At 42.9% G+C, this 72,089-nt stretch overlaps 1 non-coding gene and 1 pseudogene across 1 annotated transcript; both read right to left on the bottom strand.

The window, feature by feature from the left end:
• Window positions 1-38,641: 38,641 nt before the first annotated feature.
• LOC132223704 (archaemetzincin-2-like) lies at window positions 38,642-43,517 on the bottom strand (annotated as a pseudogene).
• A 27,388-nt stretch (window positions 43,518-70,905) lies between these two features.
• LOC132225402 (small nucleolar RNA SNORA21) lies at window positions 70,906-71,033 on the bottom strand. Its single transcript, XR_009450914.1, has one exon. It is a non-coding gene; the product is annotated as a small nucleolar RNA SNORA21 (small nucleolar RNA).
• Between the last annotated feature and the right edge of the window lie 1,056 nt (window positions 71,034-72,089).

The following is a 72,089-nucleotide window of genomic DNA, read 5'->3' as shown; positions in this document are numbered from 1 at the left end:
CCAGGCATTGGGACTGGTGGCACAGCCTGAGTTCTCCAGGCCAGGCACTGGAACTCGGGTCGCAGCCTGAGGTCTCCCAGCCAGGCACTGGGACTGGGGGCACAGCCTGAGGTCACCCAGCCAGGCACTGGGACTGGGGGCACAGCCTGAGGTCTCCCAGCCAGGCACTGGGACTGCGGGAACAGCCTGAGGTCTCCCGGCCTTGAGCTGGGGCAGGGGGTTCTGGCTAAGTTCTCCCTGTCTGGAGCTGGGGCAGGGGGCACAGCCTGAGGTCTCCTGGCCAGGCACTGGGACTGGGGGCACAGCCTGAGGTCTCCCGGCCATCCACTTGGACTGGGGGCACAGCTTGAGGTCTCCCGGCCTGGCACTGGGACTGGGGGCACAGCCTAATGTCTCCTGGCCTGGAGCTTGACCTGGGGGCACAGCCTGAGGTCTCCTGGCCTGGAGCTGGGGGAAGGGGCACAGTCTGCGGTCTCCCGGCCTGGAGCTGGGGCAGGGGGCACAGCCTGAGGTCTCCTGGCCTGGCACTGGGACTGGGGGCACAGCCTGAGGTCTCCCGGCCTGGAGCTGTGGCAGGGGGCACAGTCTGAGGTCTCTCGGTCTGGAGCTGGGGCAGGGGGCACAGCCTGATGTCTCCCGGCCTGGAGCTGTGGCAGGGGGCACAGTCTGAGGTCTCATTGTCTGGAGCTGGGGCAGGGGGCACAGTCTGAGGTCTCCCGGCCTGGAGCTGGGGCAGTGAGCACAACCTGAGGTCTCCTGGCCAGGCACTGGGAATGGGGGCACACCCTGAGTTCTCCCGCCCTGGCACTGGGACTGGGGGCACAGTCTGAGGTCTCTTGGCCTGGAGCTGGGCCAGGGAGCTCAGTTTGAGGTCTCCCAGCCTGGAGCTGGTGCAGGGGGCACAGTCTGAGGTCTCCTGGTCTGGAGCTGGGGCAGGGGGCACAGTCTGAGGTCTTCCGGCCTGGAGCTGGGGTAGGGGGCTCAGTCTGAGTTCGCCCTGTCTGGAGTTGGGGCAGGGGGCTCAGGGTAAGTTCTCCCTGTCTGGAACTGGGGCAGGGGGCACAGCCTGAGGTCTCCTGGCCAGGCACTGGGACTGGGGGCACAGCGTGAGGTCTCCTGGTCAGGCACTGCGATTGGGGGCACAGCCTGAGGTCTCCCGACCTGGCACTGGGACTGGGGGCACAGCCTGAGGTCTCCCGGCCTGGAGCTGGGGCAAGGGGCACAGCCTGAGGTCTCCCAGCCAGGCACTGGGACAGGGGGCACAGCCTGAGGTCTCCCGGCCAGGCACTTGGACTGGGGGCACAACCTGAGGTCTCCCAGCCAGGCACTGGGACTGTGGGAACAGCCTGAGGTCTCCCGGCCTTGAGCTGGGACAGGGGGCACAGCCTGAGGTCTCCCGGCCAGGCATTGGGACTGGGGGCACAGCCTGAGGTCTCCCGGGCAGGCATTGGGAATGGGGGCACAGCCTGAGGTCTCATTGTCTGGATCTGGGGCAGGGGGCACAGTCTGAGGTCTCCCGGCCATCCACTTGGACTGGGGGCACAGCTTGAGGTCTCCCGGCCTGGAGCTGGGGCAGGGGGCACAGCCTGAGGTCTCCCGGCCATCCACTTGGACTGGGGGCACAGCTTGAGGTCTCCCGGCCTGGAGCTGGGGCAGGGGGCACAGTCTGAGGTCTCATTGTCTGGAGCTGGGGCAGGGGGTACAGTCTGAGGTCTCCCGGCCTGGAGCTGGGGCAGTGAGCACAACCTGAGGTCTCCTGGTCAGGCACTGGGAATGGGGGCACACCCTGAGTTCTCCTGGCCTGGCACTGGGACTGGGGGCACAACCTGAGGTCTCCTGGCCTGGAGCTGCGCGAGGGGGCTCAGTTTGAGGTCTCCCAGCCTGGAGCTGGTGCAGGGGGCACAGTCTGAGGTCTCCTTGTCTGGAGCTGTGCAGGGGGCACAGTCTGAGGTCTCCTGGTCTGGAGCTGGGGCAGGGGGCACAGTCTGAGGTCTTCCGGCCTGGAGCTGGAGTAGTGGGCTCAGTCTGAGTTCTCCCTGTCTGGAGCTGGGGCAGGGGGCTCAGGCTAAGTTCTCCCTGTCTGGAACTGGGGCAGGGGGCACAGCCTGAGGTCTCCTGGCCAGGCACTGGGACTGGGGGCACAGCCTGAGGTCTCCTGGTCAGGCACTGCGACTGGGGGCACAGCCTGAGGTGTCCTGGTCTGGCACTGGGACTGGGGGCACAGCCTGAGGTCTCCCGGCCTGGACCTGGGGCAGGGGGCACAGCCTGAGGTATCCCAGCCAGGCACTGGGACTGGGGGCACAGCCTGAGGTCTCCCGGCCAGGCACTGGGACTGGGGGCACAGCCTGATGTCTCCTGACCTGGCACTGGGACTGCGGGCACAGCCTGAGGTCTCCCGACCTGGAGCTGGGGCAAGGGGCACAGCCTGAGGTCTCCCAGCCAGGCACTGGGATAGGGGGCACAGCCTGAGGTCTCCCAGCCAGGCACTGGGACTGGGGGCACAGCCTGAGGTCTCCCGGCCTGGCACTGTGATTGGGGGCACAGCCTGAGGTCTCCCGGCCTGGAGCTGGGGCAGGGGGCACAGCCTGAGGTCTCCGAGCCAGGCACTGGGACTGGGGGCCCAGACTGAGGTCTCCCAGTCAGGCACTGTGACTGGGGGCACAGCCTGAGGTCTCGCAGCCAGGCACTGGGACTTCGGGAACAGCCTGAGGTCTCCCGGCTTGGAGCTGGGACAGGGGGCACAGCCTGAGGTCTCCCGGCCAGGCATTGGGAATGGGGGCAGAGCCTGAGGTCTCCCGGCCAGGCATTGGGACTTGGGGCACAGCCTGAGTTCTCCAGGCCATGCATTGGGACTGGGGGCACAGCCTGAGGTCTCCCGGCCAGGCATTGGGACTGGTGGCACAGCCTGAGTTCTCCAGGCCAGGCACTGGAACTCGGGTCGCAGCCTGAGGTCTCCCAGCCAGGCACTGGGACTGGGGGCACAGCCTGAGGTCACCCAGCCAGGCACTGGGACTGGGGGCACAGCCTGAGGTCTCCCAGCCAGGCACTGGGACTGCGGGAACAGCCTGAGGTCTCCCGGCCTTGAGCTGGGGCAGGGGGTTCTGGCTAAGTTCTCCCTGTCTGGAGCTGGGGCAGGGGGCACAGCCTGAGGTCTCCTGGCCAGGCACTGGGACTGGGGGCACAGCCTGAGGTCTCCCGGCCATCCACTTGGACTGGGGGCACAGCTTGAGGTCTCCCGGCCTGGCACTGGGACTGGGGGCACAGCCTAATGTCTCCTGGCCTGGAGCTTGACCTGGGGGCACAGCCTGAGGTCTCCTGGCCTGGAGCTGGGGGAAGGGGCACAGTCTGCGGTCTCCCGGCCTGGAGCTGGGGCAGGGGGCACAGCCTGAGGTCTCCTGGCCTGGCACTGGGACTGGGGGCACAGCCTGAGGTCTCCCGGCCTGGAGCTGTGGCAGGGGGCACAGTCTGAGGTCTCTCGGTCTGGAGCTGGGGCAGGGGGCACAGCCTGATGTCTCCCGGCCTGGAGCTGTGGCAGGGGGCACAGTCTGAGGTCTCATTGTCTGGAGCTGGGGCAGGGGGCACAGTCTGAGGTCTCCCGGCCTGGAGCTGGGGCAGTGAGCACAACCTGAGGTCTCCTGGCCAGGCACTGGGAATGGGGGCACACCCTGAGTTCTCCCGCCCTGGCACTGGGACTGGGGGCACAGTCTGAGGTCTCTTGGCCTGGAGCTGGGCCAGGGAGCTCAGTTTGAGGTCTCCCAGCCTGGAGCTGGTGCAGGGGGCACAGTCTGAGGTCTCCTGGTCTGGAGCTGGGGCAGGGGGCACAGTCTGAGGTCTTCCGGCCTGGAGCTGGGGTAGGGGGCTCAGTCTGAGTTCGCCCTGTCTGGAGTTGGGGCAGGGGGCTCAGGGTAAGTTCTCCCTGTCTGGAACTGGGGCAGGGGGCACAGCCTGAGGTCTCCTGGCCAGGCACTGGGACTGGGGGCACAGCGTGAGGTCTCCTGGTCAGGCACTGCGATTGGGGGCACAGCCTGAGGTCTCCCGACCTGGCACTGGGACTGGGGGCACAGCCTGAGGTCTCCCGGCCTGGAGCTGGGGCAAGGGGCACAGCCTGAGGTCTCCCAGCCAGGCACTGGGACAGGGGGCACAGCCTGAGGTCTCCCGGCCAGGCACTGGGACTGGGGGCACAACCTGAGGTCTCCCGGCCTGGCACTGTGATTGGGGGCACAGCCTGAGGTCTCCCGGCCTGGAGATGGGGTAGGGGGCACAGCCTGAGGTCTCCCAGCCAGGCACTGGGACTGGGGGCACAGACTGAGGTCTCCCACTCAGGCACTGTGACTGGGGGCACAGCCTGAGGTCTCCCAGCCAGGCACTGGGACTGCGGGAACAGCCTGACTTCTCCCGGCTTGGAGCTGGGACAGGGGGCACAGCCTGAGGTCTCCCGTCCAGGCATTGGGACTGGGGGCAGAGCCTGAGGTGTCCCGGCCAGGCATTGGGACTTGGGGCACAGCCTGAGTTCTCCAGGCCATGCATTGGGACTGGGGGCACAGCCTGAGGTCTCCCGGCCAGGCATTGGGACTGGTGGCACAGCCTGAGTTCTCCAGGCCAGGCACTGGAACTCAGGGCAGAGCCTGAGGTCTCCCGGCCAGGCACTGGGACTGGGGGCACAGCCTGAGGTCTCCCAGCCAGGCACTGGCACTGGGGGCACAGCCTGAGGTCTCCCAGCCAGGCACTGGGACTGCGGGAACAGCCTGAGGTCTCCCGGCCTGGCACTGGGACTGGGGGCAAAGCCTGTGGTCTCCTGGCCTGGAACTGGGGCTGGGGGCACAGCCTGAGGTCTCCTGGCCTGGAGATGGCGGAGGGGGCAGAGTCTGAGGTCTCCCGGCCTGGAGCTGGGGCAGGGGGCACAGCCTGAGGTCTCTTGGCCTGGCACTGGGACTGGGGACACAGCCCGAGGTCTCCCGGCCTGGCAATGCCACTGGGGGCACAGCCTGAGGTCTCCCGGCCTGGAGCTGGAGCAGGGGGCACAGCCTGAGATCTCCCGGCCTGGAACTGGGGCAAGGGGTACAGCCTGAGGTGTTCCGGCCTGAAGCTGGGGGAGGGAGCACAGTCTGAGGTCTCCCAGCCAGGCACTGAGACTGGGGGCACAGCCTGAGGTCTCCCGGCCAGGCACTGGGAATGGGGGCACACCCTCAGTTCTCCCGGCCTGACACTGGGACTGGGGGCACAGCCTGAGGTCTCCTGGCCTGGAGCTGGGGCTGGGGGCACAGCCTGAGGTCTCCCGGCCAGGCAGTGGGACTGGGGGCACAGCCTGAGGTCTCCCGGCCAGGCACTGGGACTCGGGGCACAGCCTGAGGTCTCCCGGCCTGGCACTGGGACTGGGGGCACAGCCTGAGGTCTCCCGGCCTGGAGCTGGGGCAGGGGGCACAGCCTGAGGTCTCCCAGCCAGGCACTGGGACTGGGGGCACAGCCTGAGGTCTCCCAGCCAGGCACTTGGACTGGGGGCACAACCTGAGGTCTCCCAGCCAGGCACTGGGACTGTGGGAACAGCCTGAGGTCTCCCGGCCTTGAGCTGGGACAGGGGGCACAGCCTGAGGTCTCCCGGCCAGGCATTGGGACTGGGGGCAGAGCCTGAGGTCTCCAGGCCAGGCATTGGGACTGGGGGCACAGCCTGAGGTCTCATTGTCTGGAGCTGGGGCAGGGGGCACAGTCTGAGATCTCCCGGCCATCCACTTGGACTGGGGGCACAGCTTGAGGTCTCCCGGCCTGGAGCTGGGGCAGGGGGCACAGCCTGAGGTCTCCCGGCCATCCACTTGGACTGGGGGCACAGCTTGAGGTCTCCCGGCCTGGAGCTGGGGCAGGGGGCACAGCCTGAGGTCTCCCAGCCAGGCACTGGGACTGGGGGCACAGCCTGAGGTCTCCCGGCCTGGAGCTGTGGCAGGGGGCACAGTCTGAGGTCTCTCGGTTCTGGAGCTGGGGCAGGGGGCACAGCCTGATGTCCCCCGGCCTGGAGCTGTGGCAGGGGGCACAGTCTGAGGTCTCATTGTCTGGAGCTGGGGCACGGGGCACAGTCTGAGGTCTCCCGGCCTGGAGCTGGGGCAGTGAGCACAACCTGAGGTCTCCTGGCCAGGCACTGGGAATGGGGGCACACCCTGAGTTCTCCCGGCCTGGCACTGGGACTGGGGGCACAGCCTGAGGTCTCCTGGCCTGGAGCTGCGCGAGGGGGCTCAGTTTGAGGTCTCCCAGCCTGGAGCTGGTGCAGGGGGCACAGTCTGAGGTCTCCTTGTCTGGAGCTGTGCAGGGGGCACAGTCTGAGGTCTCCTGTTCTGGAGCTGGGGCAGGGGGCACAGTCTGAGGTCTTCCGGGCTGGAGCTGGGGTAGGGGGCTCAGTCTGAGTTCTCCCTGTCTGGAGCTGGGGCAGGGGGCTCAGGCTAAGTTCTCCCTGTCTGGAACTGGGGCAGGGGGCACAGCCTGAGGTCTCCTGGCCAGGCACTGGGACTGGGGGCACAGCCTGAGGTCTCCTGGTCAGGCACTGCGACTGGGGGCACAGCCTGAGGTGTCCCGGTCTGGCACTGGGACTGGGGGCACAGCCTGAGGTCTCCCGGCCTGGACCTGGGGCAGGGGGCACAGCCTGAGGTCTCCCAGCCAGTAACTGGGACTGGGGGCACAGCATGAGGTCTCCCGGCAGGCACTGGGACTGGGGGCACAGCCTGAGGTCTCCCGACCTGGCACTGGGACTGCGGGGACAGCCTGAGGTCTCCCGGCCTGGAGCTGGGGCAGGGGGCACAGCCTGAGGTCTCCCGGCCTGGCACTGTGATTGGGGGCACAGCCTGAGGTCTCCCGGCCTGGAGCTGGGGCAGGGGGCACAGCCTGAGGTCTCCCAGCCAGGCACTGGGACTGGGGGCACAGCCTGAGGTCTCCCAGCCAGGCACTTGGACTGGGGGCACAACCTGAGGTCTCCCAGCCAGGCACTGGGACTGTGGGAACAGCCTGAGGTCTCCCGGCCTTGAGCTGGGACAGGGGGCACAGCCTGAGGTCTCCCGGCCAGGCATTGGGACTGGGGGCACAGCCTGAGGTCTCCAGGCCAGGCATTGGGAATGGGGGCACAGCCTGAGGTCTCATTGTCTGGAGCTGGGGCAGGGGGCACAGTCTGAGGTCTCCCGGCCATCCACTTGGACTGGGGGCACAGCTTGAGGTCTCCCGGCCTGGAGCTGGGGCAGGGGGCACAGCCTGAGGTCTCCCGGCCATCCACTTGGACTGGGGGCACAGCTTGAGGTCTCCCGGCCTGGAGCTGGGGCAGGGGGCACAGCCTGAGGTCTGCCAGCCAGGCACTGGGACTGGGGGCACAGCCTGAGGTCTCCCGGCCTGGAGCTGTGGCAGGGGGCAAAGTCTGAGGTCTCTCGGTTCTGGAGCTGGGGCAGGGGGCACAGCCTGATGTCCCCCGGCCTGGAGCTGTGGCAGGGGGCACAACTGAGGTCTCATTGTCTGGAGCTGGGGCAGGGGGCACAGTCTGAGGTCTCCCGGCCTGGAGCTGGGGCAGTGAGCACAACCTGAGGTCTCCTGGCCAGGCACTGGGAATGGGGGCACACCCTGAGTTCTCCCGGCCTGGCACTGGGACTGGGGGCACAGCCTGAGGTCTCCCGGCCTGGATCTGGGGCAGGGGGCACAGCCTGAGGTCTCCCAGCCAGGCACTGGGACTGGGGGCACAGCCTGAGGTCTCCCAGCCAGGCACTTGGACTGGGGGCACAACCTGAGGTCTCCCAGCCAGGCACTGGGACTGTGGGAACAGCCTGAGGTCTCCCGGCCTTGAGCTGGGACAGGGGGCACAGCCTGAGGTCTCCCGGCCAGGCATTGGGACTGGGGGCACAGCCTGAGGTCTCCAGGCCAGGCATTGGGAATGGGGGCACAGCCTGAGGTCTCATTGTCTGGAGCTGGGGCAGGGGGCACAGTCTGAGGTCTCCCGGCCATCCACTTGGACTGGGGGCACAGCTTGAGGTCTCCCGGCCTGGAGCTGGGGTAGGGGGCACAGCCTGAGGTCTCCCAGCCAGGCACTGGGACTGGGGGCACAGCCTGAGGTCTCCCGGCCTGGAGCTGTGGCAGGGGGCACAGTCTGAGGTCTCTCGGTTCTGGAGCTGGGGCAGGGGGCACAGCCTGATGTCCCCCGGCCTGGAGCTGTGGCAGGGGGCACAGTCTGAGGTCTCATTGTCTGGAGCTGGGGCAGGGGGCACAGTCTGAGGTCTCCCGGCCTGGAGCTGGGGCAGTGAGCACAACCTGAGGTCTCCTGGCCAGGCACTGGGAATGGGGGCACACCCTGAGTTCTCCCGGCCTGGCACTGGGACTGGGGGCACAGCCTGAGGTCTCCTGGCCTGGAGCTGCGCGAGGGGGCTCAGTTTGAGGTCTCCCAGCCTGGAGCTGGTGCAGGGGGCACAGTCTGAGGTCTCCTGGTCTGGAGCTGTGCAGGGGGCACAGTCTGAGGTCTCCTGTTCTGGAGCTGGGGCAGGGGGCACAGTCTGAGGTCTTCCGGCCTGGAGCTGGGGTAGGGGGCTCAGTCTGAGTTCTCCTTGTCTGGAGCTGGGGCAGGGGGCTCAGGCTAAGTTCTCCCTGTCTGGAACTGGGGCAGGGGGCACAGCCTGAGGTCTCCTGGCCAGGCACTGGGACTGGGGGCACAGCCTGAGGTCTCCTGGTCAGGCACTGCGACTGGGGGCACAGCCTGAGGTGTCCCGGTCTGGCACTAGGACTGGGGGCACAGCCTGAGGTCTCCCGGCCTGGACCTGGGGCAGGGGGCACAGCCTGAGGTCTCCCAGCCAGTAACTGGGACTGGGGGCACAGCCTGAGGTCTCCCGGCAGGCACTGGGACTGGGGGCACAGCCTGAGGTCTCCCGACCTGCCACTGGGACTGCGGGGACATCCTGAGGTCTCCCGGCCTGGAGCTGGGGCAGGGGGCACAGCCTGAGGTCTCCCAGCCAGGCACTGGGACAGGGGCACAGCCTGAGGTCTCCCGGCCAGGCACTGGGACTGGGGGCACAGCCTGAGGTCTCCCGGCCTGGCACTGTGATTGGGGGCACAGCCTGAGGTCTCCCGGCCTGGAGCTGGGGCAGGGGGCACAGCCTGAGGTCTCTTGGCCTGGCATTGGGACTGGGGACACAGCCCGAGGTCTCCCGGCCTGGCACTGCCACTGGGGGCACAGCCTGAGGTCTCCCGGCCTGGAGCTGGAGCAGGGGGCACAGTCTGAGGTCTTCCGGCCTGGAGCTGGGGCAGGGGGCACAGTCTGAGGTCTTCCGGCCTGGAGCTGGGGCAGGGGGCTCAGGCTGAGTTCTCCCTGTCTGGAGCTGGGGCAGGGGGCACAGCCTGAGGTCTCCTGGCCATGCACTAGGACTGGGGACACAGCCTGAGGTCTCCCGGTCAGGCACTGGGACTGGGGACACAGCCTGAAGTCTCCCGGCCAGGCACTGGGACTGGGGGCACAGCCTGAGGTCTCCCGACCAGGCACTGGGACTCGGGGCACAGCCTGAGGTCTTCCGGCCTGGCACTGGGACTGGGGGCACAGCCTGAGGTCTCCCGGGCGGGAGCTGGGGCAGGGGGCACAGCCTGAGGTCTCCCAGCCAGGCACTGGGACTGGGGGCACAGCCTAAGGTCTCCCAGCCAGGCACTTGGACTGGGGGCACAACCTGAGGTCTCCCAGCCTGGCACTGGGACTGTGGGAACAGCCTGAGGTCTCCCGGCCTTGAGCTGGGACAGGGGGCACAGCCTGAGGTCTCCCGGCCAGGCATTGGGACTGGGGGCACAGCCTGCGGTCTCCAGGCCAGGCATTGGGAATGCGGGCACAGCCTGAGTTCTCCCGGCCATCCACTTGGACTGGGGGCACAGCCTGAGGTCTCCCGGCCTGGCACTGGGACTGGGGGCACAGCCTAATGTCTCCTGGCCTGGAGCTGGGCATGGGGGCACAACCTGAGATCTCCTTGTCTGGAGCTGGGGCTGGGGGCACAGCCTGAGGTCTCCTGGTCTGGAGCTGGGGGAGGGGGCACAGTCTGAGGTCTCCCGGCCTGGAGCTGGGGCAGGGGGCACAGCCTGAGGTCTCCTGGCCTGGCCCTGGGACTGGGGGCACAGCCTGAGGTCTCCTGGCCTGGAGCTGTGGCAGGGGGCACAGTCTGAGGTCTCTCGGTCTGGAGCTGTGGCAGGGGGCACAGCCTGATGTCTCCCGGCCTGGAGCTGTGGCAGGGGGCACAGTCTGAGGTCTCATTGTCTGGAGCTGGGGCAGGAGGCACAGTCTGAGGTCTCCCGGCCTGGAGCTGGGGCAGTGAGCACAACCTGAGGTCTACTGGCCTGGCACTGGGACTGGGGGCACAGCCTGAGGTCTCCTGGCCTGGCACTGGAACTGGGGACACAGCCTGAGGTCTCCCGGCCTGGCACTGGGACTGGGGGCACAGCCTGAGGTCTCCCGGCCTGGAGCTGGAGCAGGGGGCACAGCCTGAGGTCTCCTGGCCTGGAGCTGGGGCAAGAGGTACAGCCTGAGGTCTTCTGGCCTGAAGCTGGGGGAGGGAGCACAGTCTGAGGTCTCCTGGCCAGGCACTGAGACTGGGGGCACAGCCTGAGGTCTCCAGGCCAGGCACTTGGAATGGGGGCACACCCTGAGTTCTCCCGGCCTGGCACTGGGACTGGGGGCACAGCCTGAGGTCTCCTGGCCTGGAGCTGGGGCTGGGGGCACAGCCTGAGGTCTCCTGGCCTGGAGCTGGGGCTGGGGGCACAGCCTGAGGTCTCCTGGCCTGGAGCTGGGGGAGGGGCACAGTCTGAGGTCTCCTGGCATGGAGCTGGGGGAGGGGGCTCAGTTTGAGGTCTTCCGCCCTGGCACTGGGACTGGTGGCACAGCCTGAGGTCTCCCCGCCTGGAGCTGGGGCAGGGGGCAGATTCTGAGGTCTTCCAGCCTGGCACTGGGACTGGGGGCACAGTCTGGGGTCTCCCGGCCTGGAGCTGGGGCAGGGAGCACAGTCTGAAGTCTTCTGGCCTGGAGCTGGGGGAGGTGGCAGAATCTGAGGTCTTCCAGCCTGGCACTGGGTCTCGGGGCACAGTCTGAGGTCTCCCGGCATGGAGCTGGGGTTGGGGGCACAGTCTGAGGTCTCCCAGCCTGGAGCTGGAGCAGGGGGCATAGTCTGAGGTCTCCCTGCCTGTAGCTGGGGCATGGTGCACAGTCTGAGGTCTCCAGGCCAGCACTGGGACTGGGGGCACAGTCTGAGGTCTCCAGGTCTGGAGCTGGGGGATGGGGCGCAGTCTGAAGTCTCCTGGCCCGGAGCCGGGGTGGGAGACATTGCGCTGGTCTCCTGACCTGGAGCTGGGGCAGGGGACATGGCCTTAGGTCCCCCATCAAGCCCAGCCCTCCCTCTCCCCCCAGCAGCCTCATACCAGTGCTGAAGGGGGATTCATACAGGAGCAAGCAGGAACATGCAGGAGCATGCAGGCAGCAGGATTTTAGCACTAGGGGCGGAAGTCCCTGCCCACAGACTGGTCATGACTGGGACAACATAATGTACAAATTAGCTTATTACCTCTTTATTATATAGATTATAAATACAGAATATACTTAATGTAAAACTTTCAAAAAATGCAAATATACTAGGTGTACCTGTTAATGCGGATTTCTTTCAATAGATGGAGTTACACATATGTTGATATATATGTGATTTGATACGTGTGCTATTTTGTTGTATTGACAACAAGCTTCAAAACTTCACATGTCACATTTTCTGAAGGTGTTAACATCATAGATATTTGTACGCTTAAAAATGTCGAATTTTGTGCCAAAATAAAGAGCATTTGAGGGAAGTTTTAATTCATTATTTTATCTTGAAGAAAAGTGCTGCTGAAAGTTATCATATACTTCAGAATGCTTCTGGTGAACATGCTCCATCGCAAGATACTTGTGAATGCTGGTTGAAATGTTTAAAAGTGATGGTTTTGATGTGAAAGACAAAGAAGGTCCAGGTCAACTGAAAAAGTTGGAAGACCAACAATTACCAGCATTATTGGATGAAGATGCATGTCAAACTCAAAAACAACTTGCAGAAAGATTAAATGTTGCTCAGCAAACAATTTCTGATCATTTACAAGCAATGGGGAAGATTTTAAAGGAAAATGGGTACCACATCAACTGAATGAAAGACAAATGGAAAACCGAAAAGTCATCAGTAAAATGTTGCTTCAAGGGCACAAAAGTCTTTTTTGCTTTATTAATGCAGATTACCTGTTAACGAGTTAACTAGTTGGATTACCTATTAACTGGTCAACCAGGTGGATTACCAGTTAAACAGATGGATTACCTGTTAACCAGGTAACCAGGCTGATTTTGTAATCCAAAGAAAACAATAATTTCAAGAGAAACATCAAAGGTGCTTTATTCAAAGTAATGCCCATCGCTAGCTACACATTTCCCCCATCTTTCAGGTAATTTGTGGATACCGTCCCAATAGAACTTTTCTTGTTTTGAGGCAAACCATTCAGAGACCCAATTTTCCACTTCTTGATATGTTTTGAAATGCTGCTCAGAAAGTGCATGTGCCATCAATTGGAACAAGTGGTAATCTGAAGGAGCAAGATCTGGTGAATAGAGCCGGTGCGTTAATACTTCCCATGCAAGATCTTTTAACTGTTTTTGAAGTGTGTGATGGTGTATCATCATGAAGCAAAATTACTTTGCCGTGTCTTCTGGCACATTATGGTCATTTCACCATCAAAGCATGTTTCAAATTGATTATTTGTTGTCGGTAGTGATCAGTATTAACGGTTTCACCTGGTTTTAGAAGCTCATAATACACCACACCTTCCTGATCCCACCAAATGCAGAGTATTGTCTCCTTTCCGAAGCAATTTGGCCTTGCAGTCGATGTTGATGGCTGACCTGGATCAACCCATGATTTTGTGCGTTCGGGATTCTCAAAATAAATCCACTTTTTTTTTTCTTTCGTGCCATTGAAGCAACATTTTACTGATGACTTTTTGGTTTTCCATTTGTCTTTCATTCAGTTGATGTGGCACCCATTTTCCTTTAACACATCTTTCCCATTGCTTGTAAATGATCGGAAATTGTTTGCTGAGCAACATTTAATCTTTCTGCAAGTTGTTTTTGAGTTTGACACACATCTTCATCCAATAATGCTGGTAATTGTTGGTCTTCCAACTTTTTCAGTTGACCTGGACCTTCTTTGTCTTTCACATCAAAACCATCACTTTTAAAGCGTTTAAACCAGCATTCACAAGTATCTTGTGATGGAGCATGTTCACCATAAGCTTCCTGAAGTATATGATAACTTTCAGCAGCACTTTTCTTCAAAATAAAATAATGAATTAAAACTTCCCGCAAATGCTCTCTTTTTTTTGGCACGACATTTGACATTTTTAAGCGTAAAAATATCTATGATGTTAACACCTTCAGAAAATGTGACATGTGAAGTTTTGAAGTTTGTCAATACAACAAAATAACATACCTATCCAATTGCATATATATCAACATATGTGTAACTCCATCTATTGAAAGAAATCCGCATTAACTGGGACACCTAGTATACCCCTTTGCAGAAAGAAACCATGAGTAGCCATTAAATGTGTATATTAGCAAATGCATATATGTATACATTTACATACATAATATATAAATTTGTGCACCTATCTGAAAGTCTACAATTTGCTTTCTTTTAAAAGAAAGTACATTTTTAAAATATATTTTTATTGACTTCAGTGAGGAAGAGAGAGAGAGAAATATCAATGATTAGTGAGAGTCTTTGATAGGCTGCCTCCTGCAGGCCCCACACTGGGAATTGAGCCTGCAACTGGCAACTGGGAATTGTGCCGTGACTGGGGATCCAACCATGACCTCCTGGTTCATAGGTCGACACTCAACCACTAAGCTAATTTTTTATTAGAAATGTGCCTTGGAGATGTTTTTGTAAGTATATATAGATTAACCAGATGGATTGTAGCAGTTGTATAGTAATGGCAGTGTGGATACGCTATAATTTACTTCACAATTATTTTGCCTTTTATGTATCCATACTTTTAAATCTGTTCCTAATTTAATCAAGGATACACAAGGTGCTGCATTTGCTTTTTGCAGTTGAGTAAAGGAAATGGCATAACAAGAAACAACTTAAGTCCCTCGTGGCCCCATCTGGACCTAGGAGGTGTAATTGAGGAGGTGGTCCAGCTGACTAATCATTTTATTTGGGTCAGTTCACCTCCACCCCCTGGGTATCAGAGTATCCCCACTGCCACTGCCCTTCTAAAGATAATTCCTAAAGGTGCACAGGACGATGCCCAATCATGTTAGCCATACTGAACAGGGCTTCCAGGGGACTCAATTATAAGTCCTTCCTTGAATGCCAAGGTCCCAAGCTGGGTCAGCCTTTTTTTCTCCACCTTTCATAGTCTTCGGCTATTTGTCTCATTTGTCTTATCCAAGTTTTAGGTATAAGAAGCAAAAGGATTACACTGAAAGATCTTATTCTCCCAGATCTGTATTCTTAAAAGATGGCTCCTGTCTGAGGATGTGTAGTATCATGGTTAAGAATAGTTAAGAGTTCAGAAGCCAAGTATCATGAATTATGAATTCAAATCCTGGCTCTACTATTCAAGGAATGTGAAACTCTGGGCAGGAAATATAGCCTCCTGCACTCAGTTTTTTCAGGTGTAAATTTATGCTAGTGTTAACATATAGTTCATAGTTGCACGTAATATAGTCCCCATTTAACTCATAAGGGTTAAACAAGTTACTACATATAAATAATATGGGTCAGTGTTTGTTACATAGCAAATGCTTACTATGTATTAGGTATCATTAGTATAAATTTTATGTAATTATCTGGAGAACCACTGACAAGTAACTGTACAAACACCATGCCAATTATTAAATAATTATTAACACTGCACACCCACAACACCCTCCCAAAGTGCAAGCAAGAATCATCAAAAAGCAGATTAGTCAAAACTGCAAGAGATGTACTTGAATTTGAACTAATTTAATACACTATTTGAAAGGGTTGAAAAAGTGGAGCCTCTGATATCTTAAGGTATTTCAAATCACAAAGAATATTGATGCCAGAACTACAAGGACCCTATTACAGTGTTTTTCTTTTAAGTAATTATTTTCTCCCCTCAGGGACAGAAGCAGAGAAAGGACTAGTGTTTCATTAAGGCTTTACCTACTCGCATTCTCTCTAGAACAACATTTGCCTTCTGTGCAAGGACACCCATTAATCTCTCTTCATGGAAGGACTTTCACCCCTTGTCAACCTAGAGAGGAGAGGTTCATTCCATCCTTCAGAATTCATCACATGTCATCTAAGTTTAAGCTAACCACCAGAACAAAGAAACCTGTACTCACACAATTCGCATGGCGGAAGAAAGAAAACAAAGAAAGCCTTGCATATAAAGCATACCATCAAGTAAAACAAAATAAGTAAGACCATATTGGAAGTAAAAGGCTGATAAAATAACATTCTTAGATGTATGCTGCATCTTAATAAGTGTATCTAAAATGATTTAAAAGAAAAAGTATGAACACAGTGTACCATAATATTAATCCCAATGTAGAATTTTTAAAGAAAAAAAGGGCATGCCATAATGATAAAGAGCACTGTTCACATAAATAATAAAACTTTGTGATTAATATTTATATATTGAATAACAAAATGTTGAAATTATGAAACTGACTACATGAACAAAATTAAGGAAAATGATAAATGTGAGAAACAGATTTTAACCCACCATAAATAACTAATGAATGAGTCATATAATATTTTTGAGTAGTTTATCATATAGCCTATCAGGAAAAAAATGTGATTGGAATTGTCTTATTTTGAATTCCCCCAGAAGCAAGACAAGAATTCCAGTGAAATGTGTTTATCAGAGAAGACAAAGAACACAGGTAAGGAAGAGAGAAGATATATAGTGAAGGGAAAGCATCCAATAAAGGGTACACAATGAAACTACTTATCACAGATTAACTGCATGGAAAAACTCTGAGAAATATATAAAATATGACCACATTTTCCTCCAAGGGCGGGGAGCAGCTCGATCATTTATATATCATACACTAGCAGTCACTGCTTGGGAGTTGCGGGACATGTGTTAATTTACCAGAATGTCTGGCCTGCTGCATGGGAACAGAACAGCCTTCTAGAATTTCAGAAAAAGCTTTGTGGCAGAGAGGTACAGACACTGGCAGTCGAACATTCAAAGGCACACATTGAAAATGGTAGGATATGAGGGATGTGAACAGGGTACTATTGGCATCTACTATAGTCATATATTATTATACTAGAGGCCTGGTGCATGAAAATTCATGCACTGGAGGGGGGGTCCCTCAGCCCTGCCTGCCCCCTCTCACAGTCTGGGAGACCTCAGGGGCAGGAGGCGACCCGGTGAACAGGGGAAGGTGATGCCCCATCACACCTCTGCTGCTGCCACTGCTGGCAGCATGAGCCTCGGTCAGCCCTGGTTACCTGAGCCTCAGGCGGCCCTGGGCATCTGGGGGGCTGAGGCAACTGGGGGACTCTGGAGGCAGGCACGCAGAGCGGCCGTGCCCTCCTGGGGGTGGGCTTGGCCTTGCCACACGCCTGCTACCCCAGTGGGGCTGAGGGGGCCTGGCGCTGCCATCTTGTGGCTGTGGGCACAGTCATCTTTGAGGTCATGGCAGTCAATTAGCATATTCCCTCCTTATTGGCTGTGGATGCCACCATCTTTGCAACAGCATGAGGGTCAACTAGCATATTCCCTCTTTATTAGATAGGATTACTAGTGACCCAGGGCACAGATTCATGCACATTGAAAGCAAATTAATTAGAAGGTGGCTGGTGGGGTGGAACTGAGCAAGATGGGCTGGATACACCCTGGAGCCAACCTCCTGCGGTCCCTCCCCAGTGTCTGTGGAGTGAGTGGGGTCCCTCCGGCAGGTAGAGTCCCTCGGCCTAGCCTGTGGGGATTGGGCTGAAACCAGCTCTCTGACATCCCCCAAGGGGTCCCGTAGTGCAAGAAGGCACTCTGCAAAGTTGCTGTCATACAGATGTGGAATGTAAGTGTAAGTGTGCAATAAACCAGATTTGGGGCCAACAGTGCCCCAGCAACAACATAACCCATAGCCGAAGGTGGAATCGCACAGGCCCCATGAGGAATCAGGCTCCCTCCTCTCTGGTTTCGGCATGCATCACCCAAGAGCTGCCGCTGCCAAGTCATTGCAGTTTGGCAGCTCCTGTATTGAGTGTCTGCCTCCTGGTGGTCAGTGTGTGTCATAGCTACCAGTTGGTTGGTCGGACACTTAGCATATTAGCTTATTATATATCCTATATAATAAAAGAGTAACATGCAGATAGACCATACAACAGAACAACCTAACAACCATTCAAAGCATAATATGCTAATGATATGCTAAGGCTGCTCAACAGCTTGCTATGATGTGCACTGACCACCAGGGGGCAGATTCTCCGACCAGTAGGTTAGCTTGCTGCTGGGGTCCAGCAGATTGGAACTGAGCGAGATGGGCAGGACATGCCCTGGAGCCCTCGTGTGGACCCTCCCCATCCTGATCGTGCACCGGTGGGGTCCCTCAACCTGGCCTGTGCCCTCTCGCAATCCAGGACCCCTCAGGGGATGTCGCAGAGCCAGTTTCAGCCTGATCCCACAGGCCACTTCCCTTGGGAGAGTACCAGACGCAGGGCTCATGGCTGGCAAGCACTGCTGTGGCAGTGTGAGCCTCTTCCGATTGGGACTGATTGGGCACAAGCCCACGGCAGGCACAGTGGGGCCGGGATGAGCGGGAGTGGCAGGTAGGAGCTGCAGGCAGTGTTGGACTGCAGGTTTCGGCCCAATCCCTGCAAGCCACCCAGAGGGACCCCACCCATGCACAAATTGATGTACCAGGCCTCTAGTATAGATATAATAAAGTCACAAAATTATACCTGATGATAAGACAACTACTAAAATTAAGCATGTGTTAGATAGAACACAGAGAAAATCACAATACATAAGAATGCAAAAAAGCCATTTTTCTGACCACAATGGTGAAAATATTTAAGATTAAGGAAGAAAGAAAACAAACTGTGGTACATTTACACAATGGAATACTATGCAGCAATAAAAAAGAAAGATCCCTTACTACTTGCAACAGCATGGATGGATCTGGAGAGCATTATGCTAAGCAAAATAAGCCAGTCAGAGCTATACAACTCAGATTAAAGGTGAAATAAAAATCAATACTGCATAATACAGAGTCAATAATGATTAAGGATGCACATATTTTTAAAATGGATAATGCTTGACAGTCTGTTCGATGTTGCTCTGCCTCTATCTATTTTTGTTTATCAACCGAAGGACTTGTATGCATGCATATAAGCATAACCAATGGACACAAGACACTGGGGGGGGGTATGGGAGGCTAGGGGAAGGTCAAGGGGAGAAAAAAGAGGATCCTATCTAATAATAGACAAAGATTGAAATTGACCATACCTTCGCTACGCCTCCCATTGGCTAATCACCGAGATATGCAAATTAACTGCCAAAAAAGATGGTGGTTAATTTGCACATGTAGGCGCCAAGCAGCAGAGTGAAGGCTGAAGGCAGCTCCGGCCAGAGCAGCGAGGGCTGTGAAGGCAGTTCCCGCGAGAGCAGCACTGGTTTTCCTCCGGCACCCGGGACCCAGGCCTATTGCATGAATCTTTTCATGCAACAGGCCTCTAGTACATATATAATACTCTTTGTAATACTTTAAGCAATAAAATAAAATAATAAAATAAAATGGGTAATGCTAAAGCTATTCGTGAAAAAAATCCACCATACTTTTAAAAAATATTTTTTATTGATTTCAGAGAGGAAGGGAGAGGGAAAGGGAGAGAGAAACATCAATGAGGAGAGAGAATCATTGATTTGCTGCTTCCTGCATTCCCCCTACTGGGGATGGAGCCCACAACCCCGGCATGTGCCTGGACTGGGAATCGAACCGTGATCTCCTGGTTCATAGGTCGACACTCAACCACTGAACCATGCCAGCTGAGCTCCACCATATTTTTTAACACATATATTCCTAAATAAAAAATAATATTTATAAAGTTGTTAAATTTTCATATTAAAAGTTTTGGAAAAAGAAAAAAATATAACCGTGAGAATAACAAAGAAAAGTTCAAAGGTTTAAATTAATAATATTAAAAATCTAAAACTAGTTAGTTTATATATTTTTTAAATGATGTTATACTAATTAATATATGAAAAATGAAATGCTATGTTAGTAAAATTGTAAATGAGGAAAGAAAAAACAAAGAAAATTAAAAGACATAAAAATTCTTTAGTATAATTTGTATAAAATTCTTTGAAAACAAGGATTAAATGTATTGTATTGTAGAAATAACAGAAGTTACTAAAATTAGCCCCAGAAGAGATGGAAAATCTAAACAAGCCAGTAACTAAATGAAATTAAAACCTCACCAAAAATTAAAAGGCCCAAATGGCATCATAGTAAGCAATCTCAAACCAAGAATTTAATTCCAATGAAATTTCAATTTTCCAGAGCCATAATTAAGCCAATGTTTAAAAATATTTTTGTCAGTATAATACTGATAATAAAATTCATTTCAGTATAACTTATCAATTGACCAGATAAGAAATCAACTATAAGAAGAGAAGATACTGATGTGTGAAAACAACTATATAAATTTGGGGCAAGAATTTTCCATGTTTTATTTATTTCTGAGTCTCTAGCATATTGGAAAATATCTGCCACATTTTAGGCACACAATAAATATTGATGATATGAATAAATAATGACAAGAATACAAGGGTGATTCAAAATTGTCCATTTAGTAAATATATATGTAATATGTATATGATATATATGAATATGAATGTGTATATTATATATATAAATTACATGTATAATTTAAGTAGATCAGAGGGAAGTTATTTTTAACAATTTGGATTATAGACACACATAGCATAGTATTCAGTCCTAATTTTTTTATTGAGATACTAGAGGCCTGGTGCATGAAAATTCGTGCAGTTAGGGAGTCCCTGAGCCCGGCCTGTGCCCTCTGCCGCTGCTGCCACCAGCCTCCCTCTGCAGGAGGCAATTGGGAGGGCAGGTCAGGGGCCAGCACAGGCCAGCGAGCAGCCAGCCCCAATCCCTGATTGCCCCTCTGCCACTGCCGCCCTCCCCCCCCCCCCGATTGCCGTTCCCTCCCTCTGCCCACTGGCATGTGCCTTGGCTGGCCTGGCACTGCCTGCTCACCAGCCCCACCCCCGCTGACCAGTCTTTCTGCTATTTGGTCTATTTGCATATTATGCCTTTATTATATAGGATCATTGACATACAACATTTGTAAGTTTAAGGTGTATAACATGTTGATTAGCTAACAACTCTATCATGTCACATAATTACTATTTCTTTTTGGTGGTGAGAACAATTAGGATCTAGTCTCTTACCAACTACTGTACTGTGGACTATAACTACTATGCTGCACTTCAGATCTTTGGGACTTATTGATGTTGTTTAAGAATGCAAACTTGGAACTAGTACATAAACATGTTCTGCAGTCCTGATTTTTAGAAACAATAGTTTATATCTATACTGAAAATTAAGGAAAGTATAATGCTTAATGAGAAGACACTAGAATCATTCCATAAAAATTTAGAAAAACTAAAGAGCCCAGAATTATAACACTATTATTATTTAAAGTTGTTTAAAAATTCCAAGTACTTTCAAATGTAAGCAACATGTTTGTGTGTGTGTGTGTGTGTGTGTGTGTGTGTGCAAAATAACATATCAAATTTATGATCTGGCAGTAAAATAGATATAAATGACTAAAAATATAAAAGAGCATTTAACTTAAAAATGCAAACAACACACCTATTTTCAACTATTGGTAAACTTATAAAATTACATGAAATGATGATTTGGAACAGATGTGGAAAAACAGTCACCTTTAAAGCTACTCGGGAGCATCTTTGTAAGTTTTACAGAGACCAACTTTTCAGTGTCCAAGGAAATTTTAAAACCAGAAATTCTTTTTAAAAAAACATATTTTTATTGATTTCAGAGAGAAAGGAAGAGGGAGAGGGAGATAGAAACATCAGTGATGAGAGAGAATCATTGACCGGCTGCCTCCTGCACGTTTGGGGATCGAGCTAGCAACCCAGGCATGTGCCCTGACTGGGAATCGAACCTTGACCTCCTGGTTCATAGGTTGATGCTCAACCACTGAGCCACGCTGGCTGGACCAGAAATTCTTGGACCTAGGAATTTTTGCTGGGGAATTATGGCATAGACCCATTTAAATACTATGACAAGAGCTCATTATAATGTTATTTAATTTTGATTTAACAGCAAAGAATCAAACCACATGTCCAATAACTTAGAAATGATTAAAAGATTGTGTGCATCTATTTAATGGACTAGAATAAAACCTTTAAAAAAAGATTCAGGGAGTTCCACATGCTGCTATGGTATGTTCCCCATTACAAGTATATATAGAAAATGTAATAATATATTTTAGAAAAGAGTTAGGGGTCCTTGTAATGAGGCAGAATGGAGAAACTTCAAGTTTTTCATTTACAATTTCATAATTTTTTTATCCTGTACATGTAACATATATGTTTATGCTTATATGTGAGTGTATATCCATCTATAAAATATATAGTTTTTAGAAATTGGATAAGTTCGCTATGACAGATTACTAGAAAAGATTAACTGCACATTCCATTTTAAATGTTTATATTACGTGGTATTGAGAATAAAACAAATATAACACATCATCCTCAGAAGCATGTATACATGTATGCAATCATGTTGTCACAACACACACAATCTCAAATTAGTTAGGTCTGGAAAATCGCAATTAAATTTGCTTGGTAACTTTTCTAAGGGAGTGGAAACTGAAACTATGTTTTTGTATCGTGATAATGACGGAAAATTAGTTATCTATAACAAGAGCCACTTATTTGAAAAATTCACATTCTGAAGTTTTGGAGTTTTTGATATGTGTAACAAGGCCTTCCTAATGTATATAGGCCAATGGCTTTTTCAGACATTTTGGCAAATTAGACAAATACACAGTTACTATTTCTTAGGAAACGCATCAAATGTCATAGCTTTTTCTGTAAGATTACCTATACTGAATTGAGAAATAATATTCCTCAGTGATGGATATAACTGGGATCCTAATTGTACATTTGCAGAAGTAACAGCATAGGGGCAGTCTGGACTTTGCTGTTTCAGAATTCATTTTTCTATTCTCTATTCATAATATTAGAAATCCAAATATTAGAAAGTGTGCACAATATAATCATCACATCTCATTTATTTTACAAAATGTATTTAATTTCATTTCTATTACTTAATATCATTAATATTATGGTCATTGTCTGACTTTAAAATATTGCTGAATAGCTCTAACTGTAGCTGAAAACAATAACTGGGAACTCTGTTTTCAGATCAAATGCCCAAAATAGTTTTTGCCACTCATGAAGAAAGCTGACAAGATGTAGAATTGAATGATACCTTAAAGAGGGATTTAGAGCTACATCCAGTAGGTATGAAATGTGAATCGTAGCTCTGGCTAAACCAGGGCATACAGTTCTAAGTAAACAACTGATAGATAAATGTAAAACAAAATCAATATAATTAAAGCAAAATGTATACTACAGATAGGCCAGGAGAAAAACATACATTTCTAAACACCCTAAAAAATAAAATACTAGTTAGATAGTATTTCTCCCCAGTAAATGTCAAGAGGTTGATTTGAAGATGATTCTGCTCTCCCAAGTTCAATGCTAATAGCTTTGGTTAGTTGAAATGAGAATACTAACAGATGAGCATATTTTGATGAGTCTTCCAATTAGAGAATAATTTTTGCTATAGATAAAACCATTTTATGATTTTGTTAATCTTTTCTGCTATCAGTCAATTAAAATACTATCAATAATCCTAAAAATATCAAAACTTTAGAAAGTAACTGCAAAATATATGAATCTCAATTTTATATTATGTGATAAACATGAGCCCATATTTTTAATATTCACAAGAATGAATAATAATACAAGTTAAACAGGTTTTCATTCAAATTTCTTGCCCAAATGAAGCCATTTGAGGCACTACATGCCTTTTGGGAGCAACTGTTCTATTAAAACTATGTTTGTCCAAATGTATAAATACATTTAAAGTGCTATCATAAAATGTTTGTTGCTGTGTCTATCAAAGACAGAAAAAAAATCCTGATAACCTGATCAGTATATTAAGCTCCATGAAAACATAAACCAGATAAATATTTTACAGTGCATTTCAAAAAGCATGGTATGTAATGGCTTATTCAATGCCTACTTGCCAAACAAAGGATTGAGTTATATATATCTGGCAATTAAATTCATACCCAAATGGCCTTAATCATGTGAAATAAAAAAAGAAGAATCTGCTATGCTTTTAAGAAAATAAGACAAAAAAATACAAATGAATTCCCTATTACCCTCAAACCAATATTTGAATTATAGCACAGCGAGGGACTTTACTAGTATAATTCTTTGTGCACCTACACATAGCACAATACTTGAAAAGAGAAGATATTTGTTGAATGAAAGAATGTAGCCTGAATCAGGAATTGGAAAAAAATAGCCAAAGATAATTCTACCACAATTGTTAGAATAAGTCAATATAATTTAATAAATTTAATAGCAGTAAGACAAACATGCTAGGGGAACACCTGTGAGAAGTATTTACTAGTAAGTGAGAATGAGGTTCAGGAAACCCTTCCCTCAGAGGGATATTAGCATAATTTTGGTGGATGAATTTAAAGAAGAAATTCTGAGAAAACAAAACAGTGCATTTGAGAAACTACATTTGTTAGCCATGGCTAGAGCAGATAACTTAATACTCATCATACATAAGTTAATTTTTTAAAAAAACTGAAAAAGATCCATAAAACATGGCAATATGGAGAGCAGGGGTAAGCAGTGTCTGTGGGTGTTTGTTTGTTGAATAACTACAGACTCAATTGTGCTAAACGTATAGATCAATTTGGGGAGAATTTACATCTTTACTATAGGCAGTCTTTCAACCCATGAACGTGACATGTCTCTCCATTTACTCAGATCTTCTTTGATTTATTTCATCAGGGTTTTGTAGTTTCCCACATACAACTCCTGCACAGATTTGGTCAGTTGTACATAATATCCCCTTATCCATCTGTAATGTTGTCTACTATTTCATCCTGATATTAGTAAATTTTGAACTCTTAATTTTGTGGTCATTATAAATTTTATTGATCTTTTATTCAATGAACCAGCAATTGGTTTCATTGCTTTTCTTTATTGTTTCATGTTTTTCAATTTAATTGATTTCTGTTCTTATATTTGTTATCACTTTCTTTCTGCTTGTTTTTTATTTAATGTGTTCTTTTCTGGTTTCTTGAAATGGCTGCATGAATCATTGATTTAAGACTTTTCCTCCTTTGTAATGCAAACATTTAGTGCTATAAATTTCACTCTCAGTGCTGCTTTAGCTGTGTCCCACAAGTTTTGACATCTTGAATTTTCATTTTCCTTCAGTTGATGTATCTTGAGACTTCCTTTTGGACTCATAAGTAATTTGAAGTGTGTTATTTAATTTGTGGTTGAAGATCTTTTTTCTTTCTATTGATTTCTAGTTTGATTCCATTATGGTCAAAGAACATACTTTGTATGATTTTAACTCGCTTACATTTTGGGGGGTTAGTTTTGTGGCCCAGGATATGGCCTGTCTTGGGAAAAAAAAATGTGTATTCTGCTATCTATAGCTATAAAAGCCTAAGCAACTGAATGACCGAACAACTGAACGACTGAACAACCATTTGACCAGTCGCTATGACATGCACTGACCACCAGGGGGCAGAATATCAATGCGGAAGCTGCCCCCAGTATGCTCCCACAGTGGGAGTGCCACTCAGCTGACTGATGGACGCCAGGTGCAGGGCTCACGGCTGACTGGCTGATCGCCACAGTCAGGAGACCACAGAGAAGCTGCAGTGAGCCTAAGGAGCAGCAGCAATGGCAGGTGCAGCAGGGCCAGGATGAGCAGGACTGGCAGGCAGCATTGGACTGCCGGTTTTGGCCTAATCCCTGCAGGCTATGCCGAGGGACCCCCACCGGTGCATGGGCCTCTAATTGGCTATAATGTTCTAAAAATGTGAATTATATTCTGTTGTTTAATGGTATTGTTCAATGAAATAATAGATCTGAAACGTGCAATTCAGTAGGAGTCCTGACAATGCAGGTTGATTGTGTTAAGAAAGTTTATTCTGATACCTTGTTTTGTTTTACCACTTGAAGTCTGATATATACTTTATGACAGCAAGGCAATTTACCATGATTGTCATATTCAGGCTCTAGTTTGAAATATCTAAAACCAATATATACTTTATTTTGCTATTTCTATATCCAATTCCTACTTCTGCATTTAATACAGCTTTTGGCAAGATAAAGCAAGAGGCAGGAGTCAGGGTTGCACAGAGCAACAAATCATTTTTCCATGAAATTTTTCTACTATTCCAGTGGATATTGTCAGAGGAGACTAGGAAAATCATAAGGGAATTCATCTTTGTCTCCATTTAATGGCCAGTATTATCCCCTCACCCAAATGTGTTTACTCAAGATTAACTGTATTCATAGCCAAGAATGGTTAATCTAGCATATCAAAGTAAACTATATTATACCCAGGTTGCTTGTTATAATCAATACACAGAAAAAAATTAATTAAGCTAATAATAATTGGATGTGAGGATAAGAAATACTGACAACTTGTGTGTTCAATAAGTTGGATAAAAAAATTAAACTTGATATTACACAGTTAGAAAAATAGTAAACAAAAGGTATAATTTATAATTTAGTCATAAATATATTTAGCAGCGTTCTTTGGCCTGTGTAGTTTTCAATACAGTCAGCAAAAATTGAAAGATTCGAGGAATTGCATTCTATTATCATGCCTCTTCCCATTTTAAACGTGAGCTTAATTATAAAGCTCCTCATGAAGTACTATAAAATACACTGAAGGTTTTATTTGGGCTAAGGCAGGCCTATAAAATAGATACATCTGTAATAACTGTTTGTACATTAGTAGTACTGTTTATTAATATATGTAGTTGCAATCAGCCATCATTGTAGAAGCATTATTAAAATAAATCTTCAGTAATATACAAACAAAGGGATAGTACATAAGCCTTCTTAATCAATTAGAGTTTATGTGGTCAATAAAACACACAGGACCACAACAGCACATTTCATTTTTTTCCCTGGGAAATCAATATCCACAATAGAAAATAAATGTCAGATTGAAGCCTTAAATTCTGTGGTCCTGAGGTATATTGGAAATAGCTCTGGGCTGGTACTCACGGCACCAGAGTTCTAATCCAATTTAGTCACCATCATTGACTTTGAAAAAGTAACACCTTTTTAAAGACTTAGTTTCTCTTCCTAATTTAATTCTTGGTCTTGTTACTAAAGTGTCATTGAATGCACATTGCCAAGAGAGGACCACAACATTTAACCTGCAGGAACAGATTCACCATAATTATTGACTATAATCTTTCAAACTCCTGGATCTGTCTACCAAGTTATGGGATTTTGTTATTGTTGCTGAACTCAATAATAGAAATACGCTTGAAAGCATGGTCAGCATATAAGAACCTTATTCTCCTGCTACTATTAGAGGGTAAGAGTAAAGAATTTCTGCAAACCTGAAGCCAAATATATATTTCAATAATATATTTTAAAAATATGGAATTAGGTATGGAAAATGGAGTATATACTGCCTATATACTCCATTTTCTTATACATAAGCTTCTGTGATTTTATATTTTGCACTTCTTTGTTACTTGGATTCTTTACCCCTATCTATATGATAACCTTCTATCTTTAATACACAAGTCAAAAATTCTAGGTTGATATTAAGATATTTAAGTGACTAAAAACTTTTTACAAATCTTATTCTTAACTGCCCAACAAAGTAAGTGTTTGAAACCAAAAATAAGAAGAAAACATATTCTAAAACCAGAAATCTTTTATATGACCTCCTATAACAACAGAGATAAGATAAATATATGTTAACAGCTCATTTGATAACAGTCACCCAAAGTAAATCTGCATAATTCGGACAACAATATTAACCAACAATAGCTTTTAAATATCAGCGTATGTCCCACCTTAATAAATAAATTCTTATTGGCCTCAGTGATTGAGAAATAAAAAATACAAATTAAATCAATGTATCTTGTCTGTCTTCAAATACTGGGTATACAGATTTTTGTTTCATTTTTTTCCTTTTATTTATTGTCTAAAATTTTACATATGTCTCCTTTTTCCCCCGCTTGACCCCCAACACCCCCCCCAGCCATTCCCACCCAGGGCAAGCCCCCACCGCACCAGATTTTTGCTGTTGATTATGTTCAAGGATAAGTCAACAAACAATAAACACAGCATGGGTTCTATGAGACTCTCCTATAGCTAAAGTGAAGAGAAACAGTTGAGAAATAGTCATAAATCATAAGTATGTATGTATATAAAGTAATATGTAAGAACAGCTTAGTATTCCATAGGAATTGATATATACTCAAGTTGCCATTCAAGTGTGGAAATATTATAAAATTTATTCGTAGATTTCTGGGATTTCAGTAAATAGAACAACCACGTACTCATTCTAAGGAAGTTGATTGAAAATATTTTCAAAGGTCACCAGAAAAGAAAAACAAAATAACAACACGAAAATTGGAAAGTGCAGTTGAAAAGTACTGGCAGTTATTAATAAAATCACCTTGAGTCTTTGACAGACTTATATATCCAACTGTCAACTTGACACATCTACTTGGATGTTTAATTGACATCTCACACACAACACAGCCCAAACAAAATTCCTGAAATCCCCTTCAAAAAACTTCACGTAGTCTTTGCCATCTCAGTTAACAACTCCATCCTTCTAGTTGCTCATGCCAAAAACCTTATATTCATCCTTGATGCCTCAATTTACCTCATGCTTCTCATGTCATTAGTGAGAAAAATCCTTTTGCTTCTATGTAATGAAAGCTATAATATACCACCTGGATCCCCCTCAGGACAGAAGGATTTTTTTTTTCCCCAAGCTTCTATGAGTGGTGCTGATAGACAATCCTAATCTACCATCTCTCTTCAAGATTTGTCTCCATTGGTGGAATTATCTTATCCAAAGTCACTCTCACTGGTCAATACAAGGATAAAAAAACCTGCCACCTTTGCCCCAACTCTAGACAACTTTACAGGGACATAACTCTCAGTTCCTGAGCTCTCCATTCAGCTGTATGAAACCTCCATGGATAGTGTCCCAGACACTGATCAAATTGAATACATTTGAACAAATACTGAACGAAGTCCTGAAACATGCTACAGCATGGATGAATATTTAAAACATTATGCTAAGTGATAGAAGATAATCACTTAGGACCATATCTTGTATTTTTCAATTTGCATAAAATTATTAGAAAAAAACACTATTGCTACAGAAAGCAGATGAGTAGGTTTCTAAGGCTGGGAGAGGGAATGGAAATTGACTATAAATGGCACGCTGATACCAGGTGCTGCTAGTTTGAAAGATTTTAGGAAAGTCTGAAGCCTGATCCAGGATAGGCTATTCATATAGAAATGCTGATGCAAACAGCTTGGGCGAGGTTGCAAATTGGATGGGGTGGGTTCTCAGGGAATCACCAGGGTGAGAACAGTGTGGGCCAGGCTGATGGAAACTCAAATGTGGCTACCAGTCAGCTCTGCAAAGGGGGAGGTCCCGGCACAGGAACAATGACCCTTGAGAGGACCCCTGTCTTGGAGAAAGACGCCCCCAAGTTCCTGCTTCAATGCCAGACAATCCAGTTCCTCTCTGTATGTCCCTGGATCCCTGAAAGCCACAGCCCAGCATTGGAGCCAGAGGGAGCAAGTCTGTGTAAATTTGTGCACAGGCCCTTTAAAAGCAAGAGTCTGGGACTCCAGCACCTTCCATGTTACTCAGTCACAGTCCCTGCTGGTTTTTATAGTCCAAAGTTACATGGACTTATCTTTACAGCTCTGAAACACTGGGCTGGGGGTCTGGTGTGGGGCTGGGACCCCTTGTTTCTCTTGGGAGGCCTCTGTAGTGGAGATATCCCTCCCCCAAAAAACTACCACATATGAGTGTCGGACCAGCCCATTCCACACTTCTGCCCCTCCTCCCAGTCTCAATGTGCTTTGTCTTTACTTCTTTAGTTGTGGAACTTCCATTCAGCCAGCTTTCAGGTGGTTCTGAATGATGATTCTGTATTTTAGTTGTAATTTTGATGTGGTTGTGGGAGGCAGCAAGTACCAGTGTTTACCTATGCTGCCATCATGATTCTCCATTTGCTCAACCCACCTCTTTTTTTCCTCAACTGGTGAGTCATTCACATGGGAATCCTATATAATAAAACCCTAATATGCAAATCGACCAAATGGTGGAATGACCGGTCGCTATGATGCGCACTGACAACCAGGATAGAGACACTCAATGCAGGATCTGCCCCCAGTGGTCAGTGCACTCCCACAGGGGGAGTGCTGCTCAGCCAGAAGCCAGGCTCATGGCTGGCGAGCGCAATGGTGGTAGCAGGAGCCTCTCCCACCTCCTCTGCAGGTGGGTGGTAAGGATTGAGGGGTCCTGGTCTGCGAGAGGGTGCAGGCCAGGCTGAGGGATCCCCCTCTCCAGTGTACAAAATTTTATGCACTGGGCCTCTAGTTATTTTTATAAGTTCTCTTCTTACAACAATAAACAAGGAAAATCTATATTCATGAGAATAAATGTATGACCACAATGTTTGTTTTTTGAAATACATTTTTTATTGATTTCAGAGAGGAAGAGAGATAGAAACTTCAATGATAGGATAGAATCTTTGATCGGCTGCCTCCTGCACGCCCCACACTGGAGATGAAGCCTGCAGTCCTTGCATGTGCCCTGACCAGAATTGAACCATGACCTCCCTGGTTCATAGGTCAGTTCTCAACCACAGATCCATGCCAGCTGGGCTTATGATTTTTTAAACAACAAGTAATGATAATTAAAATTTTAGCCAGAATACTTTCTTTTGGATCCTCTTTACAGTGGGAAAAATGACTTAAAGATTATTATGATGACATTTTATGCAAATTGCATTTTTACATTTTCTTAATGTGCATATAATGATAGCTACTAAGTACTCCAGCTTGAAACTATTATACCACCTGCCCCTCAACACTAACTGAAATAAAAGACTATCATTTCAAGTCAAAGATACACAGAAAGAACATTTTCTCTTTTCTTTCTTGACATAACCTGAAAATAACACATATTCCAATAGCATATCATTTTCTTTTTCACTGAAGCATATTGTTATCCACATTTTCCCAATACTTAGAATGTTCTTAAAAGAATATTTCCTTCGGTTTTAATCATACCAGCAGACTTGTGGTTGTTGTTTTTGCCCAGATAGTGTCCTAAAAAGTATAAACAGAATTACTCTACTAGGGCATGCACTCACCAGTTTATTGCAAGCCTCTCTATTCTATTCTCTATTGCATTTGTGGTAGCTAGACTCTCAGACATTCCCCCACGGACCTCTTCTCCTGGTATTCATACCCACATTGTATCATAGTAGCCTTGTGTGTCCAATAGGGTACAGCAGAAGTAATGGTATATCTCTTCTGAGATTAGATTATGAAACACTGGCATGATCTCTCTTGAATCATTTTCAATGGAGGAAGCTAGCTGCTTTGTTGTGAAGACACTCATTGAAGCCTATGGAGAGACACATGGCAAAAAAACTGAAGTCTGCCAGCAACCATATGAGTGAGTTTGGAAGTGGATCATCCAGCTTCTAATAATTGCAATCTCTCCCAACCTCAAATATGCAACATCATAAGAGATCCTGAGACAAAACTGCCTACTTAAGCCACTCCTAAATCCTTGACCCACAGTAACTGGGAAGTAATTGGTACTATTGTTTGAAGTTCCTAAGTTTCAGGGTAAATATACTATGCAGCAATCAATAATGAATACAGAATTATAACTAAAATATTCACCTGCATAGTACTTAAAGGATTTTGAGAATGTATGTTTGTATTATTTAGGATAATTAATGTTAGCTGCCACAATAAACCAATAGACCAAAGTTTATTTCTTGCTCATGCCACAGTCCATTTCTGCTTGGGAGCTTTTCCTTACAAGTGTATTGTGGATCTGGGATTCTTTTTAGAAATAAAACCCACTAAAATTTATTCACTTTCAGCTGTACACTAGGGAAAGATAGTGAACACGGAGAACCCATACTCATCCTTGAACCATAAATAAACACATCACTTCTCTCATATCCTTATTGGTGAAAACTCAAGTACATGACTCTAGCCAAATTGACAAGCAAGAAAGACTCAGTAATGCACAAAACTTATAATCTAGTGGAAAATGCAAACAATCAATAAATATTTGCCATACTGTGCACTACACTGTAATTATACACAGATGTCCATTATGCTTAAGAAAACAGGAGGGCAATCTAAGCCAGACATGAAGAACATTTTCAAGAAGAGATTAAAATCTCAGTTTGAATCTGGTCACGAGTAGTCAGCTCATGGGAAGGAACTTGGTTTCTTCCAGGCAGTAAATATTGGTAAAAAAAAAGTAGATTGTGTCTTTCATAAAGACATTGAAAATGTATAATCAACAGACTAGGTGATTTATTGAAAACCAGGAAAAAAGAAGAGAAAAGAGTTAGGAAAAATGTATAACTTTATTGTTCAGTTAATTGAATTCACTATTCAATAAGATAGAGATACTTTCTAAGGAACAATTCTGGTGGTAAAAATAACCCTATCATTTGGATACAAATGGTTTGAGGTTCCTATAAGAAATCCAAGTGGAAGTATCTATAAGGCTGTGGGCTTCTTGTACCAAAAGATCAAGGGAAAGCCCTAGGCTGCAGGTAAACATTTGGAAATGTTAGCTTATATGTTAGCCTTATTCAATAGTCATTGAAGTACTGGGAGTAGTGGAATTGCCCAGAAAGAAGGCTGTCCACCAAGATAAGGAGAGAGCCTAGGACTGAAACACAAAGAATTTCAACATTCAAGGGATGGGCAGAATAAAATTCACCCACAAGGGAAAAAAAAGCAAAACAAAAGGAACAACCAGAATTGCAGAAAGAAAACAGAATAATATGCTAAGATAAAAGCTGAAGGAAGAGTGTTTTAAGGGGAAAAAAAGTGATCTACATTTTTGAAAACTTATGATTTATCAAATAAAATAAGGTCTGAAAAACCCATTGGCTACATCAACAACATGGCTGTTGATGTCCTCAACAACAGTAGTGGTAGTAGTGTGAATGAAAATTAAAATGTAGCTGATTAAAAATACATGGATCTTATTTATTATTTTTTTATTAATTTCGGTGAGAGGGAGAGAGAGATAGAAACATCAATGATGAGAGAGAATCATTGATCGGCTGCCTCCTGCATGCACTCTACTGGGGATCGAGTCTGCAACCCGGGCATGTGCCCCTGACAGGAATCAAACCCAGGACCATTTAGTCCACAGGTCCACGCTTTATCCATTGTGCCAAACCAGCTAGGGCTACATGGATCTTTTTGAAATAGAGAATACAACTGTATCTAACTTGTTCAATAAAGAGAAATAGGAAAAATATCAAGCGAACCAGAAACTTTTATTTTATTTTTTTAAATAATATGAGAAACTTGAATGTTTTAAAACTTGACTGGTTTGTTTAGGAAAAGGTTGAAGACCTAATGCTGAACAAAGCAAATAAGAGAGCAATCTTTCAGAGAAATGTGAGCAGATAGGAGGCAGAGCACGGATGTAGAAATTCACCACATTAAAGAGGATCACAATTCCATGGCATCTAGTGAAATAACGAAGTGCTTGTGTGAAACAGGTGATCTTTTGATTAATGCGATTAATGAGGACACCTAAAAGCATTCCACTAAGAGTTATATAGAAGAAAAAAGGTGTCCATGGTTACTACTGTTAATTAATATTGCTTTGGAGGTAATAACCAAAGCAATTTGATGAAAGAAATGGATATGGCTAATAGAAAAATATTCAAAATGCTTTTGAGTGAAAAAAAGGGGACATTTGACTACAGGGTAATAATGAACTTCTCAATAACAACAAACAACACTAGAAGAAAATGAAACAAAAAGTCTAAGGGACAATTATTTCAAACTATATTCAGCCAAACTATCCATCAAAGATGAAAAGAGAGCAAACATATTTTAGACATATAATAACTCATACTATTTTCTTTCTTGCTCTCTTTTTCAGGAAACTATGTAAGTAAACTATGGAAGAAAGAAACCAGTAAACAGAAAGTCCAATAAAGGATGATGGGGTGATGATAATGATGATATCTTATCAAATAAAAGAGAAATATGTAAATTGTTTATCTAATAAAAGAGAAATATGTAAATTTACTGTCACTTCACAACACCCCCACAGCCAATCAGGAGTGAGTATACAAATTAACCTGACAAAGATGGTGGCGGCCCCGTCCCCCCTGGCTGCTCAGGGCCTCTGGGCAGCGCGCCTCCTCAGGGCCTCCCTGCCACACTCCACACCTGCCAACAGTCCTTGCAGCCTCCCTGTGGCCCAGCCCCAGCCTCAGAGGCAACCCTCTGGTGCCTGAGTTCGTAGCTCCCGGTGTCTGGCGTCTCCCTCTACCCCACCATGCCCCACTGCTCTGGTAAACAAAACCCTAGCATTGGAGCAGCCCTGTGGGCGTAGACGTGTGTGGGAGCTTGCTCAGTGCACAGTTAGCGTGCCCCGGGAGCCCCGGGTCAGCCAAGGGGCGATGGTGGCAGCTGTGGCAGCAAGGGTAGACAGCTCAGCTTTGTTTTGAATAGATGAAAGAGGCTACCTACACAGTAACCCATATTATCCGATCTCCCTCCTCCCTATCTCACCAAATCAAGAGGTGAGGGGCAATGGGTGTGGAGGGAGGGCGGGCAGGCAGGAGCTGGAGGGCAGAGAAGGAAGAGGATGAGAAAGGGGGCCAGTTGCATCCTACTTTCACAATGGGAAAGTGAAACGCACTAGTGCACCCAACCTCTCCAGTCCTCCCTGCCTCAGCTGCCGCTGCACAGGCTGCTGGAGTGAGCCCGCCACATGCCAGCAGTCAGAGGAAGGAAGGCCTATTCTTGCACGAATCTTCATGCACCGGGCTTCTAGTTAATAATAATAAGAGAGAGATTACAAAATTATTTGATATATTTGCCTAGAAACAATATTAAAATGTGTTTTACAGAGCTTGTGGATAATTTAGGAAGGATTAGCAAAAGGTGCTTTGAAAAATAAAAAAAAAATAGAGAGAACCAAGATCGCGGCATAGGTTAACGCCGGAGTTTGCTGCTTTGAACAACTACTTCAAAAGTGAAACCAAAAAACGGAAGGGACATCACCCAGAACCACAGGAACGCTGGCTGAGTGGAAGTCCTACAACTAGGAGGAAAGAGAAACGCATACGGACACTCAGAGGAGGCGCAGTGCTGAAGTCAAATTCTGAGGTGCGGAGTGCGCGGAGCGGGCTGGCGGCGGAGTGCGCGGTTGTTGTTTTCAATCGGGAGGGAGTCGCAGACTCTGAGCACCAGATCCGGGCGAGTCTTTAGGGACCCAGACTCAAACTGGAGAAGCGGGACTGTCTGGCTTCGGTCAGAGCGAGTGCAGCTTTCTCTCCGAGCTTTGCAGCGGGTGCTGGGACTCAGAGAGGCAGAGCCCCTGGGGACAGGACTGAGAGCCGCCATAACTGCTCTCTCCGGCCTACCCTGTTGATCCTGTGCGACTCGCCCCGCCCAAGCCCTGCACAGAGGCATTTGCCGGATAGCCTCAGGCAAAGGCTAGATTAGCACCTCCCTAGAGGACAGAAGTTCTCTCACTGCTGACACAGCTGATTCTCATAGCCACTTGGCCTGGAGGTCAAACCCTCCTTGGAATTAGCTACAACAATCAAGATTTATCTATAAGACTGCGAACAAAGACCACTAGGGGGTGCACCAAGGAAGCATAACAAAATGCGGAGACAAAGAAACAGGACAAAATTGTCAATGGAAGAAATAGAGTTCAGAACCACACTTTTAAGGTCTCTCAAGAACTGTTTAGAAGCGCCGATAAACTTAATGAGATCTACACGAAAACTAATAAGACCCTCGATCTTATATTGGGGAACCAACGAGAAATTAAGCACACACAGACTGAAATAACGAATATTATACAGACGCCCGACAGCAGACCAGAGGAGCGCAAGAATCAAGTCAATGATTTGAAATGCGAGGAAGCAAAAAACATCCAACCGGAAAAGCAAAATGAAAAAAGAATCCAAAAATGCGAGGATAGTGTAAGGAGCCTCTGGGACAGCTTCAAGCGTACCAACATCAGAATTATAGGGGTGCCAGAAGATGAGAGAGAGCAAGATATTGAAAACCTATTTGAAGAAATAATGACAGAAAACTTCCCCCACCTGGTGAAAGAAATGGACTTACAGGTCCAAGAAGCGCGGAGAACCCCAAACAAAAGGAATCCAAAGAGGACCACACCAAGACACATCATAATTAAAATGCCAAGAGCAAAAGATAAAGAGAGAATCTTAAAAACAGCAAGAGAAAGAAACTCAGTTACCTACAAGGGAATACCCATACGACTGTCAGCTGATTTCTCAACAGAAACTTTGCAGGCCAGAAGGGAGTGGCAAGAATATTCAAAGTGATGAATACCAAGAACCTACAACCAAGATTACTTTACCCAGCAAAGCTATCATTCAGAATTGAAGGTCAGATAAAGAGCTTCACAGATAAGGAAAAGCTAAAGGAGTTCATCACCACCAAACCAGGATTATATGAAATGCTGAAAGGTATCCTTTAAGAAGAGGAAGAGGAAGAAAAAGGTAAAGATACAAATTATGAACAACAAATATGCATCTATCAACAAGTGAATCTAAGAATCAAGTGAATAAATAATCTGATGAACAGAATGAACTGTTGATTATAATAGAATCAGGGACATAGAAAGGGAATGGACTGACTATTCTTGGGGGGGAAAGGGGTGTGGGAGATGTGGGAAGAGACTGGACAAAAATCGTGCACCTATGGATGAGGACAGTGGGTGGGGAGTGATGGCGGAGGGTGGGGCGGGAACTGGGAAGAGGGGAGTTATGGGGGGAAAAAAAAAGGAACAAATGTAATAATCTGAACAATAAAGATTTAATTAAAAAATAAAAATAAAAAAAAAGAAAAATGAGAAAATAAGATAATAATATTAAAATGGTGCTGAGACTCAATTTCCAAAGTGTGGATGGGGGGATTCACCTCACAGCACATGTAATTCTCCAGACACCAGCTGGGTGTCTCACTATTCAACCCAATTCTGACACTATCTACCAGGAGGTAGCATCAGATTCCACAGGTTGAAGGCTCAGTCCCACAAGTCTGCTCCCTGTGCCCCCACTTTCAGATGCCAGTTGCAAGCTCAGGCTGTCACTAGTGCTCAGACCTACCAGCTATAGCACAGAGGTCCCCCCACACTCTGCTCAGGTTCAACTAATACAATTGGTTTGAGAGTGACTCACATAAATCAGAGAAACGTTTCACTACTAAATCACCGGGTTATTATAAAAGGATATGACTGAGGAACAGCCAGATGTAGGTGATGCATAGGGCAAGGTATGGAGAAGGGGGGCACAGAGTTTCCATGCCCTCTCCAGAGCACCACTCTCACCAAATTTCTGAGTGTTCACCAACTTAGAAGCTTTCTGAATCCTGTCCTTTTGGGTTTTTATAGAAGCTTCATTAAATAGTGATGAGTAATTAAAGCATTGGCCTTTGACAACTGATTCAACCCACAGCCCCTCTCCTCCTACTTGAAGTTTGGGAATCAGGGGTGGTACTGAAAGTTCCTACCTTCTAATCACAGGGTTGGTTCCTTTGACAACCAGCCCCCATCCTTAGGTTACCTAATGGCTTTCCAAAAGTCACTTCATTAACATAACAAAAGACACTTTTATGGCTCTAATCACAGGAAATTCAAGGGTTTGGGGAGCTCTGTGCCAGCAATTGGTGGCAGATCAAATACATATTTTTTTCTTATAAATCACAGGATCACAATTATAATATGAAATGGTGGCGGTACAGGAGGCTGCCCTGAAATACAACTAGTATGGAGGACTGAAGCTTGGTGTTAATGGACACCAAGGGGGAATCAAATGACGGATTAAAAACAAAAGGAGGATTTCTGGTTATTTTGCTCTAAAGGTTCATTCCAATAGGCCTAGAATTGGCTCAGGTGTGTTGCTGAAGTATGAGATGTATTTCCATAGTACTGACCATGAGTCAATGAAATATAATGATGCATAGTACTATTTTGTAACCATGGGCCCAAGGCAAGTTTCAGCACATTTTGTGCCACCTTGTCAGCATTGTTTGTCAAGTGAGATTGATGGTTTGCATCTGAATGATGGTTACACATGATAACAGCAGCAATGTTTATGGTTTGCATAAGGGTTTCACCACTGGGGTTGGTCATGTAGCAATAATATGACCAGAAAGGTGTAAGAAGCTCTGGCCAAGGCTTCATCTCTGGACCCATGTAAATGTTGGTGTTACCTGATCCTATTACAGCTAAGCTGCCAGACTGCACAGGAGAACAAACAGCCAGGCTCTCAAAGGATTCAGAAAGAACGCCTTTATTGCAGAAGCACTAGTGTGGTGACTCAGGGCAATCGGTCTCCAAAGCCTAAGCATTGACTGTAGTGTGTTCTCACGTTAAATAGCACTGAGCTCTTTGTTTCTTAACTTCCGGGCTCTGTGGTGGGCTTTGCAGCCCCCATGGTTGGAATGGGTGAAGTGAGATTACACTCAAAGGCCTGACCTGGCCGGTGCCAGTGCTGCCAACTCCCTCCAGGGGTTGAGTATGGTTCATGGTTTATGGCCTCTGTAAAATGGTAGTATTCAGGGAAACAGGTTTTGCAAGGCTAGACAAGGATTAACAATAGAAACAGGGCTTAATTATAGACCAGCAAGGATGTGCGTCAGAATCCTGGTTGCCTGGGCACAGACTCAGCTTGCTAGCCCCTCAAGTTACCCCTTTATTCGCTCACAATCTAAGTGATAAAGCATGACCATTAAGGGAAGATAGTTGGAGCCTGCTTCCAACCTTTCCAGTTCCTTGCTGTGATGCATAGCAGCAAGTAGATTTGTAAACCTTATCATTTTGGGTTCTGTGAACCTTCTTTAACATTCTAAACTTGTTTGACTGCCATCATTAACACAGCTATTGAAAAGTATATGTAACTGATAAGATTAACAGTTATTAAAAAGTGTATGTGATTGATAAGATTACGTGTACTTATCCATTATGTATACTTTTCAATTATTTTTTTACATTCCTACTGTGTACACTCTTCAAGTTAGACATCCCTTGTCTGAGACTTGCAGAGCACCATTTAGATTAGAATATGCACGTCAGACAGTTTTTCTAGTGATGGTATATTACAAAGCAAAAAGAGACTATTAAATATAAGGACCGAAAAACATTGAATTCTGAGTTCTTATTTCAGTAACCAGATTTTTTTTAATGTGTAAGCATTTTATTTTAATTATCTCATTTCAAAGTTCTTATTTGGAGAACAGAAAGCCATTTCATTATATATTCATTCCATTTCTCAAAGGCTTCCATAGATTTCATCAAATTCATGTTTCAGAGTTACTCTAGGTGTATTTGTAGATCCAGGTGTACTTGGAGATTCATCATCAATTTAGCTCACTTGTGCTTTGAATCTTTTACAATATTGAAGTCAATAGCACACTGTAAATTACCTAAGCAGATGGGGCAAAGGTCTTAAAGGCCCATAGTCTCATTCTTCCAGGTGGCTGGAGCCTTGAATTAGCCTGGCCAGCCAGTGGCAATGTCAAAGTTCAAATTTGTATCAAATTTCATAGGTTAATCACTTAAAGGATCAAAGAGGCAAAATACATGTGACTTCAGGAAAATAATAGCTATAAAAAATTGAGTAGGCACTTAAAGATATTTTCACAAGTTTCTTAACTTTGCAATCATAGTATGGAAATAAAAATCACTGCCATATCTGGCAAAGCTGAATATTCTTGGGCCATCTACCAAAGAGCCCTGTCCAAAGGCTTAATTCTAAGAGTCTCTTAGGTAAAGACCAATCATTGTTATACTCATGATGAGAGGGATAACTTGAAATGCAGGCAGATAGGGCAGGGGTCCAGTGGAAAACAAAGGCAGGAGGAACATAGGCAGGGGCAGACATGGCAGTTTGAGTAGCCTAACCATAGGAACCAACCCAAACAGAAATAATAAAACGTTTCTGTACTCAAAGTGGGAGGCACGAGAAAACAAAGGCGGGCCTGCAGTTAACAAGGTGTATGAATGCATAGAAACAGAAAAAGTTCAGCATAGGTACAGAAAAACAATACATAGAAACAGGGAAAGTTCAGGTCTGTTGCTGGGCAAGAACAATGAGGGAACAATCAGGTGACAACACAGATAGACATAGAGCAGGCTTGTAGCAAATATATAACCCTTGACTACAAGGCTTTAAAGGGCAGCTCATTATTGGGTCCCCCTCCCCATGAGAGGAGTCTGAACCTGCTTGTATTAAATTTTCTAAACTTTTGCTTAAATCTTCTGGTCTACAGAGCTCATTCTTAAGCACTGTGAGACATGACCCCGGGAAAACACCTCTGCTCACTGTTCCTGTCATCAAGGATACAGAAGACATTTGCAGATTTCTTTGTTTTTATAAACTTAAGGATTTTCCCCTATATGAATGTGTAGCTTTCATGTTGTCACTGAATCTATATGAATATTAAGTTATATAAACAGGAAACTGTTCTAGAAGTTTTACTATTAAGCCACATAAAAAGGCTTCATGGTAGCCCTTGAGCTATCTATTTATCTATATATATATATCTATATATAAAAGCCTAAGCAACCATTACAACCAAATCACCAGAATGACCAGAATGACCGGTCGACCAGTCGCTATGATGCGCACTGACCACCAGGGGGTAGACACTCAACACAGGAACTTCCCACTGGTGGTCAGTGCGCTCCTACAGCCAATCTTCTGTGGCCCCTCCCCCTGGATGGCCTCCCCAATTGGCCCCAATGGGGGGGCCGGCCACCAACCTCCCACAGCCCCTCCCCCCAGCTGGCCAACCTCCTGTGGCCCACCCCCCACTGGCTGGCCAACTTCCCACGGCCCCTTCCCCCAGGAGCCGGCCCCCCCGATGACCCCGATCAGGGGGCCAGCTGGCCAATCTCCTGCTGTCCTTCCCCCTGTCCGGCCAACCTCCCATGGTGCCTCCACCTGGCTGGCTCCCCCGGACCAGCTGGCCAGCGGTCCCTACCCACTGCGGGCCGGTTCCCCTATAGGCCTCAATCACTGGGCAGGCCAAGGCACCCCACCCATGGACACATTTGTGTACCAGACCTCTAGTTAAATATATTCTTCTCTAATAATCCTGGTGCCCCATAGAGTTCTAATGGACTATATATAAATATTACTTTTCTTCAAAGAGATTATTGGTAGACTGTTCAAAGTCTTTGGGAGGGGTTCTCAGAATCTATACATATAAAAGCCTAAGTGGCCAGAATGTTGGAGCGACTGGAATGACCAGTCCGACTGGTTGCTATGATGCACACTGACCACCAGGGGGCAGATGCTCAATGCAGGAGCTGCCTCCTGGTGGTCAGTGTGCTCCCACAGCCAACCTCCCATAGCCAGCCAACCTCCCCTGGTCCCTCCTCATGCTGGCCAACTTCCCATGGTCCCTTGCCCCATCCACAGTCCCTGGCCAGCAGCTGGCAGCCAGCAGGAATGCCCCGAAAGGCAGCTGGGAGGAAGGTCCTGGCTGGCCGTTTAGCCCTGATCACCAGCCAGGACTAGGGACCCCACCCGTGCAAGATTTTGTGCACTGGGCCTCTAGTGGAACATAATCAAATCTGATCATGAATACAAGGTAATTTGGCCAAAGAGATTACTCTTTGGCTGCAAGTCTTTGTTCATCAATGGTTCCCTACTATCTAAGTTCTTATATGCAACATAAGCACTGGATTCTTTTAGATGAGAGCTGTTTGTAATATCTATTCAAAGCTATGCATTGTTTGCATAATGATAGGAATGTTCCACTCATACCATTTCCTAAGAAGAGGTTTCATTTTTCCCCAATTTTTTATATTTTGATAAAATCCACATAATATAAAATTTACCATTTTAACTAATTTTAAGTGTATAGCTCAGTAGTATTAAGTACATTCATATTGTTTTTTAAAATATATTTTTATTGATTTCAGAGAGGAAGGAAGAGGGAGAGATAGAAACATCAATGATGAGATAAGAAACATCATTGATCAGCTGCCCCCTAAACACCCCACACAGGGGATTGAGCCTGCAACCCAGGCATGTGCCCTGACCGGGAATCAAACCCTGGCCTCCTGGTTCATAGGGTGATGCTCAACCACTGAGCTATGCAGGCCAGGCCATTCATGTTGTTGTACAATCATCACCACCATCCATCTCCAGAATTTTTTTTTTACCTTGTAAAACTGAAGCTCTGTACCTATTATACAACACTGTCAAACTTCAGATTTGAGAGACTGAATATACAAATGGGCAATGGCCAGATCATACATAAAAATAGAGCTCTGACCCACAACCTATAGGAACCCGCCCAGGAAATCAACTCTTTATCTATAGTAAGCTGCCCAGAAAGCCAGCCTGTTTTCTGTGAGTCACACTTATGGGAATTCAAACCACTATCTCTATCCAATCAGGGAGGGCATACGTGAAGCCTTCCCTGTTTTCCCCTATAAAGCTTTCCTACTCCTCTGCCTGCTTTTGAGTCTCTGCCAAAACTCAAGTGACAGTGGCAGACTCCTTTGCTATAGCAAGCTCTGAATAAAAAGCTTTTGAGTGTTTCCATTTGGTTGGTATTTCATTTCCAGTTTAAATGGGTTAAATAGCTGCTCTAACACAAGGTTTATAAGGACCAGTATATTGAAACCTGTTCATAAAAGTGGTATGCAGTGTACCTTCACCTGCCACTAGGCTCAGGATAGCCCATCCACCATCAGATGATTATTTCTTAATCAAGATGTTATCTTCAAACTAGAGGCCGGTACACGACACTCATGCATTGGGGGAGGGATCCCTCAGCCCAGCCTGTGCCCTCTCACAGTCTGGGAGCCCTTGGGGGATGTCCATCTGACGGACATCCTTAGTGCTGCCAGCCATGAGCCTGGCTTCTGGCTGAGCAGCGCTCCCCCTATGGGAGTACACTGACCACCAGGGGGCAGCTCCTGCATTGAGCGCCTGCCCCCTAGTGGTCAGTGTGCATCATAATGACCGGTCGTTCCACCATTCCACCATTTGGTCAATTTGCATATTAGCCTTTTATTATATAGGATATACATTAGAGTTTCTCAGGATCCTACATGAGGAAATGAGCCAGAAAAAGTAAAGGGAGAGAGGGAAATAGGAAGAAAGCAAGAAGAAAATCTGTAAGAGAGTGGGAGGAAGAGAAGGAGGGAGAGAGGAAGGGGGGATAGGAAGAGAGGGAGAAAGGAGTTTTGTTGGGCCTTGGATGGTGTTTTACATAGTACAAGCACTGACAACCAGTTGGCTTTTTGAATTAGAAAACTGCCTAGATATCAGAAATTTTTAGTCACAGAACATTAACTTTTAGATATAAGCTCTAATATCTGCCTTGAAAAATGAAAAGTTAATATCATAATGCACATTTATTTAGGTTTTCTTTTTCCCTAGGCTAGCAAGTTACTGCAATTGTATTTTCAGTACATCAGAATTGGTAAAAGTTTTTCTTATGTCACATCTCAGGAACTGATTGTTCCTGTTTGGAAAAAAAAAATTACAAAGTCTCAAAACAAATTTACCAAGTACATGGAAAATTTCCTTATTATAATTTTCAATAAGAAAACCCTGCTTGTGGTGAAATTTTAATTAGAGATTAAAATAAAACAAAATCATCCTAAAACTCATTAATATAGGGATGAAAAATGGATTGCAAGATAGTTCCAGTCTCACTACTAGAATATGATGATAAATATGGACTTAGGAATTAATAGACCTTTTTGCAATGTTGCTTCATAGCAAAAACAGTATATAACCGTTTTACTTATTTTTTCCTTTTAAACATTTCCATATGAGAAAATGGGGAAATGATGGAGTAGTTGCCCACGTACAATTTTCACTTGCCCCCCCCCCCAAATTAATGACAATAACTTTAGGAGGAAATTAAGACTAAAACATCATTTCTAACTAAGACAGCGAAAGTACAATCACCATGTTGGGAGCACATACACCAAATACAATGCAATTTGGTCCTAGTTGAAAATCCAGCGGAATTTGTTGTGAAGGACTCTGCTGGGCAGCTTTTGTATTGGAGAGACTGAAGTTCTTTGGCTTGTAGCGCTTCTTTCCCAACCACATATCAACAGTGAGAGCAGCAGAGCAGGTAAAAAACCAGGCTGATCAGTATTAGTTTTTGAATTCTGGAAACAAAATGACTTTGCTCCTAACTGAATTATCTGTTAAAAATAGATGAGATTCTATTACACACATTCATGTGTGTAACCAGCTCAAAACAACCTTTATGCCAAACTGCCATATTTTTGGGATTGGCAGATTCTGCTCCCTTTCAAAAACAATTGGTCAATTATGAAAATAAATTTAAGAAGAAAGCTAATAACATCGCAGAGCTTAAAACGAAATTAAAAGCATAAATCAGTAGTATCAAATATTATATTAAAAATTGAAAAATCAGTCATATTTAAGGTAAACTAGAGAAAACATGAATTCAGTACAGAAGGACATAAATGAGAATACTCCTAGGGAGAAAATGAAATGAAAATTAGTATTCCTAAAGCAGAGACTAGGACAAATGGAATTTTTTCTTTTAATTACACAGATAAAATGAAAAATCGTTCTTAAAATGAAGAAAAACATAAACATGCACAACTGGGTCTCAACACTTAGAAAGATTATTTAATAAACATTAACTACACTCCAAACTTATATTGCGAAGTTATGCAACTCCAATATTAAAAAGTGAATGCCATAATCACCCAGAGAGAATCATGTTAACCAAGGGAGGGATAGGAAAAAGGTAGCATTAACTGTGAAGGGGTTCACAATAAGTCTCCCCACAATGTGCTACTTTGACATGCAGACTATGTTGAGGTGAAAACAATCAAGGCCCAAACTGATTCAGGACAAGCTTTTATATCCCCCTTAATTGCCTAAAAGAATTTAGATTGAGGGCCTGGCCGAGGAAGAGAACTCACACCAGAGATTTACTATAAAGAATATGGGCTCAATGTGATAAGCTGCTGGTGGTAATGGTGGTGGGGGGGTGGGCGAGATTCCATGGAGCCTGGAGATCAAATTGCTGTCTGTGTCCTAGTGTCTCTGCAGAGCATGAAAGACATTTATTTATCAAACATTTGCTCTTCCCATCTTCCTGAAAACTGTCTCTCTCCCTTTGGAATCCCAAGACCCATACCCCCCTTTTCTCCTTAGCTCAAATGGCATATAAGCCTCAATTGTCTGAATGCATGGAGGTCTTCTATTCTTACAGAGCCCCTATATGTGCATAATTAAATTTATTTTTCTCTTGTTAATCTGTTTTGTGTTAATTAGATTATTAGACCAGCCAAAGAATTTAGAAGCACAGAAGGAAATTTTTCCTCCCCAACAACTCTAATTCTGTCTGCAACTGAACTGCTAAATGCCAGTAGAGTAGTTTTTACAGCAGAGTCAAAACAAGAAAGCTCTTATCAGGAAATTCAACTCTAACTCATATTCAACAAATTAAGGACATTAAAAAATCATCTTGAATTGCAAAGATTCTTGGAGAACAAATTTTTAAAGTCACTCAGAATTAAAATTTAATGACTACCGATTATATAGATAAGGAGAAACAGTTGACTTAATTTAAATAAGAATTTGTTCTTACTATCCGAAAACCAGTAATACCAAACAGGAGTTATCTCCTAATTCTTTTTTTAAAATTATGTTTTCATTGATTGTAGAACCAGAGAGGAATGGAGAGGGAGAGAGAGAGAGAAACATCAATGAGCCAGAACCATTGATCAGCTGCCTCCTGCATACCCCCTAGTGGGGATTGAGCCCACAACCCAGGCTTGTGCCCTGACCAGGAATAGAACCAGCATCCTCTCCGTGCATGGGATGATGCTCAACCAACTGAGCCACACTGGCCAAGGCTGTCCTAATTCTTTTTTAAAAATCTGTGTGATATAAAATACAAAACCAAAATTCACATAGTATAGAGCACCATAAAACAAAACAAAAAATGAAGAAAATTTAAAGTTACAAAATAAAATAAATGGGCCTTTCAAAAGTAACACCAGTTTTAGCAGTAAACACAAAGGGGATAATATATATATATATATATATATATATATATATATATATATATATATAAATTAATATGACTTTCAAGGTCTAGAAAAATAAATAATGCAAAAACTAAAAAAAGCAAATATATATTGTCTCAGTAATTGTCCTGAAGTATGACTATAAATGAAAACAATAAAGAAAAACCATGCCAATGTAATAAGATATACTATTAATATCAACAAAGATTTCAAGGTAGAATTTATTAAGTGGGAAAATGAACTCATTTTATGATGATAATGATAAAGGATACTATATGCATTTATTGTTACATTTATAAAATAAAGTGCCTATCAATACAAAAAGAAATTTACAGAAACATTAAATTTTTATACCAATGTCTCAATTCTTGATAGACCATAGGCCACATAAAACAAGAATATAAAATCTAAGTAATCTTAAAGGTAACTTTATACATAAGATTTATGTTTAAAATCAATGCCCTTGAAAAGTGTAATAAATTCTTTTTCAGACAACAAAGAGATATATACGGAAATAAAAGACCATATCATATCTCCAAACACAACCGCAATGAATTCTAAAATGTAAATATGATACAGATAAAACTCTGTGATCACAATGAATTTAAAAAAATCAACAATCATGAGAAGAAACAAACCTAAGAAACAGTATCCTGAAGTAGTAAGTTAAGAAAATGTCAAAACTTCCATTGAGGAATATAGAAAAAGTAGTGGGAATAAAGACACATATTAATATTTAAGAGGATGTTGTTCTTTTTTTTTAAATTAAATCTTTATTGTTCAGATTATTACAGTTGTTCCTCTTTTTTCCCCCCATAGCTCCCCTCCACACGGTTCCCACCCCACCCTCTGCCCTTCCCCCCCTTCCCCCCACTGTCCTCATCCATAGGTGCACGATTTTTGTCCAGTCTCTTCCCGCACACCCCACACTCCTTCCCCCCCCCGAAAATAGTCAGTCCACTCTCTTTCTATGCCCCTGATTCTATTATATTCACCAGTTTATTCTGTTCATCAGATTATTTATTCACTTGTTGATAGATGTGTATTTGTTGTTCATAATTTGTATCTTTACCTTTTTCTTCCTCTTCCTCTTCTTAAAGGATACCTTTCAGCATTTCATATAATCCTGGTTTGGTGGTGATGAACTCCTTTAGCTTTTTCTTATCTGTGAAGCTCTTTATCTGACCTTCAATTCTGAATGATAGCTTTGCTGGGTAAAGTACTCTTGGTTGTAGGTTCTTGCTATTCATCACTTTGAATATTTCTTGCCACTCCCTTCTGGCCTGCATAGTTTCTGCTGAGAAATCAGCTGACAGTTGTATGGGTACTCCCTTGTAAGTAACTGACTTTTTTTCTCTTGCTGCTTTTAAGATTCTCTTTGTCTTTTGCTCTTGGCATTTTAATTATGATGTGTCTTGGTGTGGTCCTCTTTGGATTCCTTTTGTTTGGGGTTCTCTGCGCTTCCTGGACTTGTAAGTCTATTTCTTTCACCAGGTAGAGGAAGTTTTCTGTCATTATTTCTTCAAATAGGTTTTCAATATCTTGCTCTCTCTCTTCTTCTGGCATCCCCATAATTTGGATGTTGGTACACTTGAAGTTGTCCCAGAGGCTCCTTACACTATCTTCATATTTTTGGATTCTTTTTTCTTTTTGTTTTTCAGGTTGGGTGTTTTTTTGCTTCTCCGTATTTCAAATCTTTGACTTGATTCTTGTGATCCTCTAGTCTGCTGTTGGAACTCTGTATAATATTCTTTATTTCAGTGCATGCTTAATTTCTAGTTGGTCCTTTTTAATAACCTCGAGGGTCTCACTAGATTTCATGAGGGTCTCACTAAATTTATCGGCGGTCTCACTAGACTTATTGAGGGTCTTACTAAATTTATCAGCAGTTTCTTGAAAATTCTTGAAAAACCTTATAGTGTGGTTTTGAACTCTATATCCAGGAGTTTGATTTCCTCCATTTCTGTCATTTGTGACCTGTTTCTTTGTCTCTGCATTTTTTATGCTTCCCTGTGTTGGTAGAGTGGCTTTGTGTGCTAGGCATCCTATAGGGCCCAGTGGCTCAGCCTCCCCAATTACCTGAGGTGGACACTCTTGGTGCACCCCTTTGTGTGCTTTGTGCACAGTCTTGTTGTAGTTAAGCATTGATTGTTGTAGGTATCACTGGGAGGAATTGACCTCCAGGCCAATTGGCTGTATGAATCAGCTGTGTCTGCAGTGGGAGAACTTCTGTGCTGGAGACACCCTTCTGGGGCAAGACCTGCTTCAGTGGGGCTTTGGTGCTCACTGAGTCTGCCCCCTGAGTGTGTCCCTTATGGATCTGAGGAGTTGTAATTGGATGGTCCCACTCTGACCACTGGATACACTGGTTCTTGGATCTCTAAGGAGGTGCTAATTTAGCCTCTGCCTGAGGCTACCCAGCAGGAGCCCAGCTGTGAAGTAATGCAAGCTGCTGTGGGGCCTTCGGCCTTCTTTGGGAAGTTCTGGCTTTCTCTGACCCAGCTGCAGTTTGTTAGGTAATTTTCAGATTGCAAAGGGCCAGGCCTTTCATATGCAAAAGCCTCTGTGCACAGCTTGGGTAGGGCGGGGTCTCTGGGGAGCAACAGGGCAGAGCAAGCAGCTATGGCTGCTCCTCAGTCCTACCCTAAGAGGCCCAGCTTCTCAGTGTCCCGGTAATCGCTGCAAGTACCTCTGAGAGAAAGCCGCCCTCAAGTTCTGACCGAGGCCAGACAGTCCAGTTTCTCCTGTATGAGTCTGGGTCCCCAGAGACTCGCTGGGAATTGGAGTTCAGAGCAATCAGGAGCTTGAGACTCCCTCCCAATTGAAAAAGACAACCGTGTCCTCAGCTGCCAGCCCTTTCCGCGTGCGCCTCCATACCTCTGCACTTTACTTCCACACCGCACCTCCTCTGAGTCTCAGTGTGCTTTTCTCTTTCCTTCTAGTTGTATAATTTCCACTCAGCCAGCTTTCCTGTGGTTCTGGATGATGCCCGTTTTGTCTTTTAGTTGTGTTTTTGAAGTTGTAGTTGCGAGGCAGCAATTTCCGGTGTGTGCCTAGGCCGCTATCTTGGTTTCTCCTTGGATGTTGTTCTTAATAAAATAGAATACTAAACCATTAAGCACTTCCAATAATAATAAACAATAAAAATCAATAAGACTTCATTTTAAGTCTTAGAAAATAAACAAAATGAATATAAAGAAATCAGAAGAAAAGTATTTATACAGACTTAACACATATAAAAGTGGAAATTTTCTCTTTATAACATACAAAACAGTAGCATTAATAAATCATTTCTAAGAAAAATGCGTAAGCTAGCCTAATCACACTACCTTAATCAAAGAAAAGAAGTGAAACTCGATGAACCTAAACTAAAACTTACAATATGCTAATTAATATACTGGCAAGCCCAGTTTAGAGTTTTTCATTATCTCAACTTCACTATCCTCCACAATAAAAATTAAAGGAGAACCAGAGTAAGTTGGAAGTAAGGAGTGATTGGATATTAGTTGTTTCTACATATTACTTTTTAGTCATTGCAAATTTAAATTTTCCTAAGGGTATTATTGTTATATGCATAAACTCTGTATCAGATAATATAGTTTAGTTTATTGTTTACCATAGTTAAAACACACACACACACACACACACACACACACACACAAATTAAACTGTGTAAATGTAAAGATCAATTTGCTGTTATCAATCTTTTCAACAATTTATGAATCGGGTAGCATCCCATCTAGCAAGTAGAATGAAACTCCAAGAAAGTATAAAATGGAAGGATTTATTGTTAGGGTTTGGCTGGTGACTTAGACTGTGAAAGAACTCACAACTAAAAGAAGAGTTGTAGCCTGGAGGTCATGAGGTCAAGGTATGATTCCTGGTCAGGTCACATGCCTGGGTTGTGGGCTTGATCCCCAGTGGGGGGGGGGGTGTCTAACAGGCAGCTGATCAATGATTCTCTCTCATCACCCATGTTTCTATCTCTCTCCATCCTCTACTTTCCTCTCTGAAATCAATAAAACTATGGAAGAAGAAGAAGAAGAAGAAGAAGAAGAAGAAGAAGAAGAAGAAGAAGAAGAAGAAGAAGAAGAAGAAGAAGAAGAAGAAGGAGAAGAAGAAGAAGAAGAAGAAGAAGAAGAAGAAGAAGAAGAAAAAGAAGAAGAAGAAGAAGAGCTGTAGAGAGGAGGTTTATTTTACTTTCCCAAAGAGAAAGGGCCTGTGCAAGGGCAAGAAACAAAGGGCAGCTTCCCCTTTTAAAGGATAATGGCTGGTGTTGCTAGATGACAAGGAAGGGAGGGGAATTTGGGGCTAGAGTTGAGCAGATATCAGGGAGGTTTTAATTTGTTTTCTCTTCAGGAGACAATCCAGGCAGATATCCTAGGGAGGTGCCTTATTAGTACTTTTTTCCAAGCCAGTAAAACATGCTTAAGACAAAAGTTATGAAGAGTTCAAAAGAGGCCTGTTTGAAGTGGATGGGTAAGGGAACTTTCAACTAACTAGAGACTCCTTGGTGCAAATTATCTCTGAGTTGTAAAAATAGCAGGGAGGAGGGGTATTCAAGAATGTAGCCTTGAAAGTAGTTTAGCTTGTCTTGTAGTTTGAAAAGTGGAGCTGTTTGAATCACAGGAGCTAACAATATTGGGGTTTAATTACCAGGTGTTTCTCATAAAATTGTGCTTGGTTCCAGCAAGAAAAAGAGCTCTTTTTCTTGTCCTAACATTTATAGGCAGAGGGGGGCAGAAAACGGAACTTCCGAGGAAACAGTGGATTATTTCAGGCAAGGTAGCCTTCCTTTGGACAAGGGCTGGGGTTTTTATGCAGATTGCCTCACTAGTTACTGATCAGGTAATTCCAGATTGACTGGTTAATGTTAACATTCCTGCAAGAGATTGGAACTGAAATTAGGTTAGATATTAAGTCTTGGTTTGCTGACATGGTGCTTAGTACAAGCGACTCTTTTTTGGTTCTGTTGTCTTTTTTTCTTTAATACCACCATGGTGGGGGAGTAGTAGGGGTGGAAGAGGTTTATTTTGTTTGTTCGTTTTAAAAAGGAGTACTCTTCCCTCCTGTCCCCCTCACCATTTTGGGGTCTCTTGATCCCATTTATCATTAAGTCATGGCTGATTCCTGGTAACTTATGGCAGGCTAGGAAAGGAGTCATCACAAGGATAACTGACCCTAATCACCATGAGGAGGTAGGACCGCTTTGTTTTTTAGAGATCTGGAAAGACCAGTGCAGACTACTATGATGTTCCTCAGAGTTAGTCTCTTACTGATTTTATGGGGACTATAAGTAGGGATTTATTGGTATAGGTGAGGGAATAAAAACAGTGCAGAGAAGGTAAAAGCACACTGCCTGGGAGACAATTTGAGATTTTTCACAACTATGATAGAGAAAGGCAGTGATTTGCTGTGTTTAGTATGTGAAGGATGGAAGCTGATTCTTGAGATGACTGTAAAATACAGATAATCAGATGACAAAAATTATCAATAATTTTACTATCTTGAAAAAGGATTTCTACCTTGATACATTTTTATCTGTACTTTTAATGAATACCATTTGTGATCAATTGGGTATATAATTCTTATTTTTTATTATACAAGTTATTTCTAAAATATGAAAAATTATAATGATGAAAAACCATCACATAAAATTCCACCACCCAGATATAACCATTTATAAATGCACTCATCATTTTAGTATATTTCTTTACTATCCTTATTATTGCATACTAGTGGCCTGGTGCATGAAATTCATGCGGGGGGGGGTGTCCCTCAGCCAGGCCTGCACCCTCTCCAATCTGGGACCCCGATCCCTGTGGGAATGGGCCTAAACCAGAAGTCGGACATCCCTCTCGAAATCCGGGACTGCTGAATTCTCACCGCTCACATGCCTGCCTGCCTGATTGCCTTTAAACACTCTGCCTGCTGGCCTGCTTGCCCTCAACTGCCCCCCGCCCCCGCCAGCCTGCTTGCCGCCAACTTCTCCCCCACCCGCCAGCCTGATCACCTCCAACTTCCCCCCGTCGGCCTGCTCACCCCCACCTTCCCCCCCCACCGGCCTGCTTGCCCCCAACTGCTGCTCCCCACCAACCTGATCACCCCCAACTGGCCCCCACTGATGGCCTGCTCACTTCCAACTGGCCCCGCCTGCCAGCCTGCTCACCCCCAACTGCCCCCCCCGCCAGCCTGATCACCCCCAATGCCCCCCTCCACCAGCCTGATCACCCACAACTGCCCTCCCCTCTTGGTCCCTAACTGCCTCTACCTTGGTCCTGCCACCATGGCTTTGTCCAGAAGAATGTCTGGAAGGCCTCCTGGAAGGTCTCCCAGTCTAACTAGCATATTACCCTTTTATTAGTATAGATTTTTATAGAGTTTACATCATTGAAAATATATTAGATTTTTCAAAAGCGTTAACTTGGGAATATTCATAAATCCTGTATTGAAGATTTTTATTTATTTTTAAAATATGTTTTTTATTGATTTGATAGAGAGAGAGGTAGAGAGAGATATTGGAATATGGATGTGAGAGAGAAACCTCAATGGGTTGCCTCCCATACCTGCACCTACCTGGGATCCAACCTACAACCAGACCAGGAATCGAACCAGAGACCTTTTGGTGCACAGGATGATGTTCACCCAACTAAGCAACACTGGCCAGATTTCAAATATGTTTTACTATGGTTGCAAATATCAAAAAATTTCTATATGTGACACGGCACCAGAGTTAAGTTAGGGTTTTTCAAAATGCTGACACGCCGAGCTCAAAAGGTTCGCCATCACTGCCATATATTGAAAATTTTTAAGTGGTAAGTACAATAATTAACAAAATAACAAAAATGGCTCAACTCATCCAATACAATATTTAAAGTTGCAGAAAATCATTACATATCTCTAACAAGAGTGAGACTATTATAATTTTATATGCAAGCGTGCTTTTGTGGAGATAGAGCAAACTCATTTGGAGTACAATTTCATCCAGCAAAGTCTCCAAAAACAGTTTAGTCATTATTACCAATTACTGATTTAGGACAGCAAGAGTAATTAGTTTATGTCATCCTACAAAAAGGACAAGATTTTTCCACTAAACTGTGAGATGGGAGACACATGAGAAATTGAACAGAAGAAACAAAAAGCCTTCTAGTACTATAGCAATCCTGTAATTATTGTGGGGAGATAACTTCAGCAAGTATTGAGAGACATTCACTTTGAGCTGCTATAAATCATCCAGAGACACATTGCATTCAGGGCATTCAGTCTGTTAAGGAAAGGCAATTGATGTCATGAATTAACTAGTCTAGAATTTAGTATTAATTAATTTTGGGGAAAGTCTTCAAGTAATATTTTGAAGAAAGATGCATGGGTAGTGTATTTTCTAAACTTTTAAATTTTTAATTAAATTATTATTATTTTGTTGTTGTTAATCCTCATCAGAGGATATTTTTCCATTGATTTTTAGAGAGGGGAATGGAGGGGGGAGGGACAAAGAGAGAGAAACATTGATGTGAGAGAGACACATTGATTGGTTGCCTCCCACATGTGCCCAATCAGGGCAGGGGATTGAGCCTGCAACCAAGGTTATGTGCCTTTGACTGGAATCTAACCCAGGACTCTTCAGTCTGTGGGCTGATTGATGCTCTATCCACTGAGCCAAACTGGTTAGGGCAGTGGTTCTCAACCTTGGCTGCACATTAGAATCACCTGGGAATCTTTTTAAAATCCTGATTTCTGGGCCTCATTGTCTGGAAATTCTGTTTCTCTGTTACTAATGTTGTGGCCCCACCCCATAACAAAGAAACAGAATTTCCAGAGATGAGGCCCAGAAATCAGGATTTTAAAAAGATTCCCAGGTGATTCTAACGTGCAGCCAAGGTTGAGAACCACTGGGCTAGGGCTAGGGGTTAAATTATTTGTCTCTATAAATGAAAACTAATTTATCTCAGTTATGAGATTCTCAGGTCACCATATTTTCCTTCTAGGACGTCTAAAATGTATCAATTCATTGTCTTCTAGTACCTCATATCGGGAAAAGAAAAGCCTAAAGGCAGTCTTGTTTTCATTCTTTTCTAGGTAATCTTTTCCCTCTGTCTTCCTGGATGTTATAGACTTTTACATTCAACTTTGTAATGTATCCCATTTGACAAAGTATCTAGATGTAGCTTTCCTTACATTGATTTTACTGGTGTTCAGTGACTGTTTTGATCTTCACCCTCATGCCATATTTTGTTGTTGTTTTGTTCAAGAGATTTTATATCAATTGTAACATTGATCAATTGGTTAATATTTCTTTATTTGTCTCTTCACTATTTCTATAGTTTGTATTTACATTACCCAACGTTGTCAGCACAAACATCTCTGTATATAGCAATCTTTTGTCTTTTTCTCAACCTTTTAGAAATTCTCAAGCACCTCAGGAATAATAGAGTATTACATTGAAAAATCTGGCATTACTGCTAATCAGCACTGACTTGGTTCATTTGCCTAATTCACAGATTGTTGTGAAAATTAAATAATACAATAAATATGCAGCAAAGGTGCTTATCATTGAATAAATGTATGTGAATATGTACAATGTTGTATATTCTGTTCTTATTTTTTTCTAAAATAGATTTGTGAAATGCTATTCAATTTTACTTGCCCTGTAATCATTTCTTATTTTTAACTTTGTTTTTTTCATCTAATTTTATCTACCTCTACTTTTAGTTAATCCTGCTGTCTTTTCATTTGAGCCTGGTAAATTCTGGCTTTCTTATACTTTAGCACATAGCATTTGTTTTCTTGTATTCTTTCTGAATACCAAGTATTCCTAAAATGTTGGTTGAATTAATGTGGGCTGTTATTTCCAGATGTATGTTATATCTTTGAACTTTCAGGATTGTTTTCCTTCTTCATAAGACTATACTTATATAAGGACCACTTATCTTTGAGATGGGTTACATTAGAGGCAAGGAGTTTATACTTAATTCTTTCAGAAACTCGCCTTCCAGATAGAGTAAGCTGTTACTCCTCAGCTCAATTTTATAGCTCCTTTTCTAACAGGAACAGGGAGTCAGGGAGTCAAGTTAACAAAAAAAATTAGTATTCTTTTCCCAACCAGCATGGCTCAGTGTTTGAGTGTCGACCTATGAACCAGGAGGTCACAATTCAATTTCCCGTTGGGTCATATGCCTGGGTTGTGGGCTCGAACCCCAGTGAGGGGTGTGCAGGAGGCAGCCGATCAAACATCATCATTGATGTTTCTAACTCTCTCTCCCTTCCTCTATGAAATCAATAAAAATGTATTTTAAACAAATATTATTCTTTAAATAGTCATGACTATTACATTATAGACTACTGGTTCTTAATAAGTGGTGATTTTGCCACCCCCCACCCCCTACTCCCTACCATGGATCATTTAGCAATGTCTGAAGACATTTATGGCTGTTTCAACTGGGTGGAGGTGTATGGTACTGTCATTTAGTCAGTAAGGGCAAGACATAGTACTACACTTCCTACAACACCCCACAACAAATAATTATCTGGCCTCAAATGTGAGTGATGCTGAGGATGAAAAACCCTGTTCTTGAGGACATTATTCTCTCCTACCTTAATTGTTTTAAGGGGAAATTTTAGGAGTTCAGATACTTGTATATGAGCAGGAACTATGAATCTACATAGATTATTTTTTTCCTTAGGAAATTTTCAGCCTGATGGTGCAGATTCTGACAACAATTCAGTCCATTTCAAACTGTCAAAACCTTTGGATCAAATACTTTATTGAAATCTTCAACAGACAGGGTTTGAGAGATCCAAGTTCATTTTATTTTAAATAAAATTTCTGTGAAGTATCAGAAAATTAGGCAGGGAATTCTCAAAGAACTGAAATGCCAGTTTGGCTGGAGAAAACACTTCAAAAGTGACAAATAACATCTGAGCTCAGACATGCTAACCTGAGGAAAAAAGTAAAATCTTCTCTGAACTTGTTCTTTTTGAACAGCTGAAGTGTAAAAAATAGCTTGACTTTTATCTGCTAAAAAGATAAAAAAGCTTTTTAACCAAGTGATGAAGAGACAAAACAAGTAAAACTATTAACTGATAAATAAAATAGATTTACTGAAATCATTTGAGGCAAGTCAAAATAATTGCTGCTTTAAAAAAAAATCCTCTTCCTTATTTGCTCAAACATCAGTTAGAATGATTTGGTATTAATTTAAGCAAAGCAAGCCCAGAGGGAGAGAAGGAAAGAAAAAAAACATGAGGAAAGTGTAAGGCTATGATGTCAGAATTTACATGGCTTTAGAGACAAGTAATTTAGTAAAATAAAATACATACTGGAATCATCCTATCTAATAAAGAGGGAATTGACCCTCACGCTGTCACAAAGATGGCAGCACCCACAGCCAATAAGGAGGGAATATGCTAATTTACTGCCCCACCCTCAAAGATGGCGGTGCCCACAGCCAATAAGGAGGGAATATGCTAGTTGACTGCCCCGCCCTGAAAGATGGCAGTGCCCACAGCCGCAAGATGGCGGCGCCCAGTCCCCTCAGCTTCATTGGGGCAGCAGGTGTGCAGCAAGTCCAGGCCCAGTCTTGCCATGCACCTGCCTCCTGAGTCCCTCAGTCCCCTTAGCCCCATAGCTGACCAGGGCTGGCTCAAGACACAAGCAAGCCTCGAATGGCGGCTGCTCAGCCAATGCCTGAGGCACAGGAAAGCCTCGGATGGCAGCTGCCCAGGGCTGGCCTGAGACGCAGGTAAGCCTCTGATGCTGGCTGCCCAGCCACCCAGGGCCGCCTGAGGTTCAGGTAACCAGGGCCGGCCGAGGCTTGCACGGCAGGCAGTGGCAGCAGAGGTGTGATGGGGGCAATGCCTTCCCCTGAACGCCAGGTCGCCTCCCACCCCTGAGGGCTCCCAGACTGTGAGAAGGGGCAGCCAGGCTAAGGGAACGCCCCCCTCCAGTGCATGAATATTTATGCACCAGGCCTCTAGTGTAAATATAACCAGAGACAAAAAAAAATAAACAATTGACACAATGTCATTTGTAAAAAGAAAAATTCCCCCCAAAATCCTTCTAGCAGATAGAAATACTTAAATTAACAAGGAAGATTGCATACAAAGTAGATTGTAAGAGTTTAGGCTATCTCAGAATTGGCCATGTATTGGAATATCCAGTATTATAAATGTGTCAAGCCCCCCCCCCCAAATTAATCAAAGGGGGCTTAGACTGGCCTATAAGGAATACTTTGTTACAGTTGCAAATACATCAAATATAATTTTAAAAATCAATGAGTTCATAATGTTGCTTTAAAAAATCCTATAATCATCATTGCATGCAAGGGAACAATTTCATTGCTCTGAAAACGAATAAATTAAAGGAAATAATTCAAATTTATCCTCCATTTCCCATACAAACTCTATGCCAGAGTAATCAAATACTTGATGAAGTATTTAGCTGAGAATTTCAGCTAAAAAAAACACAGAAAGAAGGATAATATTATAAATTTGGAATTTTAAAATCTAATAAAATGATGAAAGTAGCTAATAAACTTCAGTGGATGCTCAATCTTTCAGGTAAGGTTGTGATGGAAACATTTATAATGGAGGGGATAACACTGATACCACATGAACTCAGTGATTAAGTGACTAGTCTTAGTAAAACTGGTAGTTGGACAATCCTACATTATGTGTCTACTAATATGATACAATAGGAAATATACAGTACCACCTATAAGATATCTTGTCAAAATATTGTTCCTGAATATAATAAAGCTCATAGATCTATCTGAAGTTTACAGGAAATACAACGGGTGATATGTAGAACAGAAAGTGAAAGCATACAATGAGATAAGTCAAATTAGAATATAGGTCTTTTTACAGAACAAGTGACCTGGTTTATCCAACAAATCAATGGCATTTTAAAAAGTGAGGTTATCATTACCGACTAAAAGTGACTTTAGAGACCTAGTAACCAAATATAATGTATGGAATTTATTTGAATTCCAATTTAAAAGAAAAGTATTTTAAAATCATGTTTGAGATCATCTGGAAAACCTGAATATGGTTCAAGTATTAGTTGATATTAAGGAGTAATTGTTAATTATGCTGTGTGATAATGGCATGGTAAATGTGTTATCACAAAGACCCAGATCTCTTAGAGACCAAGTGAAAAATTCACAGTTGAAATGACATATCTTTATTTTACTTTTAACTTCTCCAAAAAATTTCTGCTTACACACATACACACACACACACATCATATATATGGGCATTGATTTCCACAGAGTATCACCAGACAACCTGTTAACAGAACAACACTAAGTTTGCTCAAAATCATTTCAGTAAGGAGACCACCACTGATATAGTCTTAGCAATTTTTCAAGCTCAAGTGGTTTAAGGTGGGGAACTGAGCAGGATTGGACAAAATTCATAATGTACTAATTTAGGGCTAGTGGACACAGGGAAGTAGCAAGCGCCTTAAAGCAAAGTTTTATAAGTAAATCATTATTTAATAAGTAAGCTCTTTGCCTTGATGAACAGATTATGATCTTTGATAAGCTGATTTGTAGGAATTTCCTGAAGCAAATAATAAAGTTTATTTACTAATTTACAGCCTTATATTTTCAGAGCAATTGTTTACCAGAAAGAAAATAAAGCAACTAAATCATGCTGATATTGATTATCTTAGTTATCAGGAAATGAACAAGATTTGGAAAATGTTAACTGTTGAGGCTACCAGTTGATTTTACTTTTCTCTATAGTTATATATTAATTTGAAAATTCCCATAATGGAAACATTTTAAAAAGAGTAGTAATGTTGGGGTCCTCTTCTTTCACAAAATCTAAGGAAGCCACTCAGTTACAGATACACATTTAAAAAACTAAAGAAAGAATTTTCTACAAAGAATTGGGCAAGAAAGGGACTGGATAAATATCAGGAATAATAAGAAACTCCTTACATACTAATGAGACGATTAGAAAACGAGAAAGTAATTTTATGATGTGAATGTTTTAAAATTAAAACACCTGCAAATTGGTACTTTAGCTAATTTTTAGTACTTGATATATACCAGGCATTCTGCTAAATGCATAACATATATTTCATTTGATTCTCACAAAACTATGAGATAGAAATTCTTAGTAGCAGCATTTTACAGTTGACTTTACTGAGCCTCAGCAAGGTTCAGTTATGTGTCCAGGGACATAAAACTAGAAACAGACAGAATAAGATTCAAAGACAACCTCTTCTGGCTTCAAGAAGTTTAACTTCACTAAGTGGAATGGAGGGTTTGTTCCTAACTCATTATTTTCATTTTTTTTTTTTTTTTTTTTTTTTTTTTTTTTTTTTTTTTTTTTAGGGAGCAGCAACCTCCTACGTCACATGGTCACATGGAAGCCAGTGCTTCTGAATGTGGCCAGCATACTTTGAGAAAAAAGTTTGATGCCAAGACTTATCGAAAGAGAATAGAAGTAACTCCAGATAAATGGTGTTTATGCTTAAATGCTCAAGCTGGACAAATGCATTGCAGCTGAATTTCAGTTACAGCCTTGATAAATGGATGAGGGTCCCTGACTTTGAACTACCAGTATACTTAGAAGCACCTGCGAATGTGGTCATTTGTCAACATTACTGCTTATTTTGGTTTTAGATACACAAGCAATGTGCTCATGCACTGACATTAGTGCATACAAAATGTGCAATCTATCATCATCATCAACAAATATTTACGGAATGCTCACTGTGTTTGAGCTGGTTTCAGAAGTTGCAAGGGGAATTTATTATATGGCATGGAGAAACTATCCTGTGTTTAACCTTTCTTTCCTTTTCTGCCATATGTAATGTTTCTAAGAACTGTGAATGTTGAGAAAATATACTTACCCATCATAAATCTGGTAATTAAAAAAACTGAAAATACCTTTTTGCTCCCTGATGTATGTATGTGTGTGTGTGTGTGTGTGTGTGTGTGTGTGTGTGTATATATATATATATATATATATATATATATACATATATATATATATATATATATATATTTGATTTCAGAGAGAAAGGGAGAGGGGAGAGATAGATAGAAATATCAATGATGAGAGCAATCATTGATCAGCTGCCTCTTTCACCCTCCTTACTGGGGTCAATGACTCAGCAACTCTGGGCATGTGCCCGACCTGGAATCAAACTGTGACCTCCTGGTTCATAGCTTGACACCAACCACTGAGCAACTCTGGCCAGGCACTCCCTGTTATATTTTATATTGAGTTCAAAATATCCCGAAGTCATGATTCTTTTGCAAACAAGGTGAGGTTTTAAAATCTGACTTAAATGGTTGATCATTCAGGCATTAGATTGGTGTTCATCACTGTTTTGCATTTGGGAAAAATGGAGAGAAGTATAAGAGATATTTTCACTTAAAGATCTTGCCAGATATAGCATGCTCTTTGAGTAGATATGTAAAGGAAAATGCTTGTTTGTTTTCCTATGGGCACTTAAATTGTAAACATTTCCTGAATCAGTACTCAGTTCTGCGATAGTTTAGATCTCACAAACTTATTTATTAAGTATATATTATTTTTAACTGATGTGATTCCGATACAAACAAATGGAAACAGTGTTTTAATTTCATTTTTGCAAAGGAGATATTTGTAATAGTTTTTGTTTCAAGTACGTTGTAATTCATCTACTTTTGAGCCGAACTGGTATTGGTAAAGGAAAATGGATAATTGTGTCACTAGGCAACATATGCTAACTAATAATTTTAGTTTTATAAGTCATTAGCAATTAACTTCCCTCACTGTACTTTAAATAAATGATTGCCAACTCATATCTAACATCTGGAAGTGGAAAGAGTGGATCAAAAATTTTAATGTATATTTTAATATTTCTTTAAGTCTTCAATACAGTATAAACACCACCAGTTAATGATTCACATTGATTATAATATTCTTTTAAAACTAGAAAAGTTAAAATATACAACAACATGACATATTTGGACTCTACCAATATTTCCTATTTTGTGTAAGGTCAGAGGTTTAAATTAAAATATCATAGTCTGTTAGCTTTTGAAGGCTACTTTTGACTAAGAAGAGAACATCAGATAAAATCAGCAATATCTATACCTGCATAATCAGATAAGTAATAATAACGGCTATTACTTATTGAGCTCTTAACCTGTACCACTCATTTTTCTAAGTGACTTCCATAATCTATGATCATATGGGGTAGGTACTGTTTTTCCTAATAGGTAAATGAGGAATCACAAAGTTCAAATGCTAGCAAGTGGAGGAACAAGAAAGTAAAAGTAAAAATAGGTAACTCTAGACCAGTGGTTCTCAACCTTGGCTGCACATTAGAATCACCTGGGAATCTTTTTAAAATCCTGATTTCTGGGCCTCATTCTCCGGAAATTCTGTTTCTTTGTTACTAATGTTGTGGCCCCACCCCATCACAAAGAAACAGAATTTCCAGAGGATGAGGCCCAGAAATCAGGATTTTAAAAAGATTCCCAGGTGATTCTAATGTGCAGCCAAGGTTGAGAACCACTGCTCTAGACACTGGTTTTGGCCACTATGCGATATTTCTTTAAGTATCAGGAAGGTGGTACCTACAAATCAGAACAACAAATACACACTGGCTGAGCAGGCAAGGACCAACATGATATGAGAAACCTTTACATAAGCATATGACAACCAACCATTTACATTTTTCAGTATTTAATTATGAAAAGTCTTAAGCATACAGAAAATTTTAAAGAATCATACAATGATTCTTTATTCATAAAGCTAGAAACGTTCATATATGCACCACTTAGATCTTATAAGTCACATTTTTCTATATTTGCTTCATCACATTTCTCTCTATCCATCAGTCCATCAATCCATCTTATTTTAAATCTATTTTAAAGTAAGTTCAGAACTTTGATTTTTGTCACTATACTAGTGCAGGGGAAACAATGGAGGGCCTGTTTAGAAAGGATGTTAGAAAACTTATTTTTTTCAAGATCATACCACAAAAAGGCACTTGTTCTTAATTTTCTATTAAAGATCAGTCATTTAATTTTTAAATCTATATTTTGCTTTCAAATATGCAGTTGTGAGGATTTAATGAGATAAAAAGATATACAACACTTACTACTCTAGGTGTTCAATAAATTATAGGCAAAATAATGAAGCTAATGAGAAAATACAAAAGCAACTAAGCTTATACTGAATTGAGTCAGTTGATACACTAAAGAGCTTAGGATAAGACAAAATAATCTTCCAACCAGGGAGAAGATAGTATTGGCCAGATGTTTTATATCTGTATCTAGAAATGTTTAAAAAATTTTAGGACATTAGAATTAATCAAGTAAAATAAAGATGAAAATAAGATCAGAATCTATTTAGGATTATGAGAAGAAAGTACAAAGAAATATTACCAGATGAATATGTTTACCTAGTTCTCCATGAAAACAAAAGCATTTCTTCAAGCAACTGAGTTAATACAGTCCAAGTACATTGCTCTTGGGGGAATCTTAAACTGGAACACCCAGAATAACCAATTATCTCTTAAACTGTCATTATCATGTGGATTTTGTGAGCAGTGCTTTTCTCAAGTCCTTAAGGACATCAATTAAAAGCTAAACATTTGCCTAAAATGCAAATAAACAATTACTTACTGCAAATATTTTAGCTCTCCAGATAAGTAGATAATAAGTATACCGTATTTTTCCATGTGTAAGATGCCCTCATGTATAAGGTGCCCCCCACTTTTCCAATCCAAAATTAAGAAATCAATATTTTCAACAGAGAACAGGACACATTTTTATTTAGTAATTACCACAGGTAATGTTCACATACCAGTACTATGATATTATGCAGCATATCACTTTATTCAGATTCTGTTGCATCACTGCTCTCTTCTTCATCACTATTAGTTCCAGACATATCAATTTCTTCAACTTCTATCAACAATGTTCATTTCACTTGCAAATGACACACATTAAGCCACTCTGGCGCTGCTCCATAATCCAAGTCTTAAGCCTCTGCTCCAAGTTTGCCCATTTTGCTGGTTTTCCCCTGAAGGCCTTCTTCTTTTTTGGCACCTTAGGGAGTTGTTCTTCCTGTTTTCTCTGCTGTCTGATCATACACTCAGTGGGAGGAGGTCCAAGTTGTCTCTCTGCAGCTCTATGTCCATGCTCTTTTGTATAGCTGATTACATTCAGTTTGAATAAGACAATCGCTTACCGGTATTTTTCTTTTTCTTTTTTGACATCTTTATGGGCTCAGAACACTCAGGTCCCTGTTGCATCTGCGCACCCTCCACCTCCACCTCCACCTCCAATTATGGCATCAGCTGATGTCAGTAACAATAAGGCTCCTGATTGGAGGAAGCCTGTTTGACAAGGTATGGGCAGCTATGTACCTGCAGGGCTCCCTCCTAGGCTGACTTCTGTGTATAAGATGCCCTTTAATTTTCAGTCTAAGGATTTTAGGAAAAAATAGTGTCTTTCATCCCAAAATTTACCATATCCTCACACAGAAAAATGCCACAAATATGATTATAGGTAAAGATAACCACATCCTTAAAAATAAATTTGGATCTCCATCCATGCAGGTGACGACACAGCATAAGACAGAAAGAAAAACAAAACAAAACAAGAAAAAGTCCATTTAGCCTTCCTAATTTTAAATAGTGAACAAATTCACTTAATTGAGAATAAAATAATAGAGAATCAAAAACATCTGACTTGGTGTTGGAAGGTAGAAAATAAAAGGAAAGAATAATGCCCCAATCAGAATGAATGGGCAGCAAACTAAAGCCCTAAATACCTGAATGATGGAGCTGTTTACAGTCCACATTTCAATGCTTAAGAATGCTGGCCCAGTATATTGATTTTAATATAAACATAGCTATTGTTGCTATATTCTTTTGTAACAAATTTAGGTAAAAGTGAACTGAAATTTTTTCCTTAGGTCATTTATTACTGTTTTGGGATATTAAGAGACAACCCAAATGAATGGGACTTTGGGGATCATTAGCTATCATATGAATAGACCTGAAGTTTGGACTTAATATATGTAGTTGTAGATAGGTTTTTTATGCTATGTACAGGAATGATAAATGATAAATTATTTATGTGAAAGAAGGGCTAATCATAACTGTATGTATAATATTAATATAGTTTTCTCATGAATAAAATTCCAAATAAACAGAATGAAATGTCCTTTGAAATGGAATATAATGAAACTTGCCTCCAATAACTTTAAACATGCATTATATTAATCCCAATATAAAAATTTCATGACCTATTCCCACACCTGCTTAGCTTCATTAGCACATACAGAGTGTACATCTGTTCTGATAAACATTCTGAGGTACCAGTCCGGGTAAACAGCACACATGAATTTATAAGCCTGGCAGAGTCCCAGTTCCAAGTGGTTTTAAATTATTAAAAACATAAAATGTGTAGGTAGATTTTACTTCTATACTTATGTACACTAAAAAGATGGTCTTTAAACATATTTATTTTGTGAGGAAATAGGAGGAAAAAAACATCTCCAAATATTGATGTTACATGTTTTGATCAACAACCCTCTATTATTATATTGATCTTATAAAAGAATAAATCTAATCTAAAGCCTAATGAAAATGGAATGAAATGAAAATATGTAGGACACTGAGAAAATCTAATTTCTCCTATTGAAATTCAGCCTCTGTTATGTACCTTTTGAGAGACAGAGGAAGTAAACTCACAGCATTACAAAGCCTCTACTTAGACTATCTTCTTATGTAAATTTAAATTTGGAGAATGTTTCCAGAAAATTCTGAGTGATTTCAATAATGATGAAAGTTTAACTACATTGGGGGTAGGGGTGGGGAATTGGAGTAGGGGTGTGGAACATGAGAAACAATCTAATCTAGGTAGGCCAAATATAGGGTGAACCGAAAAATGTACACACACACTTTGAATAATTATAAAGGCAGTGTTTATTAAAATGCATTTCATTTTCAAAATTGAGCTATTAGCTGTTAAAATATGTATACACTTTTCGGACACCCTGTATAAGAATAATAATGAATTTTAACTACACTAAAAAAGAAAACAAAAGTTATGATTTTAGCAAATCATTCATCAGAACTGAGTAGAAACACCAAGAGGCTTAGGAACCGGAGACTGTATCAAACTACTAGTGACCCGGTGCACAGATTCATGCACATTGAAAGGAAATTAATTAGAAGAAATATTTTAATATCGCTAACCGCACTTTTTCTATAATAGAAGTGTCACCCAAATTAATGATTCACAATGACAGATCGAAACACAGGTGTGTGATTGGCGCCAGTGGGAGCTTTATATGTATTGTGCATGCATGAGTCAACTTAGCCTTTTATAGATACAGAATAAACTTGCTTAATTAGACCTGCTTTCTGATTTAGCTAAACTTTTCCAGCCCAGTGAAGTACCCCAACTTCTCTTTCAGGTAATTGTCAGCAATACAGCAGTAAATATCAACACGAAGCAGATTATTATTATAGACCACGCAGGGAGAACAAAGGGTAAAATATTTAACTGTAGCAGTGTTTGACTATATTCTGCACAGTGAGAAAACCTGAAGTCATTTTCAAGGTCCACCATTTCTTACTTCTTTTCAGTCAGGTCAAGTTTCTAAGCTTTCTAAATCTCTGTTGTCTGTCTAATAAAAAGAAAATAAGATTCCACCGAGTCTCCTATCTACCTACTCCAGGACTTCTGTGAGGATCAAATGAGATGAGGCACGGGAAAACGCTTCACAAACATTTGGTTAAACTGTAAAATGTTTGCACCTGGCTATAAAGCAAGTCGGGTTCCTGGGCTGAAGAAAGTCCAAGGATGCTAGTCGCTAGGGAGAGGAAGCTGGGCATTGCTACATGATGTCATTACCCAGTGCCCACAAAGACTGGATTGTTTCCAGGTTGGGCTGGGCTGTGGGCCGCATTTTGGGCCATGGGGTCTTGGCAGCGTTGGCTGTGATTTGGTGGGGTGTCACTCTGGGGTGGTGGCAGAGCCTGTGTCCCACTTAGGGGAAGGCAAGTGTTGATTTGTCGGTGCCAGGTCTGTGGTGCCATTTATTTTTTAAATGGCCAGTGTACATCATGGCAGCTCCTGTGTTGAGCGTCTGCTCCCTGGTGGTCAGTACACATCATAGCTACTGGTTGGACGAATGGACACTTAGCCTTTTATATATATAGATAAGAAACATGGTCTGAGAAGTTTCTGGCTACCTGTTAGGGGAATTTGACAGTAGGCAGTTGGCAGAAAGATAAGCAAGCAGACACCCTGCTACATAATCAGCAATGTCCATTGGAGGGCAGCCAGTGGATGTTCTGGCAAGAAAATGGTGTAAGGAAAATCTGTTGACTGGTAATCTATAGCATTACTAAAGGCAATGCTCAACATGATGGAGGTTTAGCTTAAGGTACTACCAAGACAGTTAAAGGGCCTGAATACTAAGACGTCTGCTCAGAGATGGGGAAACACCAAGGATTTAGTGAATTAACTGGAGCAAGAAAGAAAGGTCTTTGCACAGAATATAGCCAGGAGCCAGTTATTAGAAAAAAGAACAGAATCAGCACCAAAGCTGAGCTTGAAGCTGGTCAGTAGAATTACCGACTGAGACAATAAGAAACTCTCCAATAGAAAGATTATTACAGAGAATATTGGCTTGAGCCTGAATTTTAAAATTAAGCAGCACCAAATGAGGAAACTTGATAGATGAAAGATCAAGGAATGAGGCAATTTATTACAATCATCTGCACAATTATGATGAAGTATGATGGTTCTTCTAATATGATTGTAATGTAAGCCATTGTGTATTGAAAACAATGGTATCATTAGGCATATTGCACACAATGGTATTTTCCTACCGAATTCCCTTCTGAAGAGTTTTCCTGCTGCATAATAAGAAAAATAGCCATTATTCAGCATCTAGGAGTCTGTTTTAGTCAGGGTTCTTTTTGTTTAGGCAACAGAAGCTGATTCCAAGTAACTTTAGCAGAAAGTAAATTTATTGGAAGAAAAGCTGTACCTTCAGTAGGAAGGCTTAAGAACCAAGCTCAGGAGATGTGTAGCAAACAAAGGGACTGTGGGCAATGTTGACACACCAATGGCATGCTATAGAAACTACCAAATACAGTACTGATTTGGCATCATTTTGCTGGACTTACATGCTGTCAGCATATCATCACAGGCATGACTGATTTCTCAACTACCCTGCTATCACAATATCATTTCCTTAGATTCAAATTCCTGAGGGTTAGTATGTGATGGGCCAAAGCTAAAGCAGGTTTACACTTGAGCTTCCAGAAGGTGGTTTTCCTCCCACTCATTCTCAGCCTCAGACAACCACTGGTCTGCTTTTGGTAATTATAGATTATTTTTATGTTTTCTAGAATTTCACATAAATGGAATCATATGTATTAATTTCCATCTGGCTCCTTTTGCACAGCATAATTTTTTGAAAAAAATTCCACATTGTTTCATGTATTAGTAATTTGTTCCCTTTTACTGCTGCATAGAATTCCATAGACATGCCAAAGCTTGGTTATCTATTGACCTATTGATGGGCTTTGAGTTGTTTTCAGATTTTTGCTAATATGAAAACAGGCTGCTATAAACATTCATATATGTTTATATGGACATGGACATGTCTTTTTTTTTAATCCTCACCCAAGGATATTTTTTATTTTTTCCATTGAGAGAGAGAGAGAGAGAGAGAGAGAGAGAGAGAGAGAGAGAGGTGGAGATGTGAGAGAACACATCAATTGGCTGCTTCCTGTAAGTGCTCTGTTGAGGGCCAGGGATCAAACCTGCAACCCAGGTACATGTCCTTGACTGGGAATCAAACCCATGACCCTCTGGTGCATGGGCCGATGCTCTAACTACTGAGCCATGCCTGCCAGTGCTATATGGATATATGTCTTAATTTTCCTTGGATAAACAACATGAAGTGCCCTTGCTGGATTATATGGTAAGGACTGCTCCACATACTAGGTATATTCGATCTTTTTATTTAGCCTAATTCTAGTGGGTATGTATTAATAATTTTTGTGGTTTTCATTTGTATTTCCTTGATGACTAATCATATTGATGGTCTTTCCTTATTATTGGTCCATTTGCATATCTCTTTTGGTAAAATATCGATTCACTCTGCCTGTACCAGACTTCATTTTCCATAGACAACCATAATGATATGCTTTTTTAAACAATGTAATTATAACACACCGACCATCCAAAGGTAGGGTCTATGTCCCTCTTTGAATTTGGATAACTTCCGAGGATATGCCATTAAGTCATAAAAGGGATGCTTGCTCTTGGGATTCAGGCACCATGCAGTGAGGAAACACAAGGAATCACACGGAAAAGCCATGTGTAGGTGTTCTGGCCAAGGGCCTAAAGTCCTAGACAAAAGCTAGCATTAACCACTAGACTGTGAATGAATAAACTTTTAGATGATTTGCAGCCTCCAGATGTGGATTCATTTTACAAGCTGAGGCCTCCGCTATTATGGAACAGTGACATGTTGACCCTGATGTGTCCTTTCCAAATTCCTGCACCACAGAATCCAAGAGCATGATAAAATAGCTATCATTTTGCACCATTATGTTTAGGATGGTTTGCTATACAGTAATACATAAGGAAAACTCAGGCTTTGAGATGTAATCAAGTATTTAAAGACTCCTTGAACAGAAACACAATTTAAATTGAATTTTTTCTACTCATAAAGGTCATATTTTGCTTCATAGCATGTGGGTACCATTAAGTTTTCCTAAAGCTTGACCATGTTATTATATTGTACATATAATATACATACAATGTGTAATGTTTTATATATATATATGTTTTATATATATAAATTTTAGACAATATAATAAACATAATGTGTAATATTTTGTATATATAAATTTATATATGTTTATATATACACATATATATATATAAATTTTTAGACAAAACTCTCAATTCAAGTGTTACTTGGTCATTATTCTGTCATCATTTTTTTAATCAACTTTCAGGAGGCTGATAAACTGATAAATGTTACTAGTGCTTATTGATTTCTCATAAACTATTTCACAACTCTGAATAAGATTTTCCTATGGTCAGATGTGCAGGTGTGCAAGGACAAAATAAGAAAACCAAACCAAACAAACTTAAAACATGCTGAATTTATTTTCATTAACTCAGAACAGATGCCAAGGTAATGGAGCCCAAAATCACTACTTATCTAGCCAGGTCAGTGTAGAACCATAATTACATCAGTAACTCAGGGTTACAAATGTGCTTATATTCAAAGTATCCAGGACAACAAAATAAAGAAGATATATATTTAGATATATTTGGGTTGGCTTAAAATATCATGGTAATTGTGGATTAATGGATATGTGTTCAGTTAATCAGCATCTCTAAACTTATCTACAGCTATCTGAACTAGTCTTGTATTTTTCCACTAAATTTTATGAGCTAAATTCAGACCAATATATAATGGATACTTTCCTTATATCTGCATAGGATAAAGTGCTGGACATAACAAGATAAGACAAACACCCCTGGCTTATTTGGTTCAGTGGATGGAGTGTCAGCCTGCGGACTGAAGGGTCCCAGGTTCAATTCCCGGTCGGGGCACATGCCTGGGTTGTGGGCTCGATCCCCAGTGAGGGATGTGCAGGAGGCAGCCAATCAGTGATTCTCTCTTATCATTGATGTTTCTATCGCTCCCTTCTCCCTTCCTCTCTGAAGTCAATAAAAATATATTTTAAGAAAAAATAAGATAAGACAAACATACATCATTCAAGAATCTTTCAGGGTGGCTCAGTTGGCTGGAGTATTATGCTGTACGCCAAAAGGTTGCAGTTTCTACTCCAGGTCACGGCACACACCGAGGTTGTGGGTTTGATCCCCAGTTGGGGTGCATGAAGGAGGCAACCAATCTCTCTCTCTCTTGCCCTCTCTCTAAAAAATCAATAAAAACATATCCTTGGGTAAGCATTAAGAGAAAAAAATCTTAAAATAGTGGGGTAAGATGTTTTTATTTTGTCAAGATTTTATTTGCAATCACTATGAGATTTACCATGCATTCTACAATAAAAATATTTTTTTGAAAAGTCAGTTTATGTGACCTACATTAAAAGTATAACATTACGAATGTATAGACTAATGTATTTGCAATAACTTGGCAAAATATAGAATGCATTGTCTATTTCAGAACTTTATATACCAACTATTATTATGAGACAGTCTACTTATGCATTTATACATCATCCTCTTTTTCATAAATTCATCAAATGAAATTATTTTTAATGAGATTATACTTTTGACTTTTTCTCCAATGACATTGGTAAACAAAAACCCTGATAATACATTAAAACTACATTAAAGATGTACAAATTAAAACTGACATTTGAGTTAATATAAAATATTCAAAACAGGAAAATAGTTTTAACTTGGAGTTAAAAAACAGAGAATATGTCATCATGTATCAGAAAATATGTCTAACTGGGAAAATTGCAATATAAATACTGATTTCAGTTAGTGTTTTGCTAAGAATTTTCAATAAAACACCCACTTAGTCATCAAAGGAAAAACCAGAACTCTTATACTTGCCTATATTTGTTTTGTAGTTTAATGTGCTTTCAAAAATGTTATTACATATTGATGGTATACCATCGACTTTTTAGTCTGTGGGCCTTCTCATTACTTTAATCTGATCAAGATGGAGCTTTATGAATTTCATAACATTGTGATCTTTTTGGATTTGTTTTTAGACCTACTGGAAAAAAGGGTAACTATTTCTTTCTTTTCTTAGCATGTGATTACCCTAAAGTTTGCAATATACATTTACATATAATCCAAGTTTACTTTCAAATAACACTATACTGCTTCTTGGGTAAAGCAGATACCTTATAATAACAATATATTTCTACATGCTTCTTCCCATCTCTTGTATCATTGCTGTCATTCATATTATTTATATATAAGCATATGTTTTTATTTTACCTTCACCTATCCATGTTTTTAAAATATATTTTTATTGATTTCAGAGATGAAGGGAGAGAGAGAGAGAGAGAGAGAGAGAGAGAGAGAGAGAGAGAGAGAGAAACATCAATGATGAGAGAGAATCATTGATTGGCTACCTCCTGCACGCCCCTACCAGGGATCAAGCCAGCAACCCAGGCATGTGCCCTTGACCAGAATCCAACCTGGGACCATTTCGTCCGCAGACCGATGCTCTATCCACTGAGCAAACGTGCTAGGGCTTCATTTTGTTTATCATAGTTTTCTGCTCTTGCTTTTTTTGAAAAAGTAGTTTTTTAATCTTTATTGATGCTCATGACCAAGTGTTCACAATTGTCCATTTCTTAACCGCTGCTGTGTCTTCACCATACTTTAGTCAGGCTTCTCTCTCTCTCTCTCTCTTTTTTTTTTTCCACCTGTCACACCACCGATTGAAGCAAAGCAACACAACACGCTGCTGCTTCACCCAAAGGCGGTGTTTTTCCTTTGCCCTTTCTTGACGGCTCAGTGGGTCATCAGCAAGAGGCCCAACGAAGGCTTCTCTCTTTTTTACCAACCCCTGAACTCTGCGTGCCCCAAGCCTGAGCAAGTACCCAAAGAAAAAAACAGAATGTTACCCTTTATCAGCTTATTAATTGGCTGACCAGAGAATGACCCTTTTCTTGTCAAATTTCACTTGAATGTCAGATCTCATTATTTGTCCTACTTCCCTCTGAAGTTCCTGTTTATGTGTGCTTGCCTCCTTCTTTCCACTGTGATGGAGAAATCTTTTTCTGTTTGATTTGGAGACATTTACATGTTTATGAGATTGCGGCTTTCTCCAGATTACAAGTCTTTCAAATTAAAGCTCTCCCTATCTAAATCCAGATTTGTTTTTTATTTCAAATTCTCTATTTAATGATCATTATAATCATATATTCTTTTAATTCTTTCAACATAGTTTCCTTTACTTTGTTCAACATATTTAGAATAGCTGTTCTGAAGTCTCGATCTGATAGTCCAACATCTTGGTGCCCCCAAATTCAGTCTTTAGTTAGCCTTTGGTCTGTATGTGTCAGACTTTCCTGTTTTTGTTTTTTTTCTGTGTATTTTTCTTTTTGTATATTTCATAGCCATTTGTTGTGAAAACTAGGCCCTTTAGATAATATAATGTAGCAAATCTGGATCCTGATCCCCCACAGGCTTTTGTTGTTTGTTCAGTGACTTGACTGAACTAATTACTTGAAGTCTGTTTGTGCTGCTGTGTGCAGCTTCTGCAATCCTCGCTCAGATTTTCTCCATGTTTTTATCTTTTAGCTATCAACCTAGGGGGCCACCTTTGGTCAGCCTAAGACACTTATTGATTAAAGACTGTAACTGAAGTAGATGTTTAACCTTCACCATTGGATCTATTTGTGGCTTGGAGACTGATTTCATAGTTCTGGTTTCAAAGTTTTATCTTATCTTCCAGCATTGGAAAGAATTGACTGCGTGTGATTTTATTTTTAAGTGTGGCGTCCGAGTAGCTGTCCTGTGTCAGCTAGCTTATTGTTTAGCCAGCGATTGGTCAGAAGTTATGCTTAAGCACCTTGAGTCATTCAAGTTGTGCTCTTCACTGA

Source organism: Myotis daubentonii, chromosome X (assembly GCF_963259705.1).
Source record: "Myotis daubentonii chromosome X, mMyoDau2.1, whole genome shotgun sequence".
NCBI lineage: Eukaryota > Metazoa > Chordata > Mammalia > Chiroptera > Vespertilionidae > Myotis > Myotis daubentonii.
This window is presented reverse-complemented; position numbering and strand designations above follow the sequence as displayed.